Below are 72,089 nucleotides of genomic sequence, written 5' to 3'. Positions count from 1 at the left end.
ACGTCAACGAACGTAAGATCTTAGACACAATATTATACTCTAAAATGGTTTCTCCACATGCCTTTATTTGGTTTACCAAACGCATAATGCGCATCACATAATCATTGATCGTTTCCTTCTCTTCCATTTGCGTTAACTCGATTTGCCTCTTGTGAGTTTGTAACCTCGCCGCCTTCGCCTTCGGCGCCCCAACATAAGCTTTTTCAAGAATTACCCAAGCTTGCCTCGCGGACTCGCAATCACCGACCTTTTTCGAAATTATCACCATCAACGCAAAAGTGAATCAAGAAGAGAGATTTGTAGTCTTTCTTCTTCTCTTCTTTGAATGTGGCTTGATGTGCAACTGTGGGTTCAGCCCCAGGTGGTGTAACATCGTTGTTGACGATATCAATAACTTCTTGATACCCAACCAAAACCTTCATTTGTTTCGACCACTTGTCATAATTCTACGAATCAAGAATAGGTAGGTTGGTAGGGATTCGATCATTGGTAACGTTACTCATTGTTGCAACGGAATTGGATCAGAACCAGTGCTCTTGATGACAAATGTTAGAACATACAAAACAATCAAGGTGTATCAATGGAGAATTTAGTTGAATTGAAGAAGATGAAGATTAAATAAATTGAAAGAAATTAATAGAGAGAGAGAGGGAGAGAGTAATTGAGGGTGAGTGATCAAATTGGCATTACAAGAATGAGGAGTAGTGAGTCCCTTTTATAATACAAAGTTACAAATGATTGGAAACTAAAATAACAGCCAAAATAGAAAAATAAAACTGCTATGCTTCAGTGTAACCGGTTACGGCAAACAGCGTAACCAATTGCGCCACGATTTAGCAAAACACGGGCCTGTAACCGATTACGGTAACCGATTACGCCAACTGAAATGCTAAAAACAACAGTTTCAACAGCCTCTTTATCTTAAATTAGATATAAAAATTAAAAATTTACAATATATCTGTTTGAAAGCTTCCGGTTTTACAATATGCCCATTTGAATGCTTTAATTTCTTTCTTGGATAGAATGATGAACTTGTTAATAATTAGATAACACTTAATAAAATGAATATTAGTTGAAATGCAAATGATATTGTAATATTGAATCTTATTTTTTTTAAATAAGAAAATACAACTTTTGCAGCGGCAAGTTGGTCCAAATGATGAGTTATGACTAATTTTTGTTAAGGTTTATGTTGTTTAATAAAGTATGTTGTTTGGGGTTTATAATATTTGCTTAAGTTTTCTTGATTGCGTCATCAATCCACTAATTTTATTCAGTACAATTTTTTCTCCATTTTTTCATTTTTATTAAATCACTTGATTTCATTTTTTTGTCATTTTTTTATTATTGTCAAAATTGAATCGAACCAACCGATCATTTATGAATTTGGTTGGATTTCCAGTAGAATCTGGATATCCTCTATGTGCAACTGTATAACACTACCCTCTATGTGCAAACTGAGGATGACCTCAATAGATGACAAAACTCTCAATAGATTTAACACTATTACGTGTTCAAGATTAGATTCAAATAAGGACATCTCATTAAGCTGAAAGAGACTCTTATCATCTCATCCAAATGATCTTGAATTAATAACAATATTAGTGGTGAATGAATAACTATGGCAGAACAATTTTATAAATAAAAATGTATTTAAATTTTAAAATTGTAATATGTATATTTTAAAATATATGCTTTACAATTTTTTCATTTACATATTTTTTGCTTTACAATTTTTTCATTTTATAAATTTTTATATTTATTATAGCTTAGTAATATCAAATAAAAAACTCTATACATTTTAAATACTAAAAAAAAAAAGTTAGAACCAATAATAGATTATCTTATAAATGTTAAATTAATTACTTAATGATTATTACAAAATTATTTTGAATTTAAAAATTAAATATTGTTTATATGTAAAAAATAATAATTTTCTATGTAAAAATTATATATTGTATTTTTATAATTTGACTATGTAGTCAAACTAGCTGTTATTCAAACTAATCATTATTTAAAGTCAAACTAGCAGTTACAAATCGCAAAGAAATGAGATTTTTTCAGGTAAAATTGTTATTTTTCCATTTGTTACAAAGGAATCCGTTAAAAGGACAAGTGCTAACCGAGTTGCAGGAACAATGGGAACAAAAGCAATAACATCAGTAAATAGAAATGTCATAAGATCATTTCTTATTGAAAAAGTCTTGTCGGCTATAAAGGAAAAATGGCCAAGAGATGATTTGGATACTACAATATTTATCCAACAAGATAATGCAAGAACTCATATTAATCATGATGATCAAGAGTTCATTCAAGAAGCCACACAAGATGGATTTGATATTCGTTTGATGTGTCAACCTGCAAATTCTCCTGATTTGAATGTCTTAGACCTTGGATTTTTTAGTGCAATACAATCATTACAACACAAGGAGTCCCCTAAAATTATTGATGAACCTGTTCGTGCGGTGGTGAAGTCAAAGTCCAATCACATATTTGTAACATTGCAATTATGCATGATAGATATCATAGAAGCCAATGGTTCTAATAAATATAAAATTCCTCATTTGAATAAGCAAAGACTAGAAAGAGAAGGACAATTACCGGTTCAAATGAAGTGTGATCCAATTTTAGTACAAGAAGTTTTTAAATGCCTAAAGACCGGAAACTTATTGTGACTGGGTTGTAGTCACTTGCACATTATTAAAAATATAAGAACACAACTTATAAGTTCTATCTATTCCTTTAATTTTTTGGTATATTTTTTTCTTTCACATGGTAAATCATTCTTAATTATTTTGGCATTTTGGAGAATTATTTTAGGAAAATAGTTTAGAAATTATTTACCAAAAATAGTTTAGGAATTGTTGTTGTAGAAATATCTTAGAATATTTCAGAAATATCATAAATATTTCAAAGAATATCTTTAAATATTTGATAAATTATGTTACCAAAAAGATTATCTAAAAATTTATTTTAGAAATTAGTTACCGAAAATAAAAAAAAAATGTAGGAATTATTTTAGGAATATAAAAAAATACCTTAAAATATTTGATAAATTAGTTTAGCAAAAAAATTACCTTAAAAAAATATTTTAGGAATATCTTAAAAGCAATCCCAAATTATAACAAACACTTTAGTCATATTAAATCAAAATCATAAAAAACATTTAATGAAAAAAAACCCTCTAGAAATCACTCTAAAAATTGTAAGAAAATGATTACAAAAATCACTTTAAAAATCTACTGAACTTTTATAAAGAGAAACTTGTTCATTTGGATTCAAAATCACAAAGTACAGTAAAAAAGCTACTACAAGATTTTTATGAAGAAAGAAAAACTTCTTTCTACATCATAGATTTAAACATTACAAATTCTCTAATAAAACTTAGGAAGAAGTTTCTTTAACATCTTTCTAATCACTGGGTGAAATTCTTTAGCAGCTTGAAAAAACTCTTCTCCTTCTTCTGGAAATTTGTTCAAATCAAATTCATATTCAGCCTCTTCATTTAAATCAAAATTCAATATTTGTCTTTCTCTATCTTGTGTTGTCCACTATTTCCTCTCTATTGTTGTTCAACAAGTCTTCCTTTGTTTCTTCTTCATTGTTGTCCAATGAGTCTTCCGTTGTTTGTTCTCCATTGTTGTCATATGAGTCTTCTATTGTTTCTTCTCCATTATTGCCCAATAAATCCTCTATTGATTTTTCTTCATTCTTTCCCAATGAATCTTCCATTGTTTCTTCTTTCATGAAATCTTTTGTTTTCTCCATTAGTAAGATGAATAACTCTTGCTAAAGAACTCACATTTAAAGAGAGAAAAGATTAAAACTCTTCCATAATTTTTTTTAAGAAGTGAACCTTTTGAAATTTCATTGGGTGTAGCATGTAGCAATAAGCATGTTAAATCTTTCTCAGACATTGAAGTAATTATGACAAAATGTGTGGAGTAAAAAAATTCCATTGGGTGTAGCATGGAGCAATAAACACGTCAAACCTAATTAAAAAAGCAAGGGTATAATTGACCTTATACTTGTAAAGTGACATTTAATTAGAAACAATTTTTTTTAACAAAAGTGTCAATCATAAAGGAACGGAGGGAGTATTAACATGCACCTCTTTTATTCAGCACACTTTGTTATCATCTTCTACTTAATATCAAACTTATTTTCACATGGATCCTTCCGATCTTTTCAACATTGCAAAAATGTTAATGGATTATATGAATGATTATATGGATGAAGCACTTGTGAGACTGTTTATGAAAGAAGAAGCCTTGAACTCTAAAAGGCCTAGACGTAAAAGAAGGAATATAGAGAGGAATCGTGAAGAGGGACATAATCAATTGTTTAGTGATTATTTTTCAGAAACTCCTGTATACACAAAGGAGCAATTTCGTCAAAGGTACTGAATGCATAAACATGTGTTCCTTCGTATTGTTGTAGCTCTAAGTCAACATGATGAGTATTTTTGAATGATGGTTGATGCAACTGGTAGGTCAATTCTTTCACCCCTTAGGCTAAGAGGATATTGTCCAATACATTCTATGTCTAAAGACTTAATTTTGACATCACTCAAAATAGATTTGTTGAGGTATGCACTCACATACTCCCCTATTTTGATGATGGAAAAACATTGTTGAACTGCTTGGTTGTCTTTAGATAGCTCCCTTTTAATATGTGCATCAATTTAACGCTTCTTCTCTTTTGCAATTACTTCTTCCCCTTTGTCAACATCAAAAAGAAGAAAAGCTCACAAGAAATGTTAAACGTATCAAGTATAGCCTTCAAACACACAAATAAAATTTAGAGGCGGTTGGAAAGGAAATAAACATCAACATTCACTCACATATAATGAAGTTAATGCAAAATAGTCAATAATTAACCGAACACAAAAGAAATTTCTTCAAGGATAAAATACATAGAAATAAAAAATAGGAAATGAATGACAACTAAATGATATGAAAAAAAAGGTACGCTAAAATGTTGGGGATACTCTAGTTCCCTCAACCCCAGAAGGTGGCATTCTTGGACCATGGTACCTAGGGATGTCAACTTGCCTCCGTTAGCGGGAATCTCTGTGGGGATTCTCCGTTTGGGGCCCCAAAGATGGGGAATTTTTCCCCCGCGGGGATGGGGATGGGGATCAAAGTCTCCCCGAAGGCACTTCGGGGACAGGGGTGGCGTAAATATCCCCCGCCCCGTGGAGTCCCCGCCCCGAATAAAATAGCATAATGTCCTTAATTTATATATAATTTTAAATTATTATGTAAGTTTATTTGACATTTTATATAATTAATCTTATACACAAATTTAAAATATATATATATATATATATATATATATATATATATATATATATATATATATATATGTAAAAGAGTGATATAAATGATTTTTTCATTTTTTTTAGTTTGAAAATTTTGTTCGATATTATAGATTAAATATTGTAAAAACAATATATTTATTGGTTAATTTTTGAAGCTTTTACTATTAATTTGGTTTAAAATTATATATAAAAAAATTATATTTATAGATCTCCGCATGAACCGTGGGGATCCGTGGGGACCCGCGGGGATCCGCGGGGACGGGGATTGGGGATAAAATCTCCCCGAAGCGGGGACCCGAAGTGGGGATGGGGAATAGATTCAATGGCGGGGATTGTGATGGGAATGTATCCCCCGTCCCCGCCCCGCCCCATTGACATCCCTAATGGTACCATGCATTCCCATTTTAGCCTGGTCGACCATCCACGTAGTCACACCACTCGTTGTACATCACACGAAAATGTTCATAGTTCTCATACAGGGTCACTACAAATGAATCAAGTATTAAACCAATATGATTAAACCGAGATTATACAACCAAATTTAATATAACGCATTAGCACAGACATTACATATAAATATAAGTGATTACATAGGTATCTAAAAAATTCTTCACTTTTGGTTGTTATTTAAAAAATAAAAGCTAAGGAATTTTTCCATAAAGTAATTTATCAAAGCAAATAATCGAACATAAAATAAAATAAACAAATATAAATTACAGGTATGGGAGCAAGAACAGGGGTGTATGCAATATAACTAACGGACTTAAACAAAGGAATAAGCCAGCCAAATACCATAAAACCAACTTTAACCTAGATTTCCTATTAATAATAATATTAAGAAAAGAATAAATAATAAAGTAGAGAGTGTTGACTTTTTCAAACACTTAAACCAAATAAATTTTGAGAATATCTCATTACACCCCTTGGATCTCTTAGGCACCAGACAAAATTTCAATTATGCCCCCTGCTTCCGTAGATGCATATCAGGAAGCACCTTTTTTTTCTTCAAAAAATTTAATTTTTTCTGTAGGTATATCTACGGAAGCATTTTAAACTAGTGTATGTTGGGAAAAAATACACATAAATTCAGTTCAGGGATTGTTCTGTAGGTGCATCAACGAAAGGACTTAGCGCGAGAATATTCCGTAGAGGTACCTACGGAAGCATCTGGTATAATTTGAGCCAGCTTGATCACTCCCTCATTGTTACATTTCTTCCTCAAACTCTACTCTCCACAATAAAAAAACCTTACATCATCAATATCATTTTCCACTCCAAAACTTCAATTTTTTGGTGCAAATAATAAAAATGAGCAAGAGAAGACTGAATTTCAAGTAAATAGTCATCTTTATCCATTGCATTGCTCACATTATGCATCAATTTTCTATCAAAAAAGTTATGTTGCTTCTGTAGGTACATCTACGGAACGTGTTAAAGATGAACACGTTCCGGAGGTGCATCTAACATGTCTGTGTTGTTTTTCCAGCAGTCTTGTAATTTTATGTTATTTGTGTTATTGGTTACAAATAGGTATGGTGCACCCCGATAATATCTCAAGAGAATTAGTTCCTTTAATCGATGTTTCTCCGAATGTTGCAGGTGTAGTCGTAAAGGCGGTAAATGTCAGTGGTGACTTTAATAACAAGCAAGAGTGTGATGATCGGGAAAGCATGCTCACATAGATTCGTATGAATGAAACTTACCTTGGTTTTGGTGCGTTAATAGGAAGATCGGATAATGGTACGACAAGAAGAAACACTTTCGTAACAATGTTGTGCGAAAGAAATGGGAAATACCATCCTCCTCTAAGGAAGTTTAAAAGAGACGACACGGGTACTAGAAAATGCGAGTGTCCATTTAAAATCAGTGGTTACATGTTGGCTAGCAAGAAGTGGAGATTTAGTGTTATTTGTGGTTTAGATAATCATGACTTATGCGCAAAATTACAAGGTCATCCTAGTGTATGTCGGTGTTGAAGTAGTAAAGCAGAAAGCAACAAAATTTTTGGAAATATTTATCTGGGAAATTATTGTCTCCACGGAGATTAGTGCTACCGAACTGCCGTTTGACGAATTCTTAGTTCTTGAGTTTGTGTTAAATTAGTTTTAAGTAAAAACAGAAAAGTAAACATATGAACATAAAATAAATTCATTCTTGATGGAGAATAACTTATATGGTTTGAATCTAAACTACTCCTCACAAACTTAAATTTATCACTCCTCCGCACTCAATCTACAGTACACATCAGAATCACCACATATCCCTCACATCAATGTCCATTTTTGCAACACCGACGAGAGTCCAACTATATTGCTCTTTCGACGATGTCTCAACCGATCGAACAACACAGAGACATTAAACTTCGATATTATATGGATGTTAACCCCAGACCTATGTCTAGAATCTAAAGCTAACAGATATCCCCCTAATCAAGACTTGTGATGTCTATTTCTAAAACAACACAAATCCAAAGCATTTAAGCAAAAAGATCAAGGAAACACCGACAAAGATTTGTAAAACAAACTTTATACAACAACAGAGTAACAAATATACATAGTTTTAGAGTAAACTTGCAAACAAAACCCACAAAATAGAGTATGCAAAATAGAAGAGATGAAGAGGAACTAAACATTTATTGGTTTGTCAACACCAATCAATGAAAAATTCGACCTCCGATCATCAAGATGCAACCCCATTTGATGTTTCTGAGCCTCTCTCTACCAAAAAATGAAGATTGATGAAGTTGGGAACAGATACCCCAAAATAATAACCTAAAAATTCTTTTTTTCTCCAATTTATATAATTTGAAACCCGCAGAGGGCGCGTCGCGTGCTGGGAGCTGTCAACAAAAAAATAGCTTTAGTAAAAATGTCATAACTTGAGAATCGTAACTCTGATTTGCGCCCGGTTCAAAGCGTCTGAAAGCTTATTCAATTTCCTATCTAATAATGAATAAATATAAAAAATATTGATGAATTTTCTCATATTTGATTTGAGCCTTAACCGTTGACAAGCTGCTCCAAATCGCGCGTTTGAAGTCGTGTCTTCGACACTTTATTGCTCATGCTCCAAATACGAATCAATACCTACAAAAAGACACAAAAACTGTTAAACGATATAAAAGTATATGAAAATACAACTATTCATAAAGTATACGGATTTATAAACAAAACGGGGAATTATTCAAACGGTGTTAACAAAAAGTATCGATAAGTGCAACAAATTATATACACAAAATAATGATATTTTTGCACTTATCTGTAGGCTCAATCCGGAAGAGAAGACATGTATTAATGACATGTCCTTGAATCTTATCCAACCGAAAAATATACTTGCTACATTGAAACGGAAGGAACCCGACAACGTATCAAATATGAGGCAAGTTTATAACATTTGGTGCCGCAATAATAAGGTTATTAGGGGAGATAGAAGTGAGATGCAACAACTGTTGATATTGTTGGATGAAAAAAAATTTATGTGTCACGGTACAGAACTTGCGACGTTGGGGTTACGGTCCGAGACATTTTTTGGATTCATCTGGATTCGATAAAGTTGTTCAACATTTTCCCGACAATGCTCCTTCTTGATTCTACATCTAAGACAAACAAGTATCGACTTCCATTATTTGATATGGTCGGTGTTACATCCACCAAAAAGGCATACCCCATTGGTTTTGCTTTTTTGGAGTGTGAAAAAAAAGGATAATTTTAGGTGGGTATTAGAGGTGCGTCGGTCACTTTTGAAGAAACAAGTCGAGATGCCTAAGGCGATTGTTACGGACCGCGATATCGCTTCGATGAATGCGATGGCAAAGGTATTTCCTTATTCTAATGCATTACTTTGTCGATAGCATATAACATGTAATGTGAGAAGTGAGGTTAAACCCGCGGTGGAGACGAAACAAGTAGAGACCGAAGGTGGAAAATTGGTAAAGCTCGGTGTGATTGTTGAACAAATAATGGTTGAATGGACTCGTATTGCAAATTCTTCGACAAAAGAATTATACGCCGATTCCGTCATTTAATTTAGAAAAGTGTATGAAAAGTATCCTAATTTAATAAAATATGTTGAAAGCACCATTCTTGATAAGGTGAAGGAGAAGTTTGTGTGTATGTGCGGACTGATAATGTCCGACACCTTGGGAATACAACCACCAATATAATTGAATCGACACATGCTAGTTTGAAAAATTGGTTGGCTAATAGAAAGAGTGGCTTGTGTCGAGATTGGGACACCGTAAATCTCATGTTCAAAAACCAACATAATGAGATACAAACCATATTTGGTCGTAGCATTACAGTGTTGGAACTTCGATTTAGGGACAACATTCTTTATTCGCAATTGATCGACAATGTGTCTCGGGTCGGGTTAAACTATATTTTTCACGAGGCCAAACGAGGTGAAACTGTTGGTTCCGATAATGTAAAGTGTGATTGCTTTATTACTATAACATATGGTCTCCCGTGTGCTTGTGTTATTGCTAAAAAAGTTAGACTATGTGAGCCAATAAGAATAGACGAAGTTATCCCTCATTGGAAAAGACTTAGTTTTGATGATGATGGTTGCATCGAAGGAGAAAAATCGAATATCTCTATTAATTTTGAATTGGAAGCGATACAAGAGAGGTTTTCGATGGCCGATGACAACATGAAACTTTACATCAAAGAAAAATTGCAGAAGATTGGATATCCCAAAACAACCGACATGAAACCGCTGAAGCAACTGGAAAACTGATCGAAACAATGAAGTCGTCATCAGATGTTTATTTATCCTGCAATAAGGGAAAGGAAAAACGTCGAGTAAAACCAAAAATAAAACAACAAAGGTCTTACGACAAAGAGAAAGGGTAAGGGAGACGGTTACGCAAGGGGAAGGGATTAGCACCCCTCACATTAGTCGTATTCGACGGGATCCACTCTTTTTAGTTCTAATCTACGGGTGTTAAACTATAAGTCTAAAGCTTAATGCTAAGGAAATGCAATACATGAAAAATGTAGGGAAAATAAAGTTGTGCTCGTTCGGGCCCTACCCCAATGCCTACGAATCACTTTAAGGAATCAAAGATTATTTCTGTTTGTTTGTGTTTTTTAAGATGAACAGTTACATTCACATCATATGGCACACATGGTGGATAAGATATCTAAGGGGTGGGGTTAGAGTTTCTCTAACTTTCTCTATTACTTTCTCTTCTTTTTCGAAAAGAAAAAAATATATGAAAAAAAACATCTCTTCTCCCTCATGAACTATAACAACAATACTCTCCTCATGCAAACAACAAAAAATAATGGATCAAGCAAGCATCCACCAGTTCCTTCAATTTCAGAAACAAAAACAGAGAAAGTGGATTACCTATCGAAAATGGGGCAGCGGTGGTGGTCGGATGATGGAAGTGCTTTATGTAACACCCCTTTTCTAAACCCCAACTATTACATATAATAACAGAGTAATAAAACACACATATTTCAAAAGGGTGTCACGTGTCGTTTCTACAACAATGAAAACCAAACATACACATCCATAACATGCTTCCGATCATATTTATACCACATACTTAAAATTTCATGTTTCATCAATATGCATATCGCAACGGAATTATAACTTCACAAAATAATTTCAATGATTACATCCTATACTATAATCATCTACCAACATAAGGACCATATTATATCATAACATGTCATATGAATTCAAACATACGCACCACAACCACTTAACAAAATATATATAAATACAAGATCAAATAAGAGAATGTAACAATATCTCATTGTAACAAAACATGAGTTCAAATACCCCCCGTGTTACATGACCAGAGCATTAACTCAATACCTAATAAAACGATAAATAACCGATAAGCTCCTAGGCTAATCCTCGTGCAAGCACACTACGTCGGAACCTGCGCGATGTCGCATTGAACATCATTCAAACAGAAGGGTGAGAATTCACATCATAATGGATACATATAATATGAACAATGAAAATAGTACACAATAATCCAACATTTTCATCACACTTCATAATTAAATGAGTTCCACAATCATTGCACATAACACAAATTTCCAATCATCACATGAGCACACATTCATTCCAAGCAGCACATAGCAAATCAATGTGACTCCAAATGAAATTAATGCGACTCATACATGTGGTACCATGTGAACATCAAGCTCACCACTCCTGATTCCATATTCAAGAACCAGAGTCACGCTTCCGATTTGGATAAGACCAAAGCCCTCAAATATGAACATATAGTCCACCGCATCCGAATCCACAAAGCCACGCTTCTATTTCCACACAAGGATCAAATCCAACCCGGAGTATCATCTCCCCATGAATGCATGTGCAACAAGATTCACATTATATGCAATTAAGATTATCACACAACCTTGATTATCCAAGCATATCACAATAATTCGCACAATTTGAATTTTCCACCCAAAACATCGCACAACACACATTCAACATCAATAAGGTATACATATAGCATTTATTGATCACACATAACATTTAGAACACAAGCCAATTCATGTTATTCAAACAATTCATCAAAATACATCATCTACATATACCAAACTCAAGTATCATGTACATAGGTAAATTCGATTCAAAACCTATCCAAACATCATTGAATAAATCATTAAAATACATGGAAATCCATCTTAAATCATAAACATACAGGAACCTAAGTCAAAGAATAAAAAATCACAAAATTACATAATAGGTCGCGCTACGCATGTGGTTCCAAATCATATTTCTATTCATGGGTTAACAATATAACAACATAAAACATGATTTAATCCCAAATTTTCATGGATTCAACACAAAGCCTAACATTTGAAATCTATGAAGTAGAGAGATGAACAACCTAAGCATACAACTACCTATTGCATACATATATACCCATACTATGAGGATTCTCCCCCTTACCTCTTGAAGATTTTCCTTCTTCTTCTAGGTTGCCTTCTTTTTCTTTCTTATTTTTCTCTTCTTTTCTCTTTCTTTCCTCTTCTCTTCTCTTCTCTTCTCTCAAAAGTGAAAGTTAAGAGAACTAACCTAATCCCTCTTACTATCTTTCTTTAATATAATGGGCTTAGTTATCCACTCTCTTATTATTTCTATTTCAATTAATTAGGCCCAATAGCTATTATCTCATTATTCTATCACTAATTCTAATAACTCAATTAGCATAATAACACATAATTAAATAATTATCACACCAAATAATAATTAAATAATATACTAATAATAAAGTAGCTATTTAAATAAATAAAATAGAAAATCGGGATGTTACACTTTCCCGCGGTGGGTGACGGTGGAGGATTCGTGGGACAAAAAGGCAGGGCGGTTGAGTGTAGTGGCTGGAGGCACAGAACGGCTAAACCTGCTTTGGTTGTGGTTCTTCGTGGTGGCCAGTGCGATTTCCAACGGCAAACTTCCGAGCACTTCGCAGGTTCTTTTTTCTTATTTTTTGTTTGGATTCGTTCCTCTTTTCCTTTTTTTAAGTTTTTTGTTTTAATGGTGAGTTGTTGTTGTGTTTATTGATGAACTAGTAACAAACCCGTGCGTTCGCACTAGGGGTGTGCAAAAATATGGTTAATTGGACCAAATACTATAACTGAATTGCATTTAACCATAAAAAACTACAGCCATTTAAATGGATAGTAAACTGAACCACATTTATAACCAATTCAGTTAACCAAACTTAAATGATAAACTAGTTTAAACCATTTACCTAATTGTTTTGAAAAATATTTTTTAAAATAAAAAAAAATTATATTTTTGTAAATATTTTGTTTAGAAAATAAAAAAATTGAAATAATTTTTTTCTAAAACTTTTGTTATTCTGAAAAATAAAAAATGTAATGTTTTTCCAAAAAAATGTTCTTTTTAAATAAAAAATTGTTTTGTGAAAAAAATGTTTTGTCAAAAATAAAGAATTTTTTTTTCAAAAAATAAAGAATTTTTTTTCAAAAAATAAAAAAATTATTTTTTAAAATAAAAATTTTATTCTGAATATAATCTTTTTTTGAAAATAAAATGTTGTTATTCCTAAAAAATAAAAACCAAAAACTAAATTCATGATGTAATAATTTAATTGAACACTCTCTTTTTAATGTTTCTTAAGTTCAGTTACCCAGTTTTAAATTTCTTTCATGAATCGCATATGAAGATTGCTACCAGTTAAGTTTTGTTCTAGTTGCCTTTAATTATAAATTTTGTTTGTTGACTTTCAGAAAAATACTTTGTGGCTAGGGATGTCAACTTCCCTCTATTAGCGGAGATCCCCATAAGGATTCCCTGTTTGGGGCCCCAAAGACGGGGAAATTTCCTCCCGCGGGGACAGAAATGGGGAACAAACTCTCCCCGAAGGCACTTCGGGGACGGGGGTGGCGTAAATATCTCCCGTCCTGTGGAGTCCCCGCCCTGCCTAAAATAGCATAATGTCCTTAAATTATTATGTAAGTTTATTTGTCATTTCATATAATTAATTTTATACACAAATTTAAAATATATATGTATTGTTAGTAAAAGAGTGAGATCTAAATGATTATTTCAATTTTTTTTAGTTTGAAATTTTGATGGTCATGACACTCAATATTATAGATTAAATATTGTTAAAACAATATATTTACTCCAAGAGTAAGTGTTGAACATTTACTCCAAATTTTAACCATTGATTTTCATTAATCTAACGGTTTTAATTGATCATTTATTATAACTTTTTTTGGAAATATTTTTCTATATAAAACTTTAATTAAAACACTTGGATTAATGATAATCAATGGTTATGATTTGGAGTAAGTGTTGAACACTTACTCTTGGAGTAAATATAACCCTCCTCATCATAAGAGGAGGGTTATATTTACTCCAAGAGTAAGTGTTGAACACTTACTCCAAATTTTAACCATTGATTTTCATTAATCTAACGGTTTTAATTGATCATTTATTCTAATTATTTTTGGAAATATTTTTCTATATAAGAGGAGGGTTATATTTACTCCAAGAGTAAGTGTTGAACACTTACTCCAAATTTTAACCATTGATTTTCAATAATCTAACGGTTTTAATTGATCATTTATTCTAATTATTTTTGGAAATATTTTTCTATATAAAACTTTAATTAAAACCATTGGATTAATGATAATCAATGGTTATGATTTGGAGTAAGTGTTGAACACTTACTCCAAATTTTAACCATTGATTTTCATTAATCTAACGGTTTTAATTGATCATTTATTCTAATTATTTTTGGAAATATTTTTCTATATAAAACTTTAATTAAAACCGTTGGATTAATGATAATCAATGGTTATGATTTGAAGTAAGTGTTGAACACTTACTCTTGGAGTAAATATAACCTTCCTCATCATAAGAGGAGGGTTATATTTACTCCAAGAGTAAGTGTTGAACACTTACTCCAAATTTTAACCATTGATTTTCATTAATCTAACGGTTTTAATTGATCATTTATTCTAATTATTTTTGGAAATATTTTTCTATATAAGAGGATGGTTATATTTACTCCAAGAGTAAGTGTTGAACACTTACTCCAAATTTTAACCATTGGTTTTCATTAATCTAACGGTTTTAATTGATCATTTATTCTAATTATTTTTGGAAATATTTTTCTATATAAAACTTTAATTAAAACCGTTTGATTAATGATAATCAATGGTTATGATTTGGAGTAACTTACTCTTGGAGTAAATATAACCCTCCTCATCATAAGAGGAGAGTTATATTTACTCCAAGAGTAAGTGTTGAACACTTACTCCAAATTTTAACCATTGATTTTCATTAATCTAACGGTTTTAATTGATCATTTATTCTAATTATTTTTGGAAATATTTTTCTATATAAAACTTCAATTAAAACCGTTTGATTAATGATAATCAATGGTTATGATTTGGAGTAACTTACTCTTGGAGTAAATATAACCCTCCTCATCATAAGAGGAGAGTTATATTTACTCCAAGAGTAAGTGTTGAACACTTACTCCAAATTTTAACCATTGATTTTCATTAATCTAACGGTTTTAATTGATCATTTATTCTAATTATTTTTGGAAATATTTTTCTATATAAAACTTTAATTAAAACCGTTGGATTAATGATAATCAATTGTTATGATTTGGAGTAAGGGTTGAACACTTACTCTTGGAGTAAATATAACCCTCCTCATCATAAGAGGAGGGTTATATTTACTCCAAGAGTAAGCGTTGAACATTTACTCCAAATTTTAACCATTGATTTTCATTAATCAAACGGTTTTAATTGATCATTTATTCTAATTATTTTTGGAAATATTTTTCTATATAAGAGGAGGGTTATATTTACTCCAAGAGTAAGTGTTGAACACTTACTCCACATTTTAACCATTGATTTTCATTAATCTAACGGTTTTAATTGATCATTTATTCTAATTATTTTTGGAAATATTATTCTATATAAAACATTAATTAAAACCGTTGGATTAATGATAATCAATGGTTATGATTTTGAGTAACTTACTCTTGGAGTAAATATAACCCTCCTCATCATAAGAGGAGAGTTATATTTACTCCAAGAGTAAGTGTTGAACACTTACTCCAAATTTTAACCATTGATTTTCATTAATCTAACGGTTTTAATTGATCATTTATTCTAATTATTTTTGGAAATATTTTTCTATATAAAACTTTGATTAAAACCGTTGGATTAATGATAATCAATGGTTATGATTTGGAGTAAGTGTTGAACACTTACTCTTGGAGTAAATATAACCCTCCTCATCGTAAGAGGAGGGTTATATTTACTCCAAGAGTACTCCAAATTTTAACCATTGATTTTCATTAATCTAACGGTTTTAATTGATCATTTATTCTAATTATTTTTGGAAATATTTTTCTATATAAAACTTTAATTAAAACCGTTGGATTAATGATAATCAATGGTTATGATTTGGAGTAAGTGTTGAACACTTACTCTTAGAGTAAATATAACCCTTCTCATCATAAGAGGAGAGTTATATTTACTCCAAGAGTAAGTGTTGAACACTTACTCCAAATTTTAACCATTGATTTTCATTAATCTAACGGTTTTAATTGATCATTTATTCTAATTATTTTTTGAAATATTTTTCTATATAAAACTTTAATTAAAACCGTTGGATTAATGATAATCAATGGTTATGATTTGGAGTAAGTGTTGAACACTTACTCTTGGAGTAAATATAACCCTCCTCATCATGAGAGGAGGGTTATATTTACTCCAAGAGTAAGTGTTGAACACTTACTCCAAATTTTAACCATTGACTTTCATTAATCTAACCGTTTTAATTGATCATTTATTCTAATTATTTTTGGAAAATTTTTTCTATATAAAACTTTAATTAAAACCGTTGGATTAATGATAATCAATGGTTATGATTTGGAGTAAGTGTTGAACACTTCAAATTTTAACCATTGATTTTCATTAATCTAACGGTTTTAATTGATCATTTATTCTAATTATTTTTGAAAATATTTTTCTATATAAAACTTTAATTAAAACCGTTGGATTAATGATAATCTATGGTTATGATTTGGAGCAAGTGTTGAACACTTACTCTTGGAGTAAATATAACCCTCCTCTTATCATAAAGGAATAATTTTTAAATTTCTTGTGATTAGTTTTTGAAGCTTTTACTATTAATTTGGTTTAAAATAAAAAACATGTTTATAAACCTTGGGGATCCGTGGGGACCCGCGGGGATCCACGGAAACGGGGATGGGGGACAAAATCCCTCCGTAGGGGAGATCCGAAGCGGGAATGGGGAATAGATTCGAGGACGGGGAGTGTGATGGGAATGTATCCTCCGCCCTCTCCCCGCCCCATTGACATCCCGATTTGTGGCCTTGTTAAGTAACATAGCTTTTGATATATTTATTTGGTTAAAACTATTTGCTTAAAAAAATGAAAATTACACTCTCCTATTGACCATAGTTAAGTTATGTTTCTATTAAGTATTGAAATATACCCTATCTTTATAATATTGAAGAAATAAAAAAATTTAAAATTAGAAAGTAGAGTGGAAACCATGCTGAAAAAAATATTTATTTTTTTAATAAATAAATTTTATTTTCTGAAAATTAATTTTTTAAATTAATTTTTCAAAATTAAAAAAGTTCAAAATATAAAATTGGTTTATATTAACAAACTGATTATAAACTAGTTTATAAATATAAACTGGTTTTAAACCAGTTTCAAATTGAATTGAAACCATTTTAACAGTTAATTGTATTTTTATTGAAATGCTTATTGCAAACTGAATTGAACTATAAATGTGGTTTGGTTTAGTTCTGTTCATGAACCATGAACACCCCTAGTTCGCACAGGTTCTGGTACGAGGCGCGCATTTGTTTCAGATGTATATTTCTTAATAGAAAAAGTCTGGTACCCGTGAAAAATAATAATTGAATGTATAGAAAAATGTCTGGTACCCGTAAAAAAAATAAAAATTGAATGTATAGAAAAATGTTTGGTACCTGTGAAAATAATAATAATTGAATGGATAGAAAGATTTTCGGTACCCGTGAAAAAATAATAATTGAATATTTAGAAAAATATCTGGTACCCGTGAAAAAATAATAATTGAATGCATAGAAAAATGTCCGGTACCAATGAAAAAAATAATAATTGAATGTTTAGAATAATGTTTGGTACCCGTGAAAAAAATAATAATTGAATATATAAAAAAATGTCTGGTACCCATGAAAAAATAATTGTTGAATGTTTAGAAAAATGTCTGGTACCCGTGAAAAAATAATAATTAAATATATAGAAAAATATCTGGTACCAGTGAAAAAATAATAATTAAATGTATAGTTGGAAGAATGTCCGGTTTTTAATTAGAGGATAATTATTAAAAACTTAATTGAATACAACATAAAATAAATAATTTTAACCAATTCAAAACCGACCCATATTCATATTTTATTCTACAAATCAATAAAATATGTTAAGCTTATTCTTTTGTAAAAGTAGTGTTGAAATTCAATTTTACAACCTTTTTGAAAAAATTAAATACAATATATTTCTGTAACGATAAAAATATTATATGTCAAATTAATGATGAACTAATGTTTTATAAAATTAAAAACTATTATTCATGCATTGGAACTCCAAATACATAATGCATTTCTATTGTCAGTGGCGGAGTCAGGACCCCGATTCAGGGGGTGCAATTTTTTTATCTTCGAATATATATATATATATATATATATATATATATATATATATATATATATATATATATATATATATATATATATATATATATATATATATATATAGGGAGCGTATCCGGTGAGAACTAATATTTATGTGAGAAACGAGAACTATTAATATCAATCGTTGGATTTAATTAATGGTTAAGATTTAAAAAATTTATATGAAGATCACCTCACTGAATCTTATCTATTACACTCAATATTTAAACTTTCCATAAGATATTTTGGTATTTACATTGATATTTGCAGTAAATGAGGAATTATGGATGAATCTATGGTGTAGATATTATGTCTTGCGGTTTTAATTGAGTTATATTTTGTAAAAAAGCAGTAAAGTGTTTGGCAATAATAAATCAAGTAAATAATATAATGAAAAGACGGGGACATCTATATTAGGCAGTTAAATGTAAGCACTGAACATTGGTTTTTTTTTTTGTTGCAAACACGATAATCCAGGGGGTGTAAACATAAATATTCAGAATTTGGATCCTCTCATGCTGTTTTGGTGCAACCCTCTCTCCTTTTCCTAGTCTAATGGTTGATTGTAACATCATGAAGAAACAACAGTGCAAAAAAGAGAGAGAAAGAAATGGATGAATGGTTGAGATGAGAGCATGACAGAAAAATGTGAGAGATAGCATGAGAGGATCCAAATCCAAATATTCAAGGGACAAATTATAAGTACCAGTGTAATTTTCAAAAACTCAGGGTGTGCAGCTGCACCCCCTCACTTGCATGTGGGTCTGCCAGTGTCTATAGTAATGATACAAATTTATACTGTCATTATTTAAATTGTATTGAAGTGACATATAAGAAAAAGATAGTGTACTATGGCAGCAAAATATGAAAATAGTAAAAGAGAAAAAAAGTATTGAAGTGACATCAGAGTCGTCTCAAACTTTTGAGAGGCCCTGTGTAAGAAATTGAAGTTATCTTTAGTTGAATCGTGAAAATTTTTCAAGGGGCCCTATTTAAGCATAAGTTAGTGTACTATGGCAGCAAAAGATGAAAATAGTGTACTATTATATCACAATGCTTGTTAGACACAAGTGAACAATATTCCTACACAAATGTCATTAATTATTTTTCTAACTATAAACAGATTGAAAAGGAAATAGATATCATTGATTATTACATACACAAACTGTTTATTTTTCTTTTCATTATATATTTTTGTAAATATATAATGTATCTAACTTTTCTTTAAAACCAAACAATTTCAACCCTCTATCTAAAAGATATTTGAAACACATGGAACAACATAAACGCTATAAAGTAAAAAAAGAAAACAAAATTCTTTAATATTTAAAACCAAAAATTCTATATAAAATATTTTTAAAATTTATCAATTTGGTTAAAACAAAATAAAACTTCTACTTTATTAAAAAAATTCAAATTCACAGAATTATCTTTTCATAATTCAACATAATCACTAATTATCAAATAAAAAACCTAAATGCTAATAATAACATTAAATTGTTGTTGTTATTTCCTTATTGACATAAAAATCAAATAACAATTAGTACACATTGATAGTTGTATCGTACAAACCAAAAATATTGGAGGTAAATATTACCTACAAAAGTTGTAAAAAGTTGGCACGGGTAACTAAGTTGAAATAGTAGGAATGTAGGATTGTACTAAGCAAAGTAGTGTTTGGCATAGCTGTACAAACTAAACTTGCAACTTAAAAATATAATTAGTGTATGAATGAATAGACATTTGCTTTAGAAAAGTCTGCATAATATGAATGAATAGACATTTGCTTTAGAAAAGTCTACATAATATGAATGAATAGACATTTGCTTTAGAAAAATCTACATCCTACTATAGTGTATGAGAAAAGACAAAAATTTGGCTTTACAGTGCACTCTTGCAACACTTATATCGATGATCAATGTTGACAAACCATTGTACCTTTTACAAAAGTTTGCCTTACCAATGCACTCCTGCAAAACTCCTATCAGACAGATGACTTTAAAAAATTTAGGTCAATAAATAAATTTATACCAAGTGAAATAAATAAAAAACTATTAATAAAATATTTAAATAAATAAATAAGTTTAAATAGAAAGCAGGGGAAAATAAACCATATTTAATATCAGAATCATGTATATGATTTTTTTTCAAGTAAAAGCTTTTATCCCAAGTGAAGAGATTCTAAAAAATTAATCGTGTTTTATAAAAAAAATTATAATCACACTTTTATATTCACAAAATATTTTATAAATTTTTTTAAGCATTATCATTAAATCAAAACATATTTTATTGAAATAAATATATACTTTTGAATGATTTATTGGAGAGTTATCTAAAATATCGTAAAGAAACTTAGAAAGTACAATAACATGTCTTCATGAAAATGGTATTGGACAGTAAATTCAAAATCAAATATTGTTTCTCTATCATAGAGTGCATCATTTAGTTACTTGTTTTTGCATTCTGGTCTACAATTTCTTCGAGTAGAATCGGTTAACTGGATGAGAGAAAATGAAGGTCAAGTAAGTGTAAGGACTAAATCATGAGAAAAAAACTAACATTAATAACTTTGTTTCTATTGATGAAATTTACCCGTCTCTTCATCTTTGTTATTTCCAGCATGTTTTACTCCTCTTTAATTTCCAGATCTGGAAAAAAAATATACATATCAGAATCAGATCCATCAACTTACTCATCTCTAATGTAAATCTTTTTATACTATTTAATTTTCAGTATCAAAAAAATTAAAGATTGAAAATTAAATAATAAAGAAAATGAAAAATATAAAGAAAACCTTAGTGATGAGTGATGAATAACAACTGAAAAACGGAAAAATGAAAAATTGAGTTAGTTAATAAAAACATGCAAAATAAACAAGGATTTGTAGAAGAAAGAAGAAAAGGAAGATCTGGGTTTATTTTTGAAATCATAAATTGATGTTGCAGATTAGTGGTTGTTTCGATTTGGTTTCAAGAAGAAGAAGAAGAAGAAGAAGAAGAAGAAGATTTGCGGTTGAAGGAAGAAGAAGAAGAAAGATGTTGTGCAAGAGAGAGAATTAGAGAAATAAAGTGACTCACAAAAAGAGTGTGGGTAGGAGAAAGTTAGATTTGAAAGGTTTAGAAAAATGCAGACGTGGGAAGCTTTGCAATTAAGATGCCCACTTGGCACAACATGGAAGCAGGGGGACAAATTGGTATTTTCCAGGACAGTGAATTTTCTTATATTGCATATATATATATATATATATATATATATATATATATATATATAAGATGTTTTTCATGCTTGTTGATGAATGAGAAGGAAGTATGTTAAATGGAGAAGAAAAGTGATGGAAAGTAATGGTAGTGTTGTGTTAATGATGTGTTCATGGTGTTGATTGTTTTGAGAAGATGAAGAAGAATGATGTGGGAAAATGGTGATGGAAGTATTTCTAATGCTACTATAGTTTTTATTTGCATCAAGCAAAATGAACTCCTCCTCCTCTTTTCTCACACTATTTTCTTTTTATTCAAATCCCAATAAAAAATTTTTTTCAAGATCCAATTTTTATTTTATTGACATTGTTGAGGTGTACATATGATAGTGGAGGTGAAATATTGGAGCAAAATGTGTGTGTGACCTTCTCTTTTCTCACACAATTTTCTTTTTATTCAAATCTCAATAAAGATTTTTTTTCAAGATCTAATTTTTATTTTATTGACATTGTTGAGGTAGTACATATGGTAGTGGAAGTGATATATATATATACATACATATATATATATATATATATATATATATATATATATATATATATATATATATATATATATATATATATATATATATATATATATATATATATAGAGAGAGAGAGAGAGAGGGCATATCATATATCATATGAGAATGTATTTTTTATATGAGAATGTGAGAATGAATTTGAACCATTGAATTTTGGGTTAAATAAGTTTTTGGTCCCTCTAAATATAGCGGTTTTCAACTTTAGTCCCTCAAAATATTTTCTTCAAAGAATGGTCCTCCTAAAAATTTTAATTTTAACTTTTGGTCCCTCTTGCAATTTAGCGACGGTTTTTTTAATTTAGTGACAGCTTTAGTGACGGTTTTAGCGACGGTTTTTAATTTAGCGACGGAATTAGCGACCATTTTAGCTACGATTTTGCCACGAGGGACCAAAAGTTAAAATTAAAATTTTTAGGAGGACCATTCTTTGAAGAAAATATTTAGAAGGACTAAAGTTGAAAACCACTATATTTAGAAGGACCAAAAATATATTTAACCCTTGAATTTTAAAATAAATGGTGGAGATTATGTGTGAATATTTTTTTCTCTCTCCTCCATCATTAAAATAAAAGATTGAAGAGAGATAAAAAAAGATTCACACATAATCTCCACCATTTATTTTAAAATCTAATGGTTCAGATTCATTCTCACATTCTCATATAAAAAAGTCATTCTCATATGATATGCCCTATATATATATATATATATATATATATATATATATATATATAATGTGTTGTTGACTTTGGTTAAAGTAATTTTTTTCCCCTCCAAATTTGGGGATATCTACGGTTTCTATTAATTGGCCATTAGGGATCTGGATTGGGCCCTCTTCTGTGGGCCTAGCAGTTTATTCCAGCGTACGACTTGTTTTATAGCCCCCCCCCCCCCCCCCCCCCCCCCCCCCCCCCCCCCCCCAACACTGCAAACCACTGCTTGTTGGGCCACGAAATGAGGCCCATTTGTTTTTCTGTATCATTACTAATCCAGCAACATTCCTTTTCTTTTTTAAAAAAAAACTCTTATTATTATTTTTAGATTAATTAGTTAAAAAAAATGTTTGGCTAGTTTAATTCTATTAATTAAATCTTAACTATTCTAATTGATAGTTAAATTTATTTAATTAGTTAATTTTATTAGTTAATTTTTGATTACTTTAATTAATTAAGTTGAATTCTTTTTAATTAATTAATTAGTCTTTCAAGTCAAAAACCCTTGATCAATATTAAGGTGTACTTTTTTCATAAATAATATTCCATTTTTATACCTTATTTTGTTCTATATTTGTCATTTAATCATTGTGTTTATGCTTAGAATTATCATTAAAATCAAATCTCAAAAATATTTTTCATTCAAATAAGCTTCTCGATTAAATGACGAGCCATTTTCATACCCGTAAGCCGATTATTTTGCATCACCATCAAACTTTCCATCTCTATTTTCAAATCTCACTTCAAGCAATTTCACAATAAACCTTGGTCAACACCAAGTGTTTTTTTTTTCAAATTCCTTTTTCATAGTCAAAAACTTTGAAATACCTTAACTAATCTAATCGAGTTTAGTCTATAATGGATGAATTAAGAAGGGTTTGTACGTATTTGTGCAAGTTGTTCTAAAGAATTTAGGTGATGGTCGTTAAGTCTTTATTTGAATGCTTGAATTTCATTAAAGACTCCTTAAAACTTGGCTTGTCTCACCTTTTCACAAAACACTTAAATCAATTCAAACTCATCACTTTTTTCCGCTCCGCGCAAAGCTCCTCTTTGCCCATGTGAAACCCCATTTCAAAAACTTATCTTTACGCCCACGTGCGATTAGACCCCTTTTTCATAAATAAAATCAACCAACCCACGAGTTTTAGTTCCCCCAAACTACGAACGCTCTGACTTTCCCATTGCACGAGGGAACACGTACGCACAAGATGCGATGACTTGGCGAGCACAATAATAAAAAAAATCAAATCACGTTCCTTTCTTTCTCCTCACATAATAATTAAAACACAAGTAAATATCACACTAACATCAAACACAAGACTAACTAAATGGGTCCCATCGAGTACGATGGATGTGAAGGGTGCTAATACCTCCCCCTTGCATAATAGACTCTTGAACTCGTTCAAGGTTGCGATGACCATCTTATCCTTTCTTTGTGGGTTTTATTGATACTTTCCCTTTCTTTTTGGAATAAATAAAATTTAGTTGCGACTCTGTTGTACATCGAGTGTGCAATGAGCTCGATGGTGCGATTTTTAGCCAGTCGTGACATTTTGCTAAGGAGGAAAATAGTTGATTTTATGAGTTAGGTTGATTTAAGGTGGATGACGAATAATCGAACTTAAAAAAGTATACACATTGTGTCTGATTATTCGAGGGTAAGATGGAAGTGCATCCATTCACCCTTTTTCATCCGAGTTTTATATAAAATATCTTGGTGGAAGATGAAAAATCAAACTTAAACAAAATGTATACCTTGTTAGAACAAGATTAGGTTATGCATATAATCGCTAGTTTTGATGATAAAAATACATATATTTTATATGTAACAATTTTTTACTCTAATAGTTTCTTAAATGTGCATATAAAATTGTTTATGTGATTTTGGATAGTTATTTGGAAAGATCATTAGAAACATTGCTAGCATACTTCAGAAGAACTACTGCATCCACTTCTCAAGAAACATCAGCAGTTCAGAAGAATGTTGAATGTTAGCTAGAAAAGAATTTCCATGTGTTTCTCAGATAAGTTGTCGCTTCCAGATTAGAAGTCAAGATTTCCAACTCAGATAAGCTTTTGCTTCCAACTCATAAATCAAGAACTGTTTCTTAAATTAGCTTTTGATTTCAACTCTGAAGACAAGGTTCTGACTCTGAAGACTCTAATACTCTTGGAATACTCATCTAACGTGATCTCTTATGGACTCATCATTACTTTAGATCAGAAGTGTATCATTAGAAGAGAAGATCGGAAACTTGCACAAGAAGATAATAGTACAGAGTACAGTACCCATTCCACTATGGTGAGAACGTATGTACAATCAAAGGAATTTGTGTGCTCTTATCTCCCACAATCTCATAAGAGTCGTTATGTCAGTTGGAAATGATAGTGACGTTTTGTCCTTCTCAACAATCTACTTTTTGGGCCTATAAATAAAAGCACTATCCCATCTGAAGAAAATGTAGAACTACAAGAACGTGAACGAAAAAACAAAGAAAAAAATTGAGAGTCACTGTGCAAAATTTTCATGTAGAAAAATATTCATTCAAGAGAATCTTAAACAAAAAGAGTTGTTTCTCATTATTTGTGTTTAAACATTGTTCTTGAATTTGTTTCATTTGCTTATCTAGGAGCACTATTGTAAACACTTCTATTTTAAATCTTTCGAGATTTATTTTTCCTCAAGTGACTAGGTGTTAGTCCGTAAACTTGAGATGGCTAAGGTGTTGTCTAAACTCTTAGACGTTTGTTTGTAAACTTTCAAGATTAGTGGATAAAGTCTTTTTTGAAGACGAAATCACCTTGGCAGATGGACAAGATTAGCCTTATTTAAGGTGAACTTGTATAAACCGAAAGTGTCATTTATCTTTGTTAGCTTGTCTATCTTGATTGTTTGAATGAATAGTCTTTCTAGCAAAAAGTTTTAAAAACCCAATTCAAACCCCCTATTTCTTGTGTTTTTCTCATCCTTCAATTGGTATCAGAGCTCCGACTATGTTACTGATTTTTCAATCAAACACTTAACCGTGTAGAGAGACCCAATGTGAGAAATACCTCCATGGCTGCTGGTAATACAAATGAAAAATATAGTTACAATGATAAACCTTCTGTCTTTGATAAAGAGAGATTTGACTACTGGAAATATAGACTAGAAAGTTTCTTTCTAGGATATGATATAGATCTTTGGGATATTGTCGCAAATGGTTATGAGGCACCTGTTTCTGCAATTGGTATTCCCATTCCCTGAAAGAGAATGAATGACGAACAAAAGTGTGATTCGTTATCACCGTAAAGCCATAACTATTATTCTCAACGCTATCTCTTACAATGAATATGAGAAAATTACTCATAGAGATACATCAAAGGATATTCTTGATTCGTTAAGAATGACACATGAAGGTAATGCTCAGGTCAATGAAACTAAGGCTCTAGCCTTAATTTAAAAATATGAGGCTTTCAAGATGGAAGAAGAAGAAATTGTTCAGACTATGTTCTCAAGGTTTCAACCCTTGGTTACATGACTTAAGGTTCTGGATAAAGGTTACTTCACAAGTGATAATGTCAAAAGATATCCAGAAGCCTTCCCAAAAGATGGATACCTATGGTTATTGCACAACGTAACTATTGAAGAGCTGGTTAGCTCACTCGGAAGTCATGAAATAGAGTTAGAGGAAGATGAGCCCCAAAAAAGAGGAAAATTTGTTGCTCTAAGGTCCAGATCAAAAAGAACCAAGTCACAAAAGAACAAAATTTGTTTTGTATTCATATTATAGTTTACTATCCATTATATGTATATATTTTATCGGATTAATTGTGACTATACAAATACTTTTGATAAAATATGTTAATATCGTCATACTGTTGTTAAAAATGTCAAAAACTTAGTTTAAAAAGCAAAAACATATAAAAAAAATACCATTGTCCACCAATTTTTAAAAAAAAAAAGGAAAAAAATTTATAAGAACTTTTCAATATATTCGTTATCTTATGCTGTCTATCGTTTTTTTTTTAAATACAGTAAACATTTCCAAAATGTTGAAAAATAATTTTTAAAAACAATTAGCCTATATTGAATCTTAATCTTATATATAAATCCAAGGTTGTCATAATGGCAATCCTAGCCACGTGTCATCATGATAGCAACTCTTGGTAACACCCTAATACTCCTATTTACTATTTTGTCCCTACAATTAAAATAAATAATAATAATAATAAATATAATAATAATAATAATAATAATAATAATAATAATAATGATAATAATAATAATTATAATATAATATTGACTCACCATTAATAATAATAATAACATAAATAATAAATAATAATATAATATTTAGCTAAAAGCTATCTAAAAATCAAACTTAATAATATATATATAGTTTATAATAGAGAAGAACTAAAAATATAACTACAATTTACATTTATATTTTTCATTTCTAAAATATAATTAAAAAAATCTCTCTTATATATTTCAAATTTAACTTATGTATCATTCTCACAAAACTTTATTAATTAATTCTAATATATACTTAAATAAAAACCCTATTTTTTATTAATATAGCTTTTGTATTAGTAATTTTTATTATTAATCTATTCAAATATCTCATTTTTATTAATTAAATATGTATTCTCATTACAATTGAAATAGTCGAGCACTAAGTACAAACATGAATTTGAGAAATAACTTATTTATGTCAAAATAAAAATAAAATAAAAATTTCGTTATAATATATTAAAAACTGTAAATTACTTTCATATAATTCTATTTTATTTTATGTTAAGTAGATTTATATTAAGTATAGAGAAGAAATAAAAAAGGTTAAATATGATTTAAATTTATTTGCAGGAAATCATTTCTTATTTGAGTGTTTCTTCAATTTTAATTCTATTTTATTTTATATTATGTAGATTTATATTAAGTATATTTATCTGTTACAATCAAAACTTCTAAGATATTTTGACCCATTACCACATTTTATTATTGTGCATGTCTCACTTTATTATTACGTTTGCTGCAAGTGAATTAAAAAGTCATTTTATCAAAATTAATGTGATAGTTTTATTATTATTCATATTCTATTATACTATTTATTAAGAGACAAATGCATTTAATAAATTAATTTCAATTTTATATATTTTATAAGATAACACTACATATTCCATTCTTTTATATTGACTTTATTAGATTTTATTAAAATTTATAAGTTTTAAATGGGAAAATCAGTTATATTTTGAATGCATTGCTATTCAATTAATTTTTTCATATAAAATAAAATACTATACATATTTAGCCTTTGTTACTCATGAACTCATTCACCAATTTGCCATATTTTCTCTCATTATAGTCTACAATTCAACAATGTTCTTTTAAATATCATTCACATTTTTTTTTTCATTTTAAATTTTTTTATGTATCATTTTATTTCATTATTTATTGTTTTAACAATTTTGCAACCTTTATAAATTTGCAGTGTTCACATGGAAATTCATTCCTCCCCACAGTTATAAAGGTGAGTTTGTATGATATAAGTTTTATGTAATATTTTATTTTATTATTTGTTATTTAAACAATTTGACAATCTTTTATAAAATTTCAATCCCTGCATTATAATTTATTTCTTAAGACACTTATAAAATGTGATTGTATATGATATAAATTTCTAAATATTTTTCTTATAATTTTGATATTGTAAAACTTTTTAGTTTTTTAATCTTTGATCATTTTTTGTTACAGGAATTAAAACAATATAAATTATCAATTTTAAGGCAACCATGTAGGAATCAGAATATCAATGTTTGCATAATGTTTAGTTTTACAATGAAATTAACACATTTATTTTCTCCCCAAATGATGTTTAAATATATTTTTTCATAAAAAATATTTAAAATACTCTACATAACTACCGTATTTTTATAATACTTAGTTAATTTTGATCATCTAACCAACCTATTAAAATAGTGTTCAATTATACTCAAACAATCAATTTTACAAAATTATGGTTTAGATGTTTTAAAAAAATAACATAGCCGTTTCAAAAAATAAAATCATTATGAAAATTGACATGGTCCACTCTTAATCTTTTAATAAGACTTTTTATTTGAGCATGCAAATTTTTCTGTTCACATATTTATTTTTCTAATTTAATATAATTTGTGTTCAATTTTTAAAATTTTATATTAAAATTTAATTTTACCATATTAAAATTTAATTTTACCACTCTTTAATTCTTATTTATTAAATTCCATTAAATTTTTTAAAATACATAATTAACAATCCCCGTTATCATTTAGCCGTTTCAAAAAACAATACTATTAAAATTGTCTATTCTTTATTCTTTTTAAGAAGACCTTTCATTTGAGCATGGAAACTTTTCTATTAACAAATTTATTCTTTTAATTAAAAATCAAATGGTGTAATTTTTTATTCTTTAATTCAATAAATAATTTGTTCATGCTTTTGTACTATCTCCTCTTATTTTTATTGGAGTAATGACTATTAAGTACAAAATGGAATTGAAGTCCTTTGTGTTATAGGAAAACTTTATCTATCAAAGGTAAAAAAAGTCTAGCATAACTTTGGTCATTTTTAAATAGCTAATTATCTTTACATTTTCTCCTATTCACATATATTTCTCAAATTCGTTTTTTCTCTCAATTTATTTTATCTAATAAATATGTCACTACCAATACTTTCAATAACAATTTTTTTATTATCTTTATATTATATATATTTTCAATTATATTATTTAATATATCACCTAATTATTCTAAATTTTATCTTTGTGCAGCTGAAAACACTTACATGTTTTAGAGTTATATGTCCATAATACACCATATTATGGAAATTTCTTTTCATTTGTGTTCAATTCATCCATTTTAACATATATTTTAATATTTTAATTTATAAATTTATAAATTTAATTATTTTTAATGTACAGATGATATTTGTCACCCTAAAAATAATAAGGACCTATAAATTAAATTGTATATATTATCCAATAATTTTTTTTATAAATTCTCTAAACAAATATTAAATATAATCATACTATATTATAAAACACATTCCATATATTATTATGAGATTTCTTATAATTATCCCTTTCATATTCTATTTAATGATTATAATAACTCATTAACTTTAATTATAAAATTTAATATTACTTTTTAATATTTTTGTAGTCCAATTAAAATAAAATATAAAAGTAGTTATTTTAACTATGAATGAGAAAAGATATTTACATGATTTTTTTATAGTTTTATAACAACGAAAATATACTTATATTACTCTTATAATTGATAAAAATTTCAAAATGATTTAGTATTTTTTAAATAAATCTTTAAAATAAAAACACAATGACATTACAATATTTGGAAACTTTTGCTAAATTATTATCAACACTATGGATAATATATAATTCAATTCAATGGTGCATAATACCTAATTCAATTTATTGCAAGTTTTGTATATGGATAACGGTACCAATATATAATTTATATATATATATATATATATATATATATATATATATATATATATATATATATATATATATATATATATATATATATATATATATATATATATATATATATGAGAATTCTTATCTATTCAATTTAAAAAATTAGGTAAGATTACCTTCACTATAAAATGTCAACCCTAGCCACATGTCAACCTGATAACAACTCTAAGCACAAACCCTAATTCTAATTTTACTAATTTGACCCCACACCTTAATTTTAATTTTACTAATTTAATCCTACATTAAGAATAAATATAATAATAATTATAAAACCAATAATAATAATAATAATATAAATAATACGTAATATATATTTATTGCCACAATCTTAAATCTATTAGTTATTAAATTGACACAATATTAATAATTAAAATAATAATAATAATCATCACAACAACAACAATAATAATAATAATAATAATAATAATAATAATTAAAATAATACTAATCATAACAAAAATAATATTAATAATAATAATTAATATTATTAATAATATTAATAATATTAATAATAATAATAAATAGATATGGTGATGTATCATCTTCATAATAATTCTTTTCCAACCCTAATTTTATATTCACTTTTTTTGTCCATCTAATTTGATAATGATGATGATGATGATGATGATGATGATAATAATAATAATAATAATAATAATAATAATAATAATAATAATAATAATAATAATAATAATAATAATAATAATAATAATAATAATAATAATAATAATAATCGAAAAACTCTTCAATCTAAGCATAAACCCTAATTTTAATTTTACTAATTTGGCCCTATATAAAAAATAAATAATAATTATAAGTATAATGATAATAATACTAATAACAACAACAACAATAATAATATAAATAATAAAGAAGAAATAATATATTATTTAATAATTGACAAAATAATAATAATTACAACAGCACAAAAAAAAACATTTTTAAAAAATATTTTTATTTTTATTATTATCAATTCAATAATTAAAACAGCACAAAAAAATTAAAAAATTAAAAAAAAAAGAAGTCAAATAAGAATAATTATTATATTATTACTCTCACAACTCAACAAGATATTGTAATACACGCAAATTTATTTTTACATTTTATAATTAACTATTTTTTCTATTTTTAATTATTGAGTAGAAATTCTTTCTTCATTATTATTTTTTTTCTTTACTTCATGTAATTTACAAAATTAAAAGATTATTAGACTATTAACTTTATTAATGTTATATAATAAAACAAGTTATAAAAAGCTCTTTAAAATTTAATAAATATAATATTATAGTTTAGTGTTAAGTTTCTTTTAAATGTAACTCCTATCAATATTATTTAAGGTAGAATTTACTCTACATTATATTGTTATTTTAATTCATATTTATGGTTGAATTTTTATTGATTTTATAATGATATTTAAGGGGGAAAGAGTGTCTCACCAACTTATCAGTTTATAGGTTTATTTTGTCTCACTAAAACTCTATTTCTCCTTATATTCTCTTTTCTATTTTCATAATCTTCTATTTTTCCACAACAAGAAAATCTGTGTTTAGCTAGGACAAAAACAGAAGTCAATCTGTAGCTAATTCGTATTAAATGGAATTAGTTGGAGATTAGTTTTGGAATAACTACAATATGAGGCGTAGCATAGATTGAGTGGCTAATTATCTAGACCAAAGTTCCCTAGCAAAATTCCAACTAATATTTAAATTTTCCTAGCTAAATACAAACTAAACTGTAGCAAAACCACAGTATTAAACTTAAGTTTCCAAACTAAACAGCTAGAATATCACCACAAAAATATCATAGCAAATCTCAAGCAATTTCTTAATATATTTATAATTATTTTTATTAATATATTATGCTAGATTAAAATTATTCATAAAAATAAATTATGCTAGTTGAAATTTTTATTAATTATTTCCTCAACTAATATTTCAAATTAAGATATTCATTATAAAATTAATGTGATAATGAAACAACACAAACAATAAATATGCACCACATTTTCTGAAAGCTTCATGAGAAATATCAACATTTTTACACCGAAGCTTTGCATTTTTTTAAAAATAATTAGCTAAGACCTCCAGTGGGTCAATGTGATTTCATGTTGAATCCTGGATAATGATGAGTACAAATTTCTATACTTAAAACATATCAAATATCAGTCGCCATAAATAGGGAAATTCTAGAACCAAGACCATATCTTTTTTGAAGAAGCTCATCTAAACATTTCACAATAATACCCATAAAAAAGAGCTGGATAATGATGAGTATAGCATTTCCTACTCCAAGTTGGCCCACTCTACCATACATCCTTGAAAGAACATAGACAACTGCTTGTCCAAGAGCTATCAAAATAGCAAGTAGAATTTGTGCCCCATTGCTGCCATTGAAAAGGAACATAATTCAATAAATTATTGAGTGTACAGAAAAAGAACTTAATTCAATATAATTATTGAGTGTATGACATAATATGCCACCATATAGTGAAACCCTATTAAAGAGAACATGAGATGTAATAAGAATGGATGCATTTAATGAATTATATTTCATACACAATTAATTAATTAAAGTATATGTAACTATGATTCCATCTTATTGGTTTTTGAGTATGAAAGTTCTATATATAGACCCATAAGTCATAATTGATTCTGTTAAACAGAATCAATTGAGCATGCTCCACAATCATATTACAACTGTAACCGATGAACTGCATCATAATCAACAGGATATAACAACAATAAATGATAGATCAGTCCTAGAGTAGGATATACTCTAATAATCAAAATTGTAAGACCGGTTGAAATTAAGCTATTCGTTAAAGAATAAAAAGTTGTACACTTACAAAAGGGTCCGATTTTCAATGATCTTTGATCCAACCAGAAGTATCATGACCATCTAAGAAGTTACAATGGGAGTGATTAAAAGTTCCAAGAGAGTTCCACATTTTGAAGCAAAGATAACACACATCCAATAGAATGGATCAGCACCTGATGTCGGGAGCAGACTGCAAACCAGGAAAATGAAATGAGAGATCACGGTATACAAGACTATCTCTCTAAATGGCACTTTCCTGTCAGCAGTTTAAACTTCGGGAAGAAATGAGAGAAGCACTTAGTAAATGCAGCTAAACCCACCTCTCATATTATCAGATGATGTTAATTTAACCTGCATCATACATCAACATTCATAAGGGAAGGGGGAAGCCAAAATCTAGTATTTTAAACACATGAAATAAATGCTGAAAGCAAGGCCACAATTATTATTTATTAATATTTTTTCTTTCTTTTACTGTATGAGGTTTGGCAGAAGCAGCCTGGCAAAGATACAACATGAAATCACCTTGACCCACTAGAGATCTTACCTAATTATTTAAATAAAAATAACCCAAAGCTTGGGATAGTATCGGGTTCTTTGCAAGATTTACAAACCAACATAGGAGTTAATGGCAAACTGAAGAAAAAATCTCAATCTTATGAAGGCTTGGCAGAGTTTGAATATTATCATGTAAGCAAAAATTGAAAATTACTGTGGTCTGTGGGTGGGTTTTCTAAAAATGCAACGAATGCACGCAGTGTAGCTTTAAAAATTTCATCGAATGCATGTCCCATCAGCTGTACCTGGATTCTGCTTCGGATCGTATGTCAACATCTTTGAAGTATCAAGATAGACAACCTTTGGCGACGTATTAGAAATGTTTGCAATAGATCCCTTATCAGCATTAACAGTGTATCGTTAACTGCATAATAAGAAATATTGAGAAACCGAATGCGAGAAGAATGAGTATTACACCTGTAAGAGTCGGGCCATTAAGATTAATAGACTTTTCGACTTTCTTATTAAGAATAATACCTCAACTATTTCTCCAGAGGAAGTGAACTCAATGCCTTCTCAAATAAAGCATGTATATTTTGGTCATTGTTCAAACGGGTAAAGAAATCAACATATCTGAAACATCGTTAAAAACAACAAGCAGTATAAGATTTTTGGAGGAGTTAAATGACAAGATTAATCAGAGATGGGAGAAAGTAGAACTCGCTCGAGAATATAGACTGGCTCATGCATAAAGCGTTTTAATCCGGCTTCAAAAACAAATATGAGCCATCTGCAAGGATAACCAAATTACTTTTGTTAAATCTAATGAACGATAGAACAGGTAAAAAAGGAAATGTTAGGTAATGTACAAAAAAAATCTAAAACGTTAGGATCCTTGTCAAAACAGAAGGCGACAAACACATCAACCACGCACACATGATATGAACAAGTTAGGGATTTGTGAGCATCCAGAAAGTATTTCCTAGAAGCTTCAACACCTTCAGTTCTTAGAAAATGAATGATATCACGGAAATATATCAACCATTATTACAAAAAAGGTGCATAAATTGGACTAGGAACTTGAACTAGCAAAACATTCAAATTTCTGATCGCAACCTAAGACTTATTTACTAATTTTGAAAGTGTGAAACACTACTATTGAGCATATTAAACAAAAAAAATCTGATCATAACCTAAGACTTATTTACTGATAATGGTACATATACATCAGAGACACAGAGTACCAAAAAAAAGATTTCAAATTATGCACATATTGCAATTGAATTTGACCCAAAAAAAAAACTGTGCACCGAAAAAATGCAAAAATAAACAAACAAGATTAACTAACCGACAATGATTTTAGAAAGGATATGCATTCCATCCACACAGGGTCAGATGATATGTCTACTACTATTAGCTCATCATTATAAAGATTTTGTCTCTTTTTGACCCTCTATCCCCTTCTTGTCATTAACCTTTCTAGTGAAAGGAATGTAACACTGCTGTAAGCAAGGATAAGAAACAAAGTGAAAGACTAAAACAACAACATTATTTACAAGGGGTACCAGGAAAATGAAAGAAACAACAAAAGTACAATAATTTCGGATAAGAATCAGAAAATGACATGTCAGAGAGGAACTTGAAGACGGTTCAACAAACAACGACTAAAGAAACAACAAAAGTACAATAATTTCGGATAAGAATCAAAAACCATGTATTTATTTTCAGCACACAATCAAAAGAGTCAACAAAAACACTTGGAAATAACTGCAGAATTTGCTAGTACATAGGTGTGGCTTCCGCAATAGGCAAACCCTAAACAAGAACAAGAACAATAACAAAAACAACAAGAGAAATAGGTGTGGCTTTTTTGAAACCAATTTTGCACTCTAGGTACACCAAGATAATCAAGTGTTTTATCATATGATATGCACGCTCAATGTTGTGAAGATGAGCCCAAAATGCAGCACACGGGATCGTCGTCTCCTATAACACACTGCAAGAGGTAGTACATTACCTAAAGGTTCTAATGAGCACAATCACTTGACTATTCAAAATCAATAGATGTAGTACTATTACACTGCAGCTTATATACCTAAAATAACTACTATGACAGGAGAAAAATAAACAGAATTAAAGCTTTCTAAAAGTTCTCTTTTAATTAGACTATAATCCATATCTTTATAGAGATGTGTAGTTTTCTTAAATCATTATGGTTTGTTTCCAATACTTTTTTGATAATAGCATCATCATGTCTTCCCAAAACCTCTTTATGAAAAACTCGGTGACAAAGATAAAATTATGATAACTAGGAAGTAGTATCTAGTATTGGATTGAGAGCTAAGATATTCAGTTTACCTCAGAAATAGAAATGACTATAGAGAGAAAATTTCTTTCATGATGTAAATGTCCATGGTTGATGAGTACTTCCCCTTTTTCTCATTAGTACCTCTGACACACTAACATTCTCTAACCCTTTCTATTTCATGGATGGAGAGGTTGCAGTATCTGGTAAATTCCTTGCATTTTCTATTATGCATTCTAATTTTGTTTGATCAAAATTTAAATAAGTGATGACTAATGTATTTATATTTTCCAAAATAAGAATCACATGTAAAGGAATATGGAACCAATACTACCTTGCAATTGATATTTCATATTGCTGCAAGAATGAATAGCTTGCATCCATTGAATACAAAGGAACTTTACTCTATGATTTTTGCACATAAATTGTCAAACCATTTAAATGATGAATAGCATTGAATATGTTAAGAAACAAAGCATCCAACCTTAATGGTGTGATTTCCATTGAAACATAGTAATACACATTGTTCAAGAATTAAGAGTGGGATTTATGAAGTAGTTTTGAGTTGGCCAAGTACTAACTGAAGCATGAAAATATCAATATATACTGAAAATTATTATATTTTATCCAGCAATGTATAAATCATTCCCCTGCAAAAATAAGGTCTAAAATCATTACGATCCCCTAATAGTTAACAAGTGCTTATGCACTAGATAAGCTTAAAATAAATCAATCCAAACAGATCCTAAATTGCTTCTACTATAGCTTTTTTCAAGAATTCTCCCCCTTCTCACTGAGAGAAAATAAGCTCAAATAATTCAATCCAAACAAAATTGAGCTCCTAATCTAACAAAATTCAGCTCCTAGTCTAACAAAATCGAGCTCCTAATCTAACAAAACTCAGCTCATAATCTAACGAAATTCAGCTCATAATCACATTTCATTCTTTGTTGCACAAAAATTAATTTGATAAATCCACAATTAGTTAGCTAACTGCTTTGTAAGCATTAACAATTCACCTGATTCCAGAAGGATAGGACATTGGAGAACCATAACCATATAGACCAGCAACACCGCAATAAATCTTAAACGACGAAATATATAACAATCGCCTTTCAAACGTATTAACAACGGATTGACGGAAGGCTTCACGAGAACCAGAGCCAGAGAGTAACGATTGAAGTGATTTCTCGATCGACGATTTCTCAAATTTGAGTGCTTAGGGCTTGAACGGCGGCTTCGACGTCAGGTTTAGGTGCCGATGAAGCCTTGAGTGAACGGACGGTGTTGCCTTGGATTTTGACGGCGGAGAGTTTGTTGGATTTTGCGTAGGGTTTCTTCGGTGGAAGCCATTGATGCAAAGGAAAGATTGGGATTTTGAATTTCGTTCTGTTTTCGCAAGAGCGAGATTGTGTTGTGTAGAAGTGTGGTACGAATTTCTGAAAACTTGGAGAGAGAGAGAAAATACACGTGTTTCTCAAATTTTAGAGAGAGAAAACAAGTGTATCTTATATTAAAGAAAAAATAATAATAATAACGATCAATTTGTTAAAAAACATAAGAAAATATTATTTGCAGTTGGAATTCATCCTAATAACTTGAGATTAACCGCTGATATAAATTGGTAGCTATATTATGGTAGTTAATCTGACATTTTCTTGTAGTGTTCTTTGGATTTATTTTTTATAATCTTCCATTATGTGTAGGTTTTGAAGACATATTCGATAATTTTATTGAAAGATTGATCATAATCTTTCATTTTATAAAATATTATGTGTATGTATTGAAGATATATTTGAGAATTTTATTGATAGATGGATTGTTATGTGGTAATTTTTTTTATGTCCTATATTTGTTATTCATCTTCTTACAATTGCCATCATAATTTTGAATTACTCTTTTAAGATGAATTGCATTGTAGAAAATAGTTTGACAATTCATACATTATATATGAAAAACAATATTATATACTTTTTCAACGAGGTATGAGATTTTTATAGTTTACCTTTATACGAATTTTAATGTATAAGTTATAAAACTAATAGTTTTATAGTTTTCTTCTCTCTAAGAATTTATCATATATGTTGTTTAAGGTAATATTAAAAAATCTTGCAGGTTGGAAATATGTTTGAAAAACTCTGATTTAATTGGAGCTGAACATAAAATATTTTGAAAAGTAATAAGTCTTTGAAATATTATGTTTTAGAATTAGAAGTTGAATATTGTTTTGCTATTTAAAGGTCTAATGGTTAAATTGTTGTTTGTCTTAGTAAAAGATCTAACGTTATTGTAAGTTATCTTCGCGTGTTGAAAATGTGTTTGAAGAACTCTGATTTAGTAGGAGCAGAGTTTTATATTTGGTTTCAATTTCACATGTAAATGTAAATTAGCTACAAATCATTTTTAAGTTTCCTTTGCCTCATGTTCTAAAAGGTTTTTGTTAGAATCAAGAATATTAATGATATTATAATGATTTATTATTTATTTAAATATTTAATCTATTTTTGTTATTGTATAAATTTAGATATTTGTAATTATATTTTAATTTTTTTATATTTTGTACTTATTTTATCTTAATAATTGCTTAATTTATATAATTTTTGTTATGATAGTATAGATATTTATTTAATTTATATTTATTTTATCTTAATTAAGTTATTTAACTATTTAAATTAGAGTAATTATTATTAAAAATGTTTCTTTTTATAGTTTATGCTTATTTGGATACAATTAGTTTTATTATCTAATTTTATAATATAAATTTATGTATAATAATAATATAAAATATGAATCTTATATCACCTTAAATATAAAATATGTTCCTATGAAAAATTATATTTCTTATTTACAATATAAATACTACGTCAATAACTTACAATAACAACTTTTTTATATATAATATATAATAGAGAATAAATAAAATAATATTTAATATAAATAAAAAATTTACACATACTATATATATATATATATATATATATATATATATATATATATATATATAATTTAAAACTATAATTTACAATTGAAAATAATTTTAAAAAACTCAATAAAAAATATCTCTACAATGTTAAAAAATCATTCTCTTTTATTAATTTTATATTGAATTGTTTTTTATATAATCATCTACACAAATGTTTAATAAATTTTACGTATTTAAATCCACAAATACTATATAAATTATTTAAATAATCATTTTTATATGTTAAATTTATAAGAAGTTAAATAAATAAAAATATAACCAATCGTTAGTTGGTTCAGTGGTGATTGGCGCTGGACTTTGGTAGGGAGAACCAGGTTCGATGGAACCACTTGATGCCAGAACTCGCCCCCGAACCGGACTTAACCGGTGGGCTTAAAGCCAAAAAAAATAAATAAATAAAAATATACCTTATAAAAATAATATCTTTTTTAGTAGTAACAATAATGAAATGAATATCAATGAATGAAATTATGAATAATTTAAAATCTATGAAAAATATTAAAAAATAATAATACTTAGAAGAATAGTGAAAGATTGCAAAATTAAAGTAAACACAATATCAAAAGTTAATAATTTAAAAATGTCATTGATTAAATAAATATATAAATATAACTAATAAATTTTCAACTATTTTTTTTCTATTATGTAACTCCTATCCTTTATTTATATTTATTCAGTCACTTATTGTCTTTGATATAAATTTAAATTAATAATAAAATCTATTAATTAATTATTTTTATTAATATCTTCATAATCATGTGTATATAAATGTGTGATATTGAATTATCATCATTTAATATATATTTTTTCTAGATTTTACAGTCCTAATAATAAGTATAACAACAATATTTTAAAGTTTAAAATATTTTATAAAATGACAATAATATATTATAGGTCAACCGCGCAACGCGCGGGTCATATACTAGTTTCTTATAAAAAAATGGGTATTTTTTCATACATTTTCCACAAATCCGAAAAAACCTCAAAATCAATGGATATATAATGGTTTTATCGAAAATATTTGGGAAATATTCATAACAATCGATAAAATCTAATAAACTATATATAAAGTTCAATATATAATCATATCAAATACGAAAAAAACTAAAAAATTTAAATAAAAAATTATGATATGCAACCTAAAATCATACTAAATTATAATCTTAGAAGTTCTTCTCACCAAAACTTCCCGCCAAAAAATCTATAATAAATAAAAAATAAATTAAATAAAATAAATAAATAAATTAATACATAATAATAAATTAAATAAATAAAAAATTAATTAATTAAAAAAACTCACTCACCCACTAATATGTGATTTTATAATTTATTTGTTTTAAAGGTGGTTTTTTAAACCCCACTAACTCACAACTATATATAAAATTGCTAATTACACGTTTTCTTATTCTTATCTAATTCCACTAACTCCACTAAGTTTCAACTATATATACAACTTCCATAGATAATTGTAGCCACCAAAATTCTTTCATCTTATAAATTTTCTCCATTCTCATTGCTTAATTATTTAATGTATAGCCACCAAAATTCTCTGATCTTATTAATTCATTTCATTCTCATTACTTAATTACTTAAGGGCAATTGAAATTTGAAGATTTGGAACAATTGAAATTTGAAGGAACAGTGCTTTATGGCAATTGGTTACAAAGAACACACAACAAAACCTATTTTTCTCTCCTGCCTCTCTCAACCTTTATTCTATTTGCTAGGTTTATTTTGTATTGTAAAATACATTTTTGATGAATTTGATTTCACTATTATGTTTCTCACTTTATATATAGTTTAATTGCTTTTGAATTATCACTATTATGTTTCTCACTTTATGAATAGTTTAATTGCTTTTAAATTATGGTTGTGTTTATTCAATTTCAACGAAATTATTTAATTATATAGTGGGTTTGTTCATGATATATTATTTACAATATAGTTTATGTTAGTTTATGTATGTAAAATGTGAACTAAATATTTAATTAATAGCAACACCTCCTCCCAAAGTTAATGTGCAACACTGGAACACATATTTACCATTTACTATGCAAGGCAATTTAAATGTGAGAAGAAATTGTGTACATTTTAATCTTCTTTTTTTAAATTAGTGTGATTCTATCTGTAAAAAAAAAATTAGTGTTATTCTATAAAATAATTAATTTATCAAGGTGGTTAATAAGTAAACTAATTAATAAATAATAATTTAATTAAATAAATAATAAATTAATAAAAAAAAACACTAACACACTAATTAATTTTTCTCTCCAACGTCTCTCTCCTATTTATATTTAGTTAATTAATTAATTAAAATAAAATAATGTGATTTTTTATAATTATTATAATTAAAAAATACTCATTAACTAAATCTTTTAATTAATCAATTTGATTAAAGAAATTGAAACATAAATATTTATTTATAACCACGTTTTCTTATGTAGTGTTGTCGTTGAAATTGTTATTAAACCAATGTTTTTAAACCAACTATGAGGAAAGCGGTTTCCATAGTAAAAATGTTCTCAAGAAGAAATATAAAGTATCATTTTTTTGTTAACCTTAAGGATTTAGGTTTGGTTCCCTTCTATATATCGGTTCTTCATTTTTTAACATATTTGATTTGCTTTCCTTTTTAAATTTATTTTATTTTGTTTTATTATAGACTATTCATTCGAATAACATTATTCGGATGGTGTGTCCGGAGTATTCGACATATTTTTAGTGTACTTTGGTGTGATATATTGAACTGAATTATCGTGACGAAATGAAAGGGACAATTTATAAATTTTTGATAGAAAAAATGATATAAGATGCAATGAGTCACCCATCGTTTATTATTCTATTTTTCTAAAACTATGCATGACAATCCTGTGCATCGCACGGGCAAACGTCTAATTTCTATTCATCACAGAACTTTTTTTAAAAAATTGAAAAAATCCATGAAGGGCATAACGATAAAAGGATATTTAGGGGGGTTCATGGTATGATTGGGAGGGTGGCAGAACAAAATCTTATATACCTTACCACATCAGGCCTTACAGATATGGGTCAAATATTGTTGGTTTATACTTGTATTTCGCACCTCACATTTCGTCAAAAATAATTAATTTATTCTTTAGGTGAAAAACATTGAATTAAATGTTAGTATTTTTTGAAAACTTTATATTTAATAGTAGCTTAGAGAAAAATCTAATATAAAATCATAAATTCTAGAAAAATTATGATTTTATAATAATTATTTCAAAAATCCAAACATCCATACAATAAAAATCAAATTTATTAAATAATTTAATAGTATTAACTTTAAATTTTATTAAATAGTTGTAAAAATATAATCAGTCAAATTTATCAAAATAGAAAATCTCAATTCACCCCAAATCTCTTAGTTATCCGGCAAAATTTCATTTATGCCTTCTACTTCTGTAGATGTAGCTCCGAATTTTATTTTTTTAATTTTATTTTTTTCGTAGGTACATCTACGAAAGCGTTGAAACATAGTGAAAGATTTTGAAAATAGAGTGTTCCGTAGAGGGATGTGTTGATGTACATAAGGTATATCCTTATGCACGGTGCATAAATACTCAAATATTGTTTACATAACTCAAAGTATTATATTTATTACTCAAAATAATATACAAATTACTCAAAATAGTATAAATATTACTCAGAACAATGAATATATTACTCAAAATAGTCAAAATTCGATATTACATAGAATTGTGTAAATATTACTCAGAATAGTGTACTCATTACTCACAATTTAATAATTACTCATAATTAATATATGTGTACAAATAATGCATATATTATTCATGGATTATGATATTATTACTTGTTTCTAACTAAAATGTTACTCGGAACAATTTAAATATTACTCGTACGAGACTTATGCACCGTGCATAAGGATATACCTTATGCACATCAACCTGACCCTTCCGTAGATATACTTATGAAGCATTTTGTTATATTTTAAATTAATTACTTTGATTTTCTGTAATTTGATGTTGCATTTTTGTTAAAAATATTGGAGTTTAGGAGTGAAATGTAGTTGATTTGAAAATAAAACAAAATATTCCGTAGGTATATCTACGGAACACTCTATTTTCAAAATCTTTCATAGATTTAACTACGGAATATTTCATAAATTTAATCCATTTGAGATTTTCTCAAATTTCACTATGTTTTAACGCTTTTGTAGATGCACCTACGAAAAAAATCAATTTAAAAAAAAAACTTCCAAAAATGAATTTACAAAAGCAAAGAAACAATTTTTGTAACTCATATGATGGATGAGAGATTCAAGAGTGGAATTAGATATTTTGATAAACTATTTTGTGAACATTACATACTAGATTTTTGAAAAAACCTCAGTGCTCCATACAATAATATATAATATATTTATCAAAGAATCTGATAGTAGTATGCTTTATGTTTTTCTAAATTATTTCTAAAAAATAGTCTATTGAATTTTTCAAAAATTGGATATACCCTTAAATTTATACTGGTTCTTTAAAAAAAATGACATAAAATAATGAAAATTTATCTATGATTTAATGCCAGATATTTCAAAAATTAGATATAAATTCAAATATTTTTTAAAAGTTTATAGTTTTATATTAGATTTTTGAAAGAACCAATCTAAAATGTAAAAATATTAAATTTTATTTATTTAAAAGGCAGAATCTTTATTTGAGTAAAATATGGGATATCAAGTGCAAGCGCGGCCACTTAGCTCCTATTATGGATAAAGTCACGACTAGACTTGCTAGTTGGAAGGGATCATGTTTATCCATGGCCGGTAGGTTGCTCCTCATTAAATCCGTCATTCACAGCATGACGCTTTACACTATTGCCATATATAATTGGCCTGCTGCTATCATCAAAGATTTAGAGAAGGCCTGCAGAAACTTCATCTGGTCCGGTTGCACCACTAATAAAAAAATGTGTGTTGTTTCGTGGAAGAAGACTTGTCAACCGTTCTCGAAAGAGGGATTGGGTTTGCGCTCTCTTCGATGGCTGAATGAGGCAACAAATCTGAAATTGATGTTTGATCTTTTTAATAGCACTGAAGATTGGGCTGTCCTGCTTAGAAAGAGGGTCCTCAAATCTTATGGTTGCATCCGTTATCATGTTTTTTCCTCCATCCGGACCAGCGTTAAAGCGGAATACTCCAATATTTCAAACAACTCTAGCTGGATTCTTGGCTCGGGTACAAAGATCTCTTTCTGGATAGACTCGTGGTCTGGTGACCCCTTTATTAATGATACAAGCCTTGATGTATTAGCCAATAAAGATACTAACCCTCACATCCGAATATCGGAGCTGACTGATAACGGGCAGTGGCGCATCCCTCCCGATTGGTATGTTTGGTTCCCTTTCTTAATTTCGCGTCTGGAAAATATGGCTCCCTCCATCGGTTCTGAAGACCTTTTGGGCTGGGAAAAATAGCGTTTCAGGAAGTTTGGAGATAAAAGAGGCTTATTGGGTTAAGGCAAAATCGCTTGCGGATACTCCTTGGCACAAGGCTATTTGGCATATCAACATTCCTCCGAGCAGATCTATTCTTCTTTGGCGGATGTTGCACAGTAAAATTCCCACCGACGATTTCTTTATTGGTCGTGGTTTCTCAATGGTTTTCAGATGTCCTATTTGCCGTAATAACTCTGAATCTTTTTAGCACCTCCTATTTGACTGTGATTTCTCCAACTTTCTTTGGATTTGGCTCATGAAAAAATTCCATATCACCACTGCCCCTATTTCCGTTCTCCGCATGTTGCGCCCGTCCACTGCATTGCTGTTGTGAATCTTTTGTGCGTCATCTAGAAGCTTCGCAACGCTGCTATGCACAATAATCAAAAGCCTAGCACTGACTATGCCACTGCCTGGATTTTGAGGCAAGTTCAAATTGTCGGAAACTCATCGCAAAAAGCCTATTATATTAGCATGCTGGACTTCACCTTGATTAAAGAGTTTAAAGTTAACATAATCCCTCCTAAAGCTCCTTCTATCATTGAAGTGATTTGGAGCCTCCATCTTTTGGATGGATCAAGTGTAATTGCGACAGAGCGTTTATACATGATTCATCCAATGCTGGTGGTGCAAGCATATATCGTAACTATAGAGGAGACTTCATTCTTGCCTTTGCGGAGAATATTAGGTGCAATTCTTCGGTTCATGCTGAATTTGGAGCGGTGATCCGTGCTATGGAGATAGCTATTGATAAAGGTTAGCAAAAGCTTTGGGTTTAAACTGATTCCCTCATGGTGGTCAAAGCTTTTTCCAACCATAGGTTAGTTCCTTTTGTTTATAGGACTCGTTGGCTTTCTTGCATCCTTCACACTAACTTTTCGCACATAATTATCACTCACATCTATAGAGAAGGTAATTTTTGTGCCGATTTTTTGGCTAATTTAGCGCTCGGCATTGGCTCTACCATCATTTTAGATTCCATCCCGTTGGGGATTCGGAATGATTTTGTAAAGAATAGGTTAAGTTTACCTTTCTTTAGGTTCTCGTAATCTTGGGGTTAATTGGTTCCCCGTTTTGTACCGTTTCTTTTATTATATATATCACATTATTCAAAAAAAAAAGTGTTTTGAATGAAATATAAATAGAATATAAATAAAATAAGCATGTTAATTAGGATGAGAGAGAAAATATTGAGGGAGATAGAGAGAAAGGCATGATGCCTTTCCCTTCCTAAAATTAGTCAATCCTAACCCGTGTGTGTGAAGTAGATTCCTCTTGTTTTACCATCATGCAGGTATGGGAGTGTGAAGTAGATTCCTCTTGTTTTACTAATATTTGTAACAAAACTAGTAACAAACCCCCACTTTCGCACGGGTTCTGGTACGGGACGTGCATTTGTTTCAGATGTATATATTTAATAGAAAAATGTTTGGTATCCGTGAAAAAATAATAATTGAATATATAGAAAAATGTCTGGTACACGTGAAAAGATAATAATTGAATGTAAAGAAAAATGTCCAGTACCCGTGAAAAAATAATAATTAAATGTATAGAAAAATGTCTGGTACCCGTAAAAACATTTAGATCAATAAGTTTTTTTAATATAAAATACAATTTTGTTATAAAATATGTGAATAATAGAAGCTATATGAGAAAAACTAAAGAGAAATCTTATGAATATAAAAAAGATAATAATATTTGAAAATAAGAATAAAAGATAGGAAGATATATTAATTCATTAGGAAATTTTATGTAACATTTTTTTGTTGGAATGAAATTATAAACAATACAGTCTTCAAAAAAGTATTATATATTATTAGGGATGGCAACAAAACCTGTACCCGCGGGTACCCACCCGAACCCGCCCCGAATTTGATGGGGAAAATCCGCTTTGATTGGGTTTGGGTTTTTCTCGATTACACAATATGGGGTCGGATCGGGTAATGTGACACTAGTACCCACCCTGAACTCGTCCCCAAACCCGCCCCGTTTATTTCATTCTATATATTATTATATATTTTTGATAATTTAAAATATTAAATACATAGCCAAAGTTTTAATATTTTGATTTAAATTTATTATTTAAAAAATTTGAAATGTATGTATGATTTTTTTTTAAATTATTTCATTTTATTATTTATAAAGTATTTAATTTTGGAATAAATAAGTATTTCTATTAAAAAAATTGATTTCACTAAATGGATGGTGGCGGGGCGGAGATATCCGAACTCAACCCGAACCCGTTTGGGTAGGGTTTGGGTTTTAATTCTCCATCCCCGTTTTGGTTTGGGACAGGGAACGGGGATTGTTTTGGGATTCGGGTTTGGATATGGGGAAGGTAATAACCGTCCACGACCCGCCCATCCTATATATTATAGTTTAAAATTGTAGTAGTGAATTTAGATCAATAAAATATTTTTTCCAGTATATCATTTTTGAATAAAAAATATTTGGATCATAAATACCATTTTTTCGTATATAAAATATTTAAAATAATAATAATTTTTTCGTATATAAAATATTTAAAATAATAATAATTTTTTCTCATATACGAATATTTATTTTGTTTAAGTATCGTTTACAAAAAAAATTGAATCAATAAACATTTTTCTCTCATATATAAAAATAACATGGTTTAAAAAAAGTCTATTAGACCAGTAGTATAAACCTATTGAAATCTATTGTATATAAAAATATTTGTATCATAATAGACATTTTCCGTATACCATTTTTTAATCAAAAATATTTGTATCATAAATACCATTTTTCGTACATAAAAAAATATATATATCAATAATAGATTTTTTCCCGTATACAAATATTATTTTCATTTAAACAAAATCATAATCTTTATTATTAAAAATTATAATCTATTAAATCTTAAATTTAAATTTAAAATTTAAAATAAATATTTAATATAGTTAATTAAAATTATTCCGCTATGAGAAATCACAATCACTTATTTTATAAAAAAAAAATCTCACACATATGGTAAAATAAGTACAACTACTGTTGTGGAAAAAATCATACATTGATAATATCTACCCATTAAATTGATGGGAAAGACATATCTACTCATGCAGTCATCTCATAAAATACATCATTTCTGCACGACTATGATTTCTCTCTAATACTCTATTTTCAAACTCTCGTTTATTTTTCTACACTCATCTTAATCAACAATGAACACCATTAACTCTTTCCATTATACAAAATAGAGAGAATCAATTTTTCACCATCAAAATTGATTAAAATTATTTAATGTGATAATTAAACCACTTTTCTTGCAATCACACTTTTAGACTCCTACATGACTACTATGAAAAGTTGGTCTATTTACTCTCATTGTAATGTCTCATCTCATCTATTTTTATTTTTGGAACTTACAAATAATAATAACAAAAATAAAAAATATTGAACTTTGTATATATTAAATAAATCATTCATTGTAACAAATAAAAAGAATTATAAAATTAATCCTTAACAAATAAAAATACAATTTTTTATAATATTTCGTAAAAAAAACATTGTGGATCTGGCTTTTAGAAAAGTTTTTTTTGTCCAATATCTCATAATATCTGACTTTTATAAATAGTAAGATCTCACATCAAACCCTATATATTAGAGTATAGATATACCATATTAGATGTAATAATATACATTGGAAGTAAATCTCATATATTCAGGATTGCCATTAAATCAAAACTACATAACTTAAAATAAAATTATAATAATAACAATACTGATTTTCAAACTTCAAACATAAGATAATCATAGGTAATAAATTATAGTAATAATATATGCACCCTGTAACAATGTTGAATGGTAAGAAAAAATATCAGCATTAATAGTAGTAAATATAAAATCAATTTTATAATGAAAGAAAATCTCAACATTTTTTTATCAATGATAAATTGCATCCACAAAATTCTAACGATTAAGAAATTGAAAAAAATCAACAATATATATCTTGTACAAAATTTTTTTAAAAAAATTTAATTAATTTTTCAATCTCAAAATAAATCTACATAAAAAAAAATAAGATTCAATTTAGCCTCTTGTTTTAATATATATTTTCTTCTTCGTATCTCCATCTCCATATCTATGTGCAACCTAACAAAACAAAAGAAGAGAGAAATGATGTTGTGATGACAAGATTAATAACTTAAATGAAAACAATAGACTTGATCTAAAATTGCTAACCACAAATCATGTTTTCATTGTTGATGTATTTTTACTATCCATTTTCGCGTTCTTATTGATAGATCTACAACTTGAAAAATACAAGAACTAAAAAAGATGTGAAGACATGAAAAAGAGAAAACAAAAATGTTTATGTTCAAACTTACATGTTTAATGTTGTTTTATTACCATTTTCCATCTGGGTATCAATAGATTAACAACCTGGAAAAAAATGAAAAAGAAATCATAAAAGCGTAAAAAAGTAGTAAAGATAAAAATATGATATATGAATGAATGAAAAACATTGAAGTTGAAGAAGAAAGAACAATTAGAGAGAAGCAACAATCAAAGAGAGAGAGAAGAGAGAAAGAGAAATTGTTGGAGAAAATAGAAGGAGTGTTAGGAGTGTTTTGAAGATTAAGAAAGAGAACGAAATGATTTGATAGGAATATGAATAAGAAAAGAGTAATGATGTTAAATGAGTAAAATATGGAGAAAAAAAAAATATTTTGTCTTCCCAACAAAAGATAAAAAAAATGTTTTATTAGATTGTAGTTATGCATTGATTCTAATGCAATGGAAAGCATTTGAAAAAAAAAACAATTTGAAAAAGCAATGTTGAATATAACAAACTACCACTACTCGAAAAAATGAAAGAAGGAAGAAGAAGCTATCCACGTGGCGGAATAAGAGAGCAGAGAGGCAAAATAGTATTTGACAGAACATAAAATTTTCTTATATCGTAGATATGCTTGTGAGTATTAGATGATTATAACTAGTGGAAAACCCGTGCGTCCGCACGGGTTCTGGTGTAGACCGCGGATATGTCACCAGTTTATAATTAGAATTTAAATAAATTAGAAAAAAATCAAAAAGTTATTGGAAAAAGAAAAAAAAATGCACCGCAAGATAATTGTATAAGTTTTTAAAAACTTCTATTCAATTGTAAAAAATTGAAAAAAAAAATTAAGATTGATTGTGTTGTAATAATAAAAAGATTTATAAAATTTAATAAATGAGACAAATAAATATTCAAAATTAAACTTAGTTGAAAATCAGTAGAAACATAATTTTATATAAAAGTTTAAAAATCAGTATAAAAAAGGTTAAAACTCGTGTGTTTGCACGAATATTAGTATGATTACTCGTGCGCTTATACGGTACTTGTTTGTTACTCGTGCGTTCACACGGTATTAGTGTGTTACCCGTGCATTAGTGTGTTACCCGTGCGTTCGTATTAGTACTGGTGTGCAAAAATAGATCATCACAAAATGTATTTCTCATTAATGATTACGCGTGCGGCCAAAAGACACGCTTTATTTTCAAAATATAATTAAAATATTAATAAGAAAAACAATATAATTTTAACAAAATAATTATAATTTTTAAAAGAAAAACATAAATATTAAAATAAAAATGATTTTACCAAAATTGTTTTACAGCAATAATATATATATTTCAATTTTCTATATATTATCTTAAATAAATTTATATGTTTAATTAAAAATGATTTTAAAATAAAAATGTCAGATACATAAATAAGGAAAAAAAAACAAAGATTTATATGGTGTTTTGATTAATAAATTATTTTTATTTTCCTTAATTGTACAAAAAATATAATAACGGATGCGTTTGCACGGATTTTGATATGGTTACCCAGTGGCGGAGCCAGAAATTTTAAGTCTGAAAAAAAAATTACACCATAATTATTCATCTGTCTTATTTTTCACATCATATTTTTACTAATTTTGTCCCTGATTTTGTCTAAAAATCAACAATTAAATTAATAAAAGTACAAAGAAAATAAGTGTTGAACCCGGGCGCGTGCCCAAGCTCGTTGAGCCTTGGAATCATCATGTGGTTACCCGTGCATTTACACTGTATGTGTTACACGCATTTGTTTTTGAAATATAATAAGAATGTAAAGATAAAAATATAATTTTTCTATATAGATAAATATTTGATTTAATGTTCATCAATGGATAAAAATTGATTTTGTTTGGCTTAAGGATACCCAAAGTTACACTTGGATTGCATATTTTGTCGTAAGATATCTTTTTGTGGGGCATCTCATCTGTCAAATCTAAATGTATATTACACCCTCTTGTAAATTAACATTACAACGTGGGTAAAGCTTTTGTCCGGTTTCTAATTTAGATTCCCAAAATTAAGGCTTAAACAACAATAATAAGAGAAAAGCTTTTGTCCAAATCATAATTAGATGTTTAATAAACAAAAAAAATCAAATGAATCTAAAATTATTTGTCGCCGTCACAACTGGATTTCATTGTACTACGCTCAGCTGCTAGTTTATCTAGGACTAAGTTCAGCTATGTCCAGCTCGTTTACCTATGAGTCTACAACTATATTAGTTCGGGAGAAGTATAAATTTATTTAGTTAAATGCAAGTTTGAAGATTATAAGAAAAATATAGCATTGAAATTACATTACTCAATATAAAAATAGTACAATTAAATACAAACCACCCACCCCACTGCCTACAGGATAGGGTGTATGTTACTGCTGTGCATTTGGTCCCTGCATACTGCTGTGCATTTGGTCCCTGCATAATTCCAGTCTATTTGGTTCCTCTGGTTGTGCTTGCTGTGATATATTGGCATTTGGAGTTTAGTATTATATAGGTGTAACAGTGTGTGTTTAGGAGCCTGTATGTGATGCTGTTGTAGGTGTATATCATGTTCTAGTTGCTTTGGCTCTTGGTATTTTGGATTTAAATTAACTCTGTATCAGTTTTGGTCCTGGCATTCCTTATGCCTTGGCTTGGTTTATTAATTTAATATCCTTTTGCTGTTTAAAAAAAAAAATACAAACCACCCACCCCACTGCCTACAGCAGGTTATTCTAAGAAATATATAATATTGACACTGCATTCCTCTATATATAACACAATACAATTATATACATACTACACTACCACTTACCACTGCTTACAATAACTTTTCCAATCTGCAAGCTGAGGAGGCAGTAGATGTTGCTTGAGATTCAATATTCTGAGTTGGCTTGTAAGTCTTTAGATCATTCGCAATACTGGTAATTGAGACAAGAGCAGCCATATCTGTTACGCTAAGGCATAAAAGACTTGTGATTTCCAACCAAATCCATTTAGAACTCTATTTTGGGATATGTTTCTACATAATATACATCTCCACTTGGAAAAAAAACTGTTAAAGACAGGTTGAACATATACTTGGTATCCTCCTGATTTATGGAGACACCTAGATCATTTTATTTCCCTGTCACCCAAGAATCAGTTTTGAATTTTAAAATAAAATTTATCAACACTAATCTAGTTATATATTCCTATCAATAAAACAAATAAGATATAGTTCTGTTATTCTAGCTTAATTGTAGCTGCAAAAACAAACAAAACAAAAACACAAAGGAAACATCAGTCCAAAATCTACCATCTAGTATCTGCACATCAACATTCAAGTGTTATAAAGCACTAATAAACATCCTATCATTTCCTTCATACTTCTAAATATGAAAATTCCAATCTTATATTAGACTCAGTTCAAACACAAAGAACCACATTATAAAAAAAACCAAAGTCGAACATATGGTAGGCTGAGACATTCGTATTCTCCAAAATTCCTCAATGAAGTTACACTTGCAACAATGTGAAGCCCTAATATGACGACTGTCTCAGTCCCTAACTTGAAGCAGCTTTGACGTTCACTTACGAAGCTTCCTACAAGAATTTTTATTTTTTTCTTGAATGAAAGGCACCACCTTCTCTTGAAACAGTAATGAATTGGTTAACTTCTTCCGGAGTAGATTGCAAGCAAAACTGAGTTTCAACACTGACCCTTGAACCCGACATCACCATACGCTAAATCCTGCACATAACAGCCCAGATTATTGTAAACCGAGAAGATGTACGTCGAAACCAAACTTACATGTCTGGTCGCGCATTTCACGAATTTTGATAGCAGACTACGAACTACATCTGCTACAGGCAGGGTGTTACATCTATACCGCTAATTTCATGAGATCCTAAACGTTAATTTCATGAATTTTGACAGCAGGCAGGGTGTTACATATGTACCGCTAATTTCAGGAAGAACATAAGGCCATACAGAACCCGTGCGGACCGCGGATGCTACACAAATATGGAATAACATTCAATATATAACCTGTGCGGACCGCAGATACTACAGAAATCATGAGCAGCATAAACTCACAACTCATAACAGGAAAAAGTGGTGGACTAACTATCCTCGCACCAAACGAATCAGCTTTCTCACAACTCAAAGCTGGGTTCTTGGACTCTCTAAACGAAAAAAGAAAATCGAACTCTTAGTTTGTTGATAGTAATAATTTGGAAAAATGTATCATTCAGAAGATTTATTAAGGCAAAAAGGAGATAGAAATAAAGCGACTATAAATATTGTCACAACATTTCTCAGAGGGTTAATGTACTTTATCATTTCCAAGTCAAAGGCATATGTGTGGGCTTAATTCTCTGCAGTAATTTGTAAGCATACTCACAAAATACGATGGCTGAATTACTAACCTGCCAAAGGCAGAAAGTAAGACACTCACACTGTACCTTACTATAAGATTTGAAACATAGTAATATTACAAATGGCATAAATGTTTCATACCTAGTAGAGGCAAGGCTGCATCCAGAAGGAGAGAAATAGGCTGATTGCACAGATCTTTCATGAACAAATGTCTCCAAGGTTGTGTGCTTTGGCCCTCAAATACATCTCAAATCCTAAGTACATACAGTTCCATCAAAGGAATTCGTAGCTACAATATGAAATCTGTGAGGAACTTGGTTTAGAGTAAAATTGAACTGACCAGGATGATCAAAGTTGTAGTCTTGTACTCTTTTAAGCTCCTCCTCAGTCAAGTTATGGTAAAAGGAATATTGTAGTAAACTAAATGGAGGCGTCGACAGTAATAATAATTCAAGAAAATAAAATAGATGAAAATAGTTGAAAGTAATATCATTCCAACTGAAATACCTTGAAACAATAATTTCCATCTGTTAGTGAAGCTTGATAAGAGCTCTGCTCCATCCGGAAATTTACGCTGTCATTGAAAACAAAAGTCGAAAGCGAAAACGCTTCACAGTTGTAACAGAAGCCAATCCACACCTGCAAGTCAAAATAGAAGATAATTCAAACATCAATTTACAAATATCATGATGTTTTAGTCTCTTCCTTTGGTCACTCAATCATATGTTTGATATATGTTTAAATACGACAAGTAACTTTAACAGAGTACTAAAATAGCAAATGCAATTACAAAATGGAAAGAGATTAGACTCAAGTTAGCACTCCAATCCGTTCTTTGTTGAAAAGGAAAACTCGTGTTTCTTCAAACAGTGTAGTGAACACTTATTAGATCTAGAGTATACTGCAGAACACATCAAACTTAATAATAAAATTGTTTTGACTTTTAAATTTCAGCTGCAAAATATAACATTACCGGAATATTCATCATTTTTCTAAGTTTTCTTCTTTTGCAGCAGTAGCAGGAATGTATCACTTATCTTTAGCTACCACAATGAATTGAAATCACATATCTTTCGATGTCGGTATCGAAGCTGCTTTCCTCTCCATATAACTATTTGAGTAATTGTTGTCTTGTATTCATCAGCATCCACACAGGGAATATCAAGAGTTTGCATCTACCTTAATGAACTCATTTAAAAGTGAATTGTATTCGGCCTTAGTAGGTCTATAGTTGTAGAAATCATAGAGAATTGGAGTAGTAAGCGCCAGGTGCGAAAGCTACAAAAGTAAAGAGGAAAAACTCAATTTGTAGTATATTTTAGGACCAAAAGAATATCAAGATTCAAAACTTGAAAACTCTATTAGAAAAATAGTTTTACCAAAAGAAAGGATCCAAATGTGCTGCCAAACACAAATAGAATTCCTCCAGCTCCCTTTAGAAATATGATAGTGGCAACAACTTGACAACATGTATAAACATTTCAATCAGAGCAATGCAATTCATGTATTGGGTTAGCATCAGTTAGATTTGTAATAATTCACATAGCTAATTTGTAACTAAATATTATTGTAGCAGATTTCTAACAGCACAACGGGAAATCCTTTGCAGCTCTGGAAGATTTATAGTAGTATATAAATCTCAATACTGTTAATATATAGAATCAGAAGTCACAGTACTAAATATATGTCTGCTCTCTAACATCTTCCCCGTTAGTTCTCTTCTTTAATCTAACATGACCAATTTCTAATAGAGATTTTGGTTTTAACTGAATGATTTCCAAACTACTAAGACTCTAATTCTAAAAGCAAAATGTTCATAGTCTATAAACATTTTTATCCAGCTGTATGTGCATGAAAGGAGAAAAGGACATTAGTTACCCGTTAGCACATCAATCAAATAACTCCAACAAAAAGAAATGCAAATAATTTAACTTGTTAATCTACAGATCAATCCAACCATGATTGGTGTAAATGAAACCTGAAGGGAAAACAGTAGACTTATTAAACCTGAAGCCGAGCAGACAACACAATCCTCTGTAGCCGAAAGTGATGCTCGACAATTACGACAACCTACACAACTGAAATACGCACGGAATATAGAAGAAGCAGAAGAAGTAAAAACAAACACCGAAAGGAAAGATTCAAGCTTAGTACCGTCTCATATTGAAACACGTTATTAGTACTTTCAGTAGTCATGATTGAAAGTAGCGTCTCAAATACCACAGCTGCAACAGCGAAACTGAAACACAGATGCCAAGTGACATTAAGCTGAGCCAAGCAACTCTGCCATAAGTCAATACGATCGGGTCGTAACAAAGCAGGATCAAGACTTTCAATTCTATTGGTAGCCATAATCACTTTTACATCTCCTCTTGAATCAAAACAGGGAGAGACTTTCATCTTAACATCAAAAACCATTTTCCTTTGCATACAGATTATTGTAAGACTAAAAATGAAAATTTTAATGTCCCGTTCTTACAAAAATTCCTTTCAGTAACCATAAGCAATATATAAATAGAAAATAACTATAATAATAATCCCGAGATTAAACTTTCTTACAGAAGTTCTTCATTGTTGCAGGAGAAAATCAATTTTTATACGATATTATTGTAGACCAAAGGTAAACTTTAAAGGTTAACTTTTGCGAACAATGGCCATTAAAGGAAAATAATAATAATATTAAATAACATTAGTGAATATGCTAACATAATAAAAAATAATTACTCAAAGAGTAAATCCCAGACACTGCAAGGAAATCCCACAAAATCATTGTCTCGTGAATGCTTATAGAGTCGCCAAAACATGCTGCATAAAAGTAGACAAAATAAGTGTCCCGCAAATGTGAGACAGAGAATGTATAAAGATTATTAAGAGAATTCAAGAGTGATCACAAAATATTTTATTTCTTATATATTAAATAAAACATTTATGTAAGATTAATATTGCATGACATATCAAGAATTTTGCGATTGAATTGAACACAGGAGAGACTGCAATCTATTTTGAGTGAGAAATACTCCAAATTAGTCTCATCACCAGCTTCAACATGTTTATAACCTGAAAACCAAAAAGTGGAAACTGGAACATGTTTCCCAGAGAAAACCAAAAAGAACCCATACCTTGTCACCTTCAAAACTCACCGGTAAAACTCGATTCAGTTTATAACCTGAAAAACAAACCACAAAATCATCAAATCAACCACAAAAACCCTAACTACAGAATCAAAACCCTAAGTTTATAAGAACCCTAACTACAAAATCAAAACCCTAAGTTTATAAGAAACCCAAATAGAACCCATACATTGTTAGCTTCAAAACTCACCGGTAAAACCCGATCCAGCCTATAACCTGAAAAATAAACCACAAAATCATCAAATCAACCACAAAAACCCTAACTACAGATAAAAAAAATGTTTTATTAGATTGTAGTTATGCATTGATTCTAATGCAATGGAAAGCATTTGAAAAAAAAAACAATTTGAAAAAGCAATGTTGAGTATAACAAACTACCACTACTCGAAAAAATGAAAGAAGGAAGAAGAAGCTATCCACGTGGCGGAATAAGAGAGCAGAGAGGCAAAATAGTATTTGACAGAACATAAAATTTTTTTATATTGTAGATATGCTTGTGAGTATTAGATGATTATAATTGACACTATTTTATTTGAATGATTAATTTGCACTTTAAGTATAAAAATAAGAGAAAATGAGTGATGCACTGATATTGTAAAATAATTTTACACTGTTAAACAATCACAATCATGTATCTAATTACACTACTTTTTATTTTAAATTTTTTTTAATGACATGACACCCTGGTTATTTTTTATTGATTGACAGTGTAAAATTATTTTACAGTGTCAGTGCATATCCAATAAACTTTAAAAATAAAATTATAAGGTGTATTTTTCTTTAGTGTTGTTTACAGTTTTACATTTTATAGAGGTTTTTCAAACGTCGTGTATGAATTATTTTTTAAGAAATTTATAATTTTTTATCAAATTTTAATTCATATTCAATAATCTATTTTTTAGTAATTATTTAAAAATTATAAATTTAATATGCAACTGAATTCTTTAATAAATTTACTAAGTATTGTAGGGTGTTATCAATTTTTAAAAAAATTCTAGAATGTGATATAGAGGTGCACAGTATTTTTTAAATAAATTTGATGGTTTCTTTCGATTGTTTGAAAAATAAAAAATTAACACTACCATACTTTTTTTATAAGTGTTCAAAATTTTGAAAAATAGATATAAAATCTTTTTTATTTATTTATGATTTTATATCAGATTTTAAAAAATAATTATAAAATATAAAAATTTGATTGTTTTTCATTTAAAACACAAAATAGTCATTTAAAAAAAAAGTGTAGGGTTACCACTTACCAGATACAATACTCCTAATGATATGGTCGAGGAAAACATTTCTAGCCATTAGTGATACCTAGGTTGTGGACATCATAATATTGTTTCGTCCCACGTTTGATTTTAAATATTAGAGAATATTTTAGAGAAGTAAGCTTCTAAAATCACCATTAAATTTTACGCGTTTGGATATGTATTTTCAAATAATTTGCGCTCTTCACATGCTCATAGTGGCGGATCTAAACCATAGTCTTTTTGGGATTAATGGTGGAAAAGATTGTGAAGTCTTTTTTGTTAGGGACAAAAAGTTGCCCCTCGTTGTAGCATTTCCCTGCGTACATGCATTGACTCATTTTTAAGAAAAATAATGTAAAATATATGTCATTATCTGGGTGAGCTAGGGTGTCACTTGGTCACTTATAGGGACAAATTAATAGACTTATAACAAATGGACATTGTTGGGATAGTGAATGGGACTAAAAGAATGGGTAAGTGTCAAAGAGATTAATGTGAAAAGGACCTCAAGACAAGTAGTGGACATAAATACTACTCTTTCTATCTTCAAAATAAATATTTTTTTATCAAAAAATTTTGTTCTAAAAAAATTCCAAGTTGTCTCTTGTAAATTAATGTTCTAATATTTCCAAATTTAACTTCGAAACGATCAAATGAATAAGAGAGTTGTCGTATAAGTTAGTGAATTATACATCAAAGAATTGTGTATATCGGTTGTGTTGGCTTGTTATATTCATGTAAGGTTAAATGAAAAACAAATAAACGCAAACATCAATAATAAAATTTAGGAGATTTTAATAAAACCTGGTCACTTTTAATATGATATTTTCTAATATATTTTTACTTTTATTGTTCTTAAAAATTCTTTGCAAACCCACAAGTTTTACTTTTTAAAAATATGTTTTGATTGTTTTGATAAAATACAATATATCTATGAAGACAAATCATATATATATATATATATATATATATATATATATATATATATATATATATATATATATATATATATATATATATATATATATATAGTACCGATAAGAGGTTCAATGACACTTTGATTTGCATCATTCAAATGTCCAATAGCACTTTAATTTGCGTCGGCCAAATGTCCAATAACACGAGATCCATTTGTCCAACATGCTCCTTCCAACCCAAGGTATAAATACTTTTATGAAGAGTTTTTAAGTACACAAATTCTAATCTTCACTTTCACTACCACTATCTTGAATCCTAAACTGACTTGGTGTTGAAGTGCTAACCAGGCAGGTGTCCTCCCTCCTTTTATCCTTCGAATCGGATATTAACGACATTGATTCAAGATCAACACCTCTTGTTCAAGAAACACTATGATCGCAACCACCGATCCACGATTCCTCATCACTATAGTGCTCAACAAGCTCTATTCAATGGTAGCTCCCTCGACCTTCTCAATTTCTAGTTCCATAAAAAAACAGTGGCACCGTCTATTGGAAGTGACTTTTAATTTATGTGATTTCCTTGATTTCAAGTTTGATTTTCATATGTGAAATCCGAAAGCTTTTCAGGCGGAGCAATCAAAGTCTCACGAAGTCCAGATCTCAATTCTTTTGTGATTAGATCCATCAAACCCGATCCAACCCTGATCGATCGCTTGTGTCGAACCCAAACCACCGTGAAATTGATCTAGTAGACACCCCGAGATTGTGATCCAGTTATACGAAATCCCATTAAACCAGAAACCTTTAGCCCAAACCCTTAGAAAATTCGGTCGACGAATTCCTTCAGATACAGATTCTGATTCACATGGAAAAAATTGATCAACCGAGTAGCATTCTGGAACCATCCCACTAAAATAATCTTGTATATGGTCCAAGTCGGATGTGTCGTCATTGTAAGAGCTCACATCGAATATCTCATAATGGTAAGGACCAGAACCATGCCTCATACGATCAACAAAGGTCCGAGACTGTGAAATGATAAGGGAGTTATGAGGTGAGGGGCAGTCTCAAACATGGGGAAACTCCAGAGATTAGAATATTGGTCAAGTATCCAGCCAATGGAGTAAGTATGGGCTATATGGCTCTCCATCGGTTGGAGAAGATCCCAACACCTCGGTCTGGTTTCCATGAAAAAACTAGCAGGGAGGTTGGGTTGTAAGTCAAGAAGAAGGTTGTACTGTGTCTGATGAGGCATACTGGGTATAACTACCTTGGAGGTTTTGCATGACACAAAACCAAAAATACATTAATGATTCTCCGCCCGCCATAAATGCCAATTTGAATCTCCTCAGTTCCTGATCAAATACATGAATGTACGAGACATCTCAGAGAAGATCCAAGTCCAAAGGCACCATTCTATCTTTAACATAGAAATCAAAGTCAAACGCATCCATAAGAGGTCGACTATCTTCCAGGCCAATGACCCAGTCCTTTAGATCAACTGACCATCAAGCCACCCATACAACACATTCGAGGTGCGAGCAATCAGTATACACTTGTGGCCGAATGCAAGATTTAATAAATGTATTTTAAAATTATTGATATAATAGTGATATATATAGCTATCAAATCCTTGTTGTTTTGATATCTTCCTTGTTCTCTCTTTAGGACATTAAAACGTGATTGCACTTAACAGTGAACCGGAGTACAACCAATGCAGTTGATGTCCGACTTAAAGATTCTAGGGATGCTGTCAGAGACACTTTATATGTCTGACCAAAGCAATCAAATCCAATTAGCATCGTGTGCGCCTCCATATTCCAAAGGTGATGTCGGAGATGTTTTGTACATCCGACCAAATTAGTCAAATCCCCTAAGTGTCGTGTTTACCTCTAGATTCCATGGGTCACTACAACAAAACGTGCATATGACAATGCCAAAGTCACCACGGTTCATCAATACACTATGGTGACATATCTAAACTAAGGCGCTGGAAAAATTTTTATTTTTTAATTAAAAAATGTTAACATAAAATAAAGATAGATCATTTAATTATGGTGATAAAATGAAAATTTCATGGGTTCGAACATCAACATGCTCAAATATTTTATTCCTTTAACATTAAGATGCACCTTTTCGTTTTTATTTATTTTTAAATAAACAATAAAAGGGATATCACTATGGTTGATAGTTTTAATAGTTGTGAAATAGTATGCCCATATATAATCGAATTAACTCTCACCTTTTGATAATAGCGCCGTATCCTTCGCAGGTAAACCCTAGCACCCATTTCTTCTCTTCTTCGTCGTCATTATCCGTGATTCTTGTTCTTCATACATAAGGTATTATTCTTCTCCCATATTCTTGTTAGATAGTTCTTGATTATCTCTTTTGTTTCATCTTGTTGAATGTTCTTCTTTTTTTAGATTCGTCTTCAAGACCTTAATAGGAATAAAGTACGAGAAGTATGAAGCTATGTTGAAAACTTTATCCACCTTATACTTCTTCTTCATAGCTTCACAATGATATGAACTTCTTCATAGTTGTTAGTGTTTTTATTTAGTTGCATGTATTTGTTGTTCAAAATTAAATTAGCAGTTTCACATCTTGATAACTTTCATGGTGTTTGTAGGACTCAAAACAAGAACAATACATTGTTAAGTCAAAAGAAAATTAAATGAAGAAACAACAACAGCAAATTTCATATAGTTTGAGAAACTATGAGAAAAAATTTAAGATGTATGAAGTTGTTGTGTAAACTTCTTACTCCTTATATTTCTTTTTCATTGCCTCTCAACCTAGATAAACCTCATGATTGATTATCATTCCACATACGATCAGTTTCAATAAAAGGTGTCTCCTAGAAAAATTTTATAATATCTGGTTCTGTTGTATGATGTTGTTTTGTTGATAACTACTTTTGAATGATGTTGTTGTTGTTGATTATTGTTCTCAGAGCAAGAAGATTAGGTTGACTTTATTAACATGTAGATTGTTGATTTCACTAACCCTCACTTAAAATACATTCATTTAAATTAACATAGATACTTATAATCTGCAAATTAAGTTGTTTTTGAAAACCAACTTATATCAATCAATGTTTTCTGAAATGTTTGCGTCTTATATTTCATTTCATGCTCTTTTACATATAGAATATGGTATAATGACCTAGCTCTTTAGATGCATCATTATCTTCGATTATAGTTAAATTTAATAACAATAATTAATTGGATAACCTGCCTCATCATCAACACTTATAATCGTAATTTTTATGATGTTCTATCATCATAAAAATTATGATGGTAAGTGATGATGACGAAATAGATTATCCAATGCCTTATTGTTATTGAAATTTAACTATAATCGAAGATAGATATGTATCAAAGGATTTAGACCAATAAACCACAATCTATATATAAAAGAGCAAGAAATGAACGATGAGATGCATGCAATTAGAAAACAATGCTTTGTTTAAGTTGGTTTTCAAGAATAATTAATTTTCAGATTATAGACTTCTTCATCAATTTCAATGCTTGTATTTCTTTAGTGAGGTGTTTGGAAAAACAAGCAATCTATATATTATATAATAAACTATGGGTACTTTTAACAACGGTTAACTACTGTAACCGTGATCAAAAGTAATTTATGTTTTAAATTATTTGTTGTTGTTGGGTTTCGAACCCAATACCTATGTGTATATATCACAACGTTTTATAAGAGTACAGTTGTGATATGTGTCGCGCGCCCTGCCTTATAATTATGGTTTCTAGATTGTGGTAGAAACAGCGAACTTACAACCACACTCTACTTAACAACAGTATGACACGCATGATGGTTCCCCTTTTCCAACCATTGTGTAAGGGGTTTTATTAGTAGTGGGTGGTGTCCAAGATGATTTATACATCCAACCAAAGAAATAATATTCCCTTATCCCCATGCACGCCTCCATATTCTAAGGGTTCTGTCGGAGACGCTTTGCAAGTCCGACCAAAGAAATCAAATTACCTTAATGCTATGCACACCTCCAAATTCTAGGTTGTTGTCAAAGACGTTTTGCATGCCCTACTACAATAATCAATTCACCATAATGCCTTGGACGCCTTCAGAATTCAGGAGAAATGTATAAGATTCTTTGCACGCCCAACTACAACAACCATTTCCCCCAAAAGTTCTATCGAAGATGTTTTGCATGTCCAAATACATTATTCAAACACCATCTTTCAAATAAATACACACATTTACGCATGATGGCGCACCCCTTTTGGATCTATCCAATCTAAGGGATGAGAGAGGTAGAGCACAGAGACGTCCACCTCGATCCGAGCTAGCACCTTGGGGAGAGGGACGTGGTGAAGGTAGAGAAAAACACAAGAAAGGGGGATTGAATTGGGTTTTCAAAACTTTTCCCTTCTTGGAAAAATATTTGTTTAGATAAACATTAACGCATGCAAGAAATAGAAAGATGACACATTCAGTTATCCAGGTTCCTCTTAGAAAAAGGTTAGTCCTGTCCACCCGCCAAGGTGATTTTGCCTTAGAAAAGTACTTAATCCACTAATCATAGAAATTATTACAATTGCACGGGCCAACTGCCGGTGACTAACAACAAAACATTGATCAACCCTGTGAGTGATCACTTAAGAATTCTGACCCAACTGACACCCTAAGAGATATAACGATCAATGACTTCTTTAAGAATTCTGACCCAACTGGTCTCCTAAAGAAGATTTTCCCAAAGCACGTTGATTAGTCTGTTAGTGATCCTTTAAGAATTTTGATCCAAATGGTCCCTTAAAGAAGATTTCCCACGATGACCATCAGTCACCGTCTTCTTGAGTATATAGACTAAGACTAGTCACTCAAGGAATAATCAGTAGAAATTTTAAGAACAAGTAACACAAAAGTGTTGAGAAAGATATGATCAATAAATCCTTGCTTTTACAAGATTCACCAAAGATGTTTTTGATATTTGTTAATTTGCATCTTGTAGTAATCTTCTCTTCTTTTTCTTGTCCTTATCAGCTGATCTTTGACTTTGTCTTCAGAGTAATGAGCAACAGCTCTTCTGACGAACATATCTTTGACATCTGATCTTGATGTGACAGCTTGTATCTGATGTAGACTTTGATTCTAATCTAGAGCAGAAACATCTTGGTAGCCTTTGTTTCTTCTAGAGATGTTTGAGACTTCTGAAGCAACAACTTGGTGAGAAGTGTTATGGAGATCTTCTTTTTTATTCATTCAACATTATATGTACCAACAGAAATTAAAGAGAGTAGTTTTTCTGACAACAACATTTATGATGATTCTTTAGACAACAGTCCTAAATCATACAGAGCTTTCCGATCTGCACACTCAAAAAAACATTAGACACAAAATTGTTTACATATAAAATACATGTGTTGTTATCATCAAAACTTAGAGATGAGGTATAGAAACAAATCGTGTTCTAACACGAGGATCCTCTACACTTGGCCGAGTAATGATCCTCTGTGATGCAGAGCGTAATTCAAAAAGCATGGTCGCATCTAGCCGATATCATGTCCCTTGTTTGTAAATATAATTCAAAACATAAATGCACTTAACCAGATTTGTGCCATATATATATATATATAAATATATATATATATATATATATATATATATATATATATATATATATATATATATATATATATATATGAATATGATTAAGGTATATCCATGTTTAGCTGCGCATGAGATATTTATAGGTGCAATTGAAAGCATAAACTCTTAAAGTGAAGCTCATGTCTCTTCTGTACGAAGCCAACATACGAACACAACAAATTAAACTAACACTTCACCTATGCGAGCATGTCCAACTATAGATGCATATAATTGGCTTGGTATTCCACCAAATCAAGACACCCTTAGTCTTGCTTCACAGATTCTATTAAGAAAAACACCTTAATCAAGACACCCTTGATTAAGAACAAAGAACTTAGTTAAAACACTCCTTAACCAAGAACAAATATTTGATTTTGCTTAACAATACTTAAGTCTATGCTTAAAAGCTTAAAAGTGAGAACAATACTCAACTCATTACCTAAAGGTTTCTGAGTAAGAACAAGAATGTCTACCACAAGTATCAAAAGATACAAGGCTTACGTACACCACAAGTTACACAAGAGACTCTCAAAACCCTTATACCATAAATCCTAATTTACAAACTATGAAAGATAAAAGATTCATTAGGTTAGTTCTTTTCTTTAAATTTACCTTTGTAGTCAATGGGCTTCGAAATCTGCATTCAGATATTTCTTGACCCATAAGCTAATTGATGTACCAATTGTGTAGATAAATTGCTTTAAATCTTGGAACGTAAATATCAAGTTTCATAAATTGTCTTAGCATCCAATTTTTGCCACTTGTACAGTTGGAGATACAACAATTTGTTCCAAATTAAATCTTCTTGACCTAAGAAATAAATTGGGATATATCCAAAATAAATATCACATAATCAAATCAAATATGTCAAGATTTAAAATACAGCCTGTGTTAATATTCTGGTATAACATGTCGTAACATCTGTCAGGACATCTTTCCTGAGTAACATGTTAGAACATCTTCCATATTATCTGTAGTAAACCATATTTTTGAAAAAATTTACCATTCCTAAAACCATGGTACTAACGTGTACCATTCTTTCTAGCAGAGAATTCTACTAATTGCAAGATCGAAAATTGAACCATATCACTATCTAGCTCTCGCACTATTGAAAGTCACAATAAAAGTAGCAAAAGATAAAGATATAAATAAAATAAAATATTGTGTAAAATCCAAGGCACAAAGCCCAAAAAATATTACAGGAATAAAACAAAAACAAAAGAAAAAGAGGAAAGCAAAAACCCTTAAACATCATCGCCTGACTTCGAAGCATTTGGGCCATCTACAGTATCCTCCCCAAGAGCTGCATGTAAAGGATCCAGCTAATCAGTAGTAATAGAGAGGTTGGGATAAAATCCTTGCGCCTGCTTCAACATTTTTTTCTCGAATCATATACAAGGCATCCACAACCCGGTGAAGGGATTCTTGAGATTTCTACCGTGCAGAAGACATCTCTTCTTTGAGACCTTTTAAAACACTGATTCGTTCATCCTTCTTCTGCAGAATAATTTTGTGATCCGCTTCGAACGCCTGACATGCTTCCACCCCATCTTTAGAAGCTTTATTGCAACTTTTCTCTCCCTCATCAAGAGAAGCTTTCAACGTTGTTATCTAGGAGGCCAAAGTGGACGAAAGACCATGCCGATATGTCTCTTCCTGCAAAGAGCTACTACACTCGGCATTTTCCCGTAGTTCGTCCAACCCTTTATTAGCCTTGGAATTTCCTCACTCAAATGCCTCACATTTCTCTTTTAGCTCGTCCATCTCCCTAGAAAGGTCGCTAGAGCGCAGTACTTCAAATGTGTTACGATAGTTACTCCTGGGAAAAACGCTCTAAAAAAAGAGAGAAAGATTCACGGATACAATGGAAACTCAGTCTGCAAGATGGAGAAAAAATTTCTCCGCACTCTATATCCTTATCTAGACAAAGGCAATTGAACGAATAAAATTGAAAGCAAGAAACAAACGTGGATCAACGGTCAAATTTCATATTGGAAACACAACCAAACTCAAGCAATGGCGGATCTTGTCCAAAATAATAAGGGGGCAACAATTTTTTAAATATTCATAATAATTGTATATAGTTTTTACTTTTTTAGAAGTTTTCTTATAAAAAAAAACATCAATTTTCACATGTTAAATTATTATATTTTTTCTAAAAACAAAAACACAAAATTCATAGTATTTTTATATAATTTAATTTTTTTAGTTGCTTATTCTTTTAAAAAATTATTAATTTTCTAATATTCATGTATCATTTCTAAATTGCATCAAATAATGGGTAAGAGTTTAACTTTTATATAACTTTGATGCATAAATTAACTATCTATTTCAATATAATGAATTAAAATTAAATTAATCTATCACAAATACAATTAACGATTTAATATCATTGCTAACATAAAAAAAAAATACTAAAATCAAATTGAATGAACTAGTCCAAGTCTTCTAACACCAACTACAAGAAAACTACAAAAATTGTAAAAGAAAAACAATAGGACCAACATAATTATATAGTCTACATATAGACGATTCAAGAATTTTTTACTCAAATATATTTGAATTGTTTATAGTTAATAATTTTTTTATGAATTGATTTTATATAGAAAATAAGTATCTTAATAAAGTTAAAGAACTTTTTTAGATCCATTTTTGTTGGAACTTTAGAAATAAAACATTCCAAGCTAATGTATGATTGATAGTGTAATAATATAAAAATTATGAGAGGTGTCTTAAAATAGGTATAACATGTTCATAGAATTTTCAACTTTTGAGGGGTGCAGCAGTACCCTCCACCCCCACGTTCCTCCGCCACGGAACCCAAGTATATTTAAGTGCACAGTAATTATTTGACAAAACCAAAGCAGCATATGTTAATTGACGCCTGAACAACTCTCAAAGAGTCAGCCACAACTACTAAAAGACCCCAGACATCTAGTGTACCCGGCGATTCTTGAAGGAAATTGTTATATGATGGCCAAAAGTCCAATGGCACCTTAATCCGTACGGCCAGAGGTCCAATAACATGAGACTCATTTATTCAATCTGCTCCATCAGGCCCAAAGTATAAATACCTTCAGAAAAAAAATTTAGGTACACAATCTCTAATCTCCACTTTCACTACTGTTATCTTGAATTCTTAACTGACTTGATATGTTGAGTAGAGACACCACACGATCGTGGAGTGGGTGATTTCTTTCTCCTTGAAGCTTCGAGAAATAAATGTATAAATTATGAGTTATTCTTTATTTTAATCGATCTTGTCAAGAGTTTAAATGTATAAGTTCTCTTTATAATAACGGTGATATTACTTTTAAGAGTCTATTCTAAAACTCCTAAGCATTTTCTTCCCGAATCTTCAACTTTTTATATTGTGATTTATTTCAACCAATTTAAATAGTAAAATGCTAAAAATCATTATTGCCACTATTTTTAGCATTTCATAATTTAAATTAATTGATTTTTTCAAAAAAAAATAGTGGCATAGCTTTACTCGTTTATTTTCTATTTTTATATAATCTTCGTTATCAATTAATAAAAATGTCATTATTGTTTATTAAAATGTCTTTCATTAATATTATTATAAAATTATCTTAAATTATAAAAAAATATATATTATATAAATTTGTACGTATATACTAATTTAGTAATATTTACCCATATAATATTAGTTATACTATCAATTTTATTTATTTATATATAAACTCTCTTTGCATCTTATCAATTTCCCTTATCAATAGTGACAAAGTACTATCTTAGGTAAGTGTTTCCTTCACTTTTTCTGTCCTTTTCATAATAGCAAATTTTGGATCAAAGAAATCACGCCTCAATCCAAACCACAAATTGCACTAAGATATGTATGTTTATCTAATTCTGAACCCACTAACATTAGTGAAAAATTAAACACAACAGTGTCTTTCATAGCAGACACGCATGCATAAAAATGCTACTACATGACAAGAACAAACCAAACAAAAGTGTTATAAAAGCATAACATTGTGATTTTTAATATGTAAAAGAAGTGGCTCATCAACTTCGTGGGAGAAGAAAGGACAAAGTTGAAAGTGTGAGTGAGTGGTCATTCTTTTATGTCTTTCAATCTATTCAAGACTCAACTTATAGCATTCCATTTTCTAAATGGATTTGACTAATCAGCTTTCTATTATAAATTGAGTATATCCACTTATCCCATTAACCACTATTCTAAAGTCTTCTTTTAGTAGCAAGTTAAGAACTTTGTAAAAAATCGTAGTTTTATTTTTTGTGGTAAATGACAAAACTTCTTATTAGTGGAACTTGTTGTTCAGTGTTGAATATGCTATGTACCATTACTTGAATTAAGAAAACAGTGGTGGACTTTGCAGTCAAAATTAGGCAACTGTATTAATCTTTATTTATATGTAACGACATATGATTCCACCACACTAAAAGCCATTAAAAACGGGATTAGGACATTGCAAAATATTGCAGTGACAAGATAGTATTTATCTGATGAGAATTTAATTTAATTTTAGTTTATTTATTTTATTTAATTATTTATTTACATTAATGTATAATATAAATAAATACATTTTTTTTAATAATTGAGCTTTAAATCAGTATTTTACATTTATTTAACTCAATTAACTAATAGATACCTGAGTTAATTTATCAAAATATTTTTTTAAAAAAATTGTATTGATTACTTGTTCATCTAAAACCCTAAGTTGATAGGAGTGTGAGTTCTCTCACTTATAAAGATTCTTCCATTTTTTAGCCAATGAGTGATTTCTTCATCACACTTAATTCTCAACACAATGTTTAAACGTTGGACATAAAATATTAATCTCTAAGAAAAAAATACAAGATTTAATTATTATGCATACATTAACTTGTTATATGCGAGAGAGAGAAAGGAAGCAAATGTTTTTTAGGTTTTTTATTATTGTGTTCGACAAAATTTCGAAATTCTGTGCCTACGTATTTTCAGGTGCAATAGAAAAATGAAAACCTCGTAGTTCGTGGTAAAAAAGAATTGTGGGTTGGTTGATTTAAATGAACGATGTTAGGGTCGCATTTTAACGGTTAAACGTTGTTTGTGTGTGCTCACGGGAGAGGCGTAAGCGTTTGTTTGTATCATGGTAGAATGAATAAACATGTTCTTTGTGAAAAAAAGATTTGTGTTGCGCCGAGGGGGAGGCAAGAAAAAGAAATTTGATTGGTTGAATTTGGTTTTAAGTGATATAAGTATTCGAATGGCCAAGCTATACAACTTGCATTTCAAACTCTCGAGGAAAAGGTAGGACATACGTCCATCTCGTCCGTTTATTAAAAATGTGATACGAATTGAGTTACAATTCTTTAACAGAAAACAAGCATTCGAATGACCAAGCTATACAACTTGTATTCAAACACTCAAGGAAAAGGAAGGACATACGTCCATCTCATCCGCTTAATCCATTTATTGAATTGAACTAAACTTGCTTAATTATTGTATTTTGAATGAATTGCGTATGTTCGAATGGGCAAGCTATACAATTTGTATTCAAATATTCGATACATTTTGGACATACGTCCTTCTTGTCCATTTATTCCTTTGATTAAGAAAAGATAGTACATATTTTGATTTAAATCAGGAAAAGGAACTTGGTGTTTACCAAGCGTTTGATTCGCGTTCACTTGAACTTATTTTGAAATCGGCTTGATATTGACCAAGAGTTTTGTCTTTTTGAAAATGGTTGATTTTATGCTAACAAAAGAAAAGAAAAGAAATAAATAAAACCAATGGGGAAAAGATAAAAGGAAAAGCAAGCCCAAAATATAAACAATTAGAGGGGGTGAAGCAAATCCAAGGGGGCTGGAATTAGTGGGCGAAGGCCCAAAGGCCATTCCAGTCCAATCTAGAGTCAACTTAGTTGACTCAATAGGCAGGTGTAAGATCTGACTACCTTGATGGTAAAAGAGATCTAAGGGTTGGATAAGGCGCGCTCAGAGGGTTATAATGGGGAACACCTTATAGAATCCTTGGGTTGACTGCCCAAGTCAACCAATCCATTGGCCCAGGAATGCGTCACCTAGTGCAAGACTAGTGCCAATCAGCTCCATTGATTACACCTTCAGAGTTACAGAGAGCCAAGTCATACTCTTCATTTCAATATCCATAACACCAAGATTCTTCCAACTTGATAACCTCTAAGATTCTGCTGTCCAATGATTTCTATAATGTTTTCATTCTAGCCATCCTAGAGACATATAGTACCAGAAAATTATCTCTTTAGAGCTCACCCAATAAACAAACCAGGGTGTCTTCTCTGATGCCAATTGAAATTTCTGGCACATGCAATACATGTCCCTGCTGATGTCCCAACATCAGAACCTGATGTCAAGACAAATGTTATAACATCTTCTAAATAGAAGGGATAAATCACACCATACTATAGATATGTAGATTCAAACTACAGAATGATGAACATCACAGAGACAGGTACAGGAAGATATCTCAATACAAAACCACAATGTTAGGACATATGTCTTGACATCATGAGCTGACATAACACATTTTACCTAACAGAAATCATCCAGAATTACTTTGTAGAATGGTAAATAAAATGGTCAATTGTTAACCAAGAAGAAAATTCGCTATTAGTAGTATCAATTCAAAGCCTAAACAATCTCAGTTTACAACTTCTCACTTAATCACTACCTAGTGCAACTTCTACCTAGAAATCGACATCTAGATATGAGAAATCACCATCCCACTTCCAATCACCACAGTGATAAACTCAACCATAATCCTTATGACTAGAAGAACTAAAATTGAAAGATTACACATTCAAATAAACAATAATTCATCTTGCTTAAAAGCTTCAATCAAGAACAATACTCGACTCTATGCTTAAAAGCTTTAAGAGAGAGAACAACATTGTATCAAAAGATATGTGGGTGACTTACAACACAAGAGACTCTCAAAACCTTAGACTTCTAACCTTCCCATAATTTTACAATTGTGTGTGAGTTGATTATATTAGATCTAAGGGTCTCTTTAAATAAATAGTATTCAGTAGTCTATGGGCTTTGAAACCTTTACCAAAATCTTACTTGATTAACAAGTTAAGAGCTGCAAAAAAATCTGCAGAGTAATCTCTTTGAATCTTGGAACAAATCTTCAAGTTTCCTAAATTGTCTCAATCATCCAATTTTAGAACTTTAATTCTGTTGGAGATTTGATTCACTTGTTCCAGACTAAATCTTCTTGACATGTTCAAATAATTGTAATATATCCAAAAGAAATATCACATAATCATATGAAATGTGTCAAGATTTAAAACAGCTTCTCCTAACGTTCCGGTTCACCGTGTCGCAACATCTGTCTTCGATGCAACCCTCACATACTGTTGTATCAGTTTAATAGAGATTTTATAACATCTTGCTCAGCATCTGTCATGAACCATGTTTTATCAAAATTGTTGTCAATCCGAAAACCATTGTACTAACAGACTAGATGTTCCCTTGATTGGTACGAGGAACTAGTATAATTCTCTATGTTCATTTACTTTACTGCTTTTTTTTTTGCATATCACTTCTATATCTTAAACCAGAAAAATAAAGTCTTCACTTCATTACTCATAAAACCAGTAAAAGTAAACCAGGTAATTCTTAAGAAAAAGTTTGATACTTTCTCTCTAAAAATATAGTAAACATAATTCTCCCCCTCTTAGGTTGCACACTTTGAACTTACAAGGACTCTATAAGAGACAATCTCAATGCATGTTCTAATCAAGTTCACCATCACCTCTAGAAAACCCATAACTTCCAGTATTTCTACTACCAATCCCCATTTAATTTTGTCATAGGCTTTTGACATGTCGAGCTT

General features: G+C 29.8%; 2 long non-coding RNA genes and 1 pseudogene across 2 annotated transcripts; all 3 read right to left on the bottom strand.

Annotated features, from left to right (window-relative positions):
* Nucleotides 1-20,881: 20,881 nt before the first annotated feature.
* Nucleotides 20,882-21,471, bottom strand: LOC131613574 (uncharacterized). Its single transcript, XR_009287611.1, has 3 exons — nt 21,343-21,471; nt 21,141-21,196; nt 20,882-21,045 (listed from the first exon to the last, which is right to left on the bottom strand). It is a non-coding gene; the product is annotated as an uncharacterized LOC131613574 (long non-coding RNA).
* A 10,962-nt stretch (nt 21,472-32,433) lies between these two features.
* On the bottom strand, nt 32,434-33,711 carry LOC131643732 (protein transport protein Sec61 subunit alpha-like; annotated as a pseudogene).
* Nucleotides 33,712-33,741: 30 nt separating this feature from the next.
* On the bottom strand, nt 33,742-37,685 carry LOC131643733 (uncharacterized). The gene is made up of 3 exons (XR_009296279.1): nt 35,231-37,685; nt 34,420-34,672; nt 33,742-34,306 (listed from the first exon to the last, which is right to left on the bottom strand). It is a non-coding gene; the product is annotated as an uncharacterized LOC131643733 (long non-coding RNA).
* Between the last annotated feature and the right edge of the window lie 34,404 nt (nt 37,686-72,089).

This window comes from Vicia villosa, linkage group LG1, assembly GCF_029867415.1.
Source record: "Vicia villosa cultivar HV-30 ecotype Madison, WI linkage group LG1, Vvil1.0, whole genome shotgun sequence".
Taxonomy (NCBI): domain Eukaryota; kingdom Viridiplantae; phylum Streptophyta; class Magnoliopsida; order Fabales; family Fabaceae; genus Vicia; species Vicia villosa.
Note: the sequence above shows the minus strand (reverse complement) of the source record. Positions and strands in the feature narration are given on the sequence as shown.